Source organism: Oncorhynchus kisutch, linkage group LG3 (genome assembly GCF_002021735.2).
Source record: "Oncorhynchus kisutch isolate 150728-3 linkage group LG3, Okis_V2, whole genome shotgun sequence".
In the NCBI taxonomy this organism is placed as follows: domain Eukaryota; kingdom Metazoa; phylum Chordata; class Actinopteri; order Salmoniformes; family Salmonidae; genus Oncorhynchus; species Oncorhynchus kisutch.
This window is the reverse complement of record NC_034176.2, coordinates 50,047,210-50,119,298: the sequence shown is the minus strand read 5'-3', so window position 1 is coordinate 50,119,298 and position 72,089 is coordinate 50,047,210. Positions and strand designations below refer to the sequence as shown.

General features: G+C 40.0%; 1 protein-coding gene across 2 annotated transcripts; it reads left to right on the top strand.

Moving 5' to 3' along the window:
* Positions 1 to 14,147: 14,147 nt before the first annotated feature.
* prdm6 (PR domain containing 6) lies at positions 14,148 to 66,169 on the top strand. 2 transcript variants are annotated; one of them, XM_031807897.1, is made up of 8 exons: positions 14,148 to 14,315; positions 14,753 to 15,257; positions 17,680 to 17,987; positions 44,175 to 44,302; positions 48,540 to 48,664; positions 50,943 to 51,285; positions 61,291 to 61,477; positions 65,516 to 66,169. In XM_031807897.1, exons 2-7 carry the CDS (start codon positions 14,765 to 14,767, stop codon positions 61,469 to 61,471), a joined length of 1,578 nt encoding a protein of 525 aa, XP_031663757.1. In that variant the 5' UTR covers positions 14,148 to 14,315; positions 14,753 to 14,764; the 3' UTR covers positions 61,472 to 61,477; positions 65,516 to 66,169. The 2 variants fall into 2 exon arrangements, with proteins under 2 accessions (XP_031663757.1, XP_020321545.1); XM_020465956.2 differs by having other exon boundaries at positions 14,162 to 14,315; positions 61,291 to 61,467.
* Positions 66,170 to 72,089: the final 5,920 nt, after the last annotated feature.

Genomic DNA, 72,089 nt, shown 5'->3' with positions numbered 1-72,089 from the left:
TCCTTGAGTGGCCCAGCCAGAGCCTGGATTTGAACCCTGTTTTTTTTGTCATTATAGGGTATTGTGTGTAGATTTTTTTTTAATCCATTTTTGAATAAGGCTGTAACGTAACCAAATGTGGAAAAAGTCAAGGGGTCTGAATACTTTCCGATTGCACTGTAGGTAATGAACGTGTAGGTGACTTCTGAGAATGATACAGACTTTGTGGCGCAGCAGAAAGATCAGCGTACCCCAAATCCAGAGGTTGTGAGTTCATATCCCAGGTGTGGTCACATTGAAAGGTCAGTACTAAGTGATTATGTCAAATGTAATCATATTGTCTTTGATTAAAGATTTGTACAATATTTTAGCTGAACAGCATACCACTTATCTTAAAAGCCCCATAACATTTCATTACTTTACTTATAATGGTTTGGGACATCTGGGACCATCATGTGACGTCCTGACAACTGGTAAAACAAATGTTTTGACAAATGTTCTAACATGGTCCTCAATGACTTCCTGTTAATGTAACATGTGTGATATGAATCCTGGTCCACCTTGGGAGAAACCAAAATCTTAACCAATAGACCAAGAGGAAATTCCCCTTTTGGTCTGAGGGCCTACACTGATTTTGAAGTCACAGGTGGGGTTACCCATCACATGACCTTGAGCAACCATGAGTAACTCATGTCCACTACAATAACTTGCAGGGAACTACACAAAGGTCCACCAGAGAACATTCCCTTGGGACCATCACGCGGCGTACTTCCCTGCAAACAAAATGTGCCGTCAAGACATCCCCAGAATGTCATGAAATGGTTTCCTAAAGTGTTCAGGATGTTGTGTCATGGTGCCCTGGAGGTTCCCGGTTTGTTCCAGGGACATCTTTGAGGAAGATTTTTAGAATGTGATGTGGTTGTTGTGTCATAGTTCCCTGGCGGTTTTTGTCTAGTTACTGTTTTGTTCCAGGGACAAAGGATGTCCTCTTATGGTCCTAGGTTTTAATGTTCCTAGAAATTTCTCTGAACGTCAGTGGGATAACGTCTCACTGAACCCTCAAAGGTACCTAATAGGAACATTGCCTAATGCAATTGTGCACAATATTGTTCTTATATTCATAATTTTGCAGCCTGCTAACTACTACATCTTCCTGATTAATCCTGAAAATGTGATTTCTCATAGAGAATATAAAAATATTATGACCGTGACAACACAACATACTTTATTCACAAAGGGGACCTCATTAACATATTCAAATGCTTTTAACGACATACAGCTGCTGTGATGACATTTGATGCATAGCATATGTGAAAATGTGTTAAGTATTGCATACATTGTTTAATTGTATCAACAATGTGAGAGAAAATAAATTGTTTCAGCTTAGCATGACAAAGTGCTGAGTGGATGGTGCAAATGACATACTGATCATTTGACAATTAGTGTAGAACAAACAACAAATTACGCCTAACAGTTTTAACATATTCATTATAAATTACATCTTCTCATGAATTAAGTATTTATTTAGTTAATAGTTAGTATACCCATTAGAGAGCCACGGATATGCTCTAGTAATAAATTAACATAAACAACAACTGTATAATATTTCTCTAGCGAAAGTGTAGTGATAACCCTCCTATCCCTCCACCTCCACAATAAATGGATTTTGACTTCAGTCTTCCCTCTGTTGACAATGACACACTGTATAGGGCAGGTTTCGGTAATTTGTGTCTTGGAGCTCTATGGTGTGAACCACAGACTAAAAAGAGAAGATTAGAATATAATATATTAGTGTATTACAAAAATAGGCTATTTTGAGATCCATCTCCAGTGACCTAATGCTAGCTGACACAGGAGGCTAGTGGCCGAACAGGGAAGAGTGTTCCGGGCATAATCCACCCAGACCAGTTGTCGGCTACAGGTAGTGGGGTTGGTCGAGACGCAGCATCTTAAGGTTGTTTCCAGGTCATGGTTTGCTCGCTCCAACTGGCAGTTGGATTGGGGATGGAATCCGGAGGACAGGCGGGCCGACAACCCAATAACGGTGCAGAAAGCCATCCAGAACTGAGACGACAACTGATGACCCCGGTCGGAGACCATGTCCACCGGGAGTCCGTGGATCCGGAAGACGTGCTGCACCATGAGCTGGGCCGTCTCTTTGGCAGAGGGTAGTTTGGGGAGAGGGATGAAATGGTCGGCCTTGGAAAACCGATCCACTACCGTCAGGATGACGGTGTTGCCGTCAGATGGAGGGAGCCCCTCCATCAGGTCTGAAGTAGCTCCTCCTGTCTCTTAATGGTGGCTCCCTGCATGGAGACAGTGTGACTGAGCTGGTCCAAGTCTGCTGGGTCAGTCATGGCCAGTTCAAACTATAGCGACACAAGGCGAAACCCAGATGCAGACACAGGAGGCAGATGGTTTGAGTTCCGATATTTATTATAATCCAAGGGGTAGGCAAAAGGCAGGTCGCTGACAGGCAAGAGTTCATAGCCAGCGCAGAGTCCAAAAACGGTACATGGAGGCAGGCAGTCTCCAGGTCAGGGGCAGGCAGAGTGGTCAGGCAGGCGGGCTCAGAGTCAGGACAGGCAAGGGTCAGAACCAGGAGGATGAGAAAAAGAGAAACTGGGGAAAAACCAGGAGCTAAGAGACAACTGCTGGTTGACTTGGCAAACAAGACGAACTGGCACAGACAGACAGAAAAGACAGGTATAAATTCACAGGGGATAATGGGGAAGATGGGTGACACCTGGAGGAGGGTGGAGACAAGCACAAGGACAGGTGAAACAGATCAGGGAGTGACACAAGATATGTCGATAAATGTACCAAGACGTTCAATGTTAGAATGGGATGAATGCAATGTGCTGTTATTACCCTATTACATGTTATGAACTATGCCTAGTTAAATAAAGGTTAAAAAAATTTCAAATAATTCAAATGAAAATGTAGACTCTCGTTGACTCTCGTACCAGTATGTATTCAACACAGTAGCTGTTCGTTCATGAAGGCTTCCATCAAATTCCACCTTGAGGCAAGCCTGTGTTTGTGTGTGTAGATCTACGTGCATGCATCCTCTTGGTTAGAGTCCGATTTTTTTGGAGCGACATGCACCTTTTGGAACATGATACCCTCGCAGGTCCATGGCCCAGCCGTGTTCCAAATCCTCCAAATATTAACGTACACAAGGTGGCGATAGCAGAGATTTTCTTGTTGTTGTCTTCCCATTTGTGGTAAAAGCAAATAATCACATTTAAAACATCATCCCCACTCTTAGCTTATTTAAACGAAAACCAACTGCATATTTGAATAATGGCTACATGTATTGAAAGTTTAGGTTTGTTTTACATTATCTTGTGTGCCTGCCAGTTGGCTGTAGGCTATGCCGCTAGCAGTTTGCTAGCTATCTGGCTAAAAACAGCAAGCGAGCTGGCCTTTTAGCTTCCCACTTGTGAAATAACCCGATTTCTAATTGAATCAATTGGCATGGCCCGGCAAATACTCTTTACTTGCCAGTGTAACCTATAACATTATCCCAGTATACTATGCAGCTTGAATGTATTCACTCCCATATCAGCTAGAAATAGAATGCCATAATTTTTGCTCACAAAAAGCACATGACATGGGGCTGTTTTTAGGTAGTCAATCAGGTAGTTATTACTTCTAAACAAAATTAATTTGGGGGGCATTCTAATAAGGCTACAATGTTGTTTGGTTTATTGTTAGAGATTATATTTGGTTATCAATGGAAAATGTTACATTTACCTTTTAGTCATTTGCAGATTTACAGTAGTTGAGTGCATTCATTTTTTATAGGCTTCTTATTGAATATCAAGCTAAACCAAGACAGCAATCATGAAGTTGAGGTGATTTTGAAGTTGATTAGCTTCCCACATAGCCGTGTGAAATAATCAGATAAGAAATTGCCTTGCCCAGTGGGTATAGATCAGATCATGGAACCAAGCAAGCTTTAATTGCCTACACAACACTGCTACGCAAGGAATGATATGGCCCGTTACAAACGTGCGCGTTACAAACGTTACAAACGTTGCACAGGAGTACATCGAATGTCTGAAGACACTACAGGTAGCCGCCCCTTTTGTGACGTGAACGACATTGCGACACTACGCTACTCTCCGTAGGGTCTAACTCCGTAGGGTATAAACAGCCCTATAATGTAGACCAACATGCTTCAGGTCAGTGAGAAATTGCGGAAAGATAGATGCGCAGGAGCGAGCGCTCTACACCCCGACAATGCATCCTGTGCAATTTCGAGCATTACAAAACCATCATTTTACGCATTATAAGGTGGAAGGCTATAGTGGACTTCAGCCATGGTCATTATCTCTAGGTTATTTATTACACATTCGTTATTTAGGCTATTGTTCACATGTCTACCTGCTTATTAGGCCTAGAGATTTGTTTTAATGAAACGACTTGAAGAGAGCTATTTATAGTTTTCAGTTTGTCGTGTTCTTGGAGTTTTCAGTTTGTCAATGCACTTGATTTCAATCTCTTCCTGTGGATTGAATCATTTCAGCAGTGTCACATGCAGTGGAGATGGCTTTTTTTTCAATCTCCGGTGCTGGTTGTTGTTCTGGGTGCTACTGCCATGCCATGTCCTCCCTGAAGAAGATTCTGAGTGGCTTCATCTGGGATATACTGAGTTAGGAAACGTGGCATGCCCAGTAGCCTCTGTAGATATTTTCTGTCTTCTAGTGGGGGCATCTTTGTGATTGTTGTCACCTTGCTTAAACCCCATCTGTGCTGGTGATGTGCCCCATGTATTTCACTTCGCTCACCGTGTACTGTATCTTATCATCATTGAACTTCACATTCAGACGGATGGCTCTGTCCATTGCCTGCTGTAGAATGCGGTCATGCTCTTCTTTAAAAAACGATCTGAGTTAATCTGCTGAAATACCTCGCTGGCACTTTTTTTGCCATAGGATAAGCGATTAAACTGTTACCTCCCCTATGGGTTATTGAATGTGCAGAGAGCAGCTGATTCCGCATCCAACTTGATTTGCCAATACCAATCCTTCTCATCTAGAATAGTGAAGACCTTATTTCTTGTTCGTTTGCATTGCACATCCTCTGGCGTGGGTATGGAGAAGTGTTGATGCTGTATGGACTTATTCAGGTCCTTGGGGTCCAAGCATACTCTAACAGAGACATTTTTCTTTTCAGTTCTGACTAGACTGCTCACCCACGCTTTTGGTTTTGTTACTTTGCTGACCACACCCTTCTGCTCAATGTCCAATGTCTCTTTCAGCCTGTCAAGCACAGCATATGGGATTTTCCTCCTACATCCATGAACAACAGGAGAGACTTTTGAATCAATGTAGATGTGGTGCTGGCCTGGAAACTCACATAGCCCTTTGAACACAGATGCGTAGCGCTTGTGGATCGTGGTGTGCAACTGTTTCAACTTTTCTGATGAGGTCAAGCTGCACACAGACCTCTCTGCCAAGTAGTCAGATGCATCTGTAACATAGAACTTTAGCTTGTTTGTGCAGTGTGCACTTGCAATGTCATTACGCCATTTGGTTTTATGCAGGTGCTTCCATGGGATATGAATACAGTCTCAATCTCTTTTAATTTGAATTACTTGGTACATTTTTCTGCTAACACTGCCTGTGATGCTAAACACAATTTTCTCCTTTAGCATTAGATCCTCAGTGTCTCTGAACTCACAGTTGCGTGCTCTCAGCCTCAGTTCGGTTATAAACTTGTCAATACTTACTTTTCATTGAACTTGTGTTCCTAAAACTGTTCTCTCCCAACAGTATTCCTCCGTGTTGCACAATATTTTTCAAACGCTTGCTCACCTCTGCCATTTTCTTGTCCTGTGGATCAGCATATGGAATCTCCATCGTGTTGTAGATCTCCATCGCATCCTCGGCGATGCAGTGTAGAAAAACTGCTATTTTCCACCGGCTTGTCATTTAGCCCACTGGCTATGTAAAACAGGTTCAGTCTTGTTCCCATTTCCACCAATTTTCGGTGATGTAAATGACTGCATTGCTGCTCATATCAAAGTATTTTTGTTTCACTCACATCCAATAGCGTTTAGTAGTCTGTTGGCAAAGGCCACATTCTCACTCATGCAGCTAGCTACTGGAAATTTTTTCTCCCTCCATTTTTGATTGAAGATAATGTCCAATTACATCCACGCTTCTGACACTTCTGACCCCCCCCCCCCCTCGAGAATAAATCACTTTCTCCCGGGTAACCCGGTATTTCCCACCAAAACCAGAAGTGTCCTACAAAAGCATTATAAAGCATATAATCAAATCAAATCAAATTTTATTTGTCACATACACATGGTTAGCAGATGTTAATGCGAGCGTAGCGAAATGCTTGTGCTTCTAGTTCCGACAATGCAGTAATAACGAACAAGTAATCTAACTAACAATTCCAAAAAAACTACTGTCTTATACACAGTGTAAGGGGATAAGGAATATGTACATAAGGATATATGAATGAGTGATGGTACAGAGCAGCATAGGCAAGATACAGTAGATGATATCGAGTACAGTATAACATATGAGATGAGTATGTAAACAAAGTGGCATAGTTAAAGTGGCTAGTGATACATGTATTACATAAGGATGCAGTCGATGATATAGAGTACAGTATATACGTATGCATATGAGATGAATAATGTAGGGTAAGTAACATTATATAAGGTAGCATTGTTTAAAGTGGCTAGTGATATATTTACATCATTTCCCATCAATTCCCATTATTAAAGTGGCTGGAGTTGAGTCAGTGTCATTGACAGTGTGTTGGTAGCAGCCACTCAATGTTAGTGGTGGCTGTTTAACAGTCTGATGGCCTTGAGATAGAAGCTGTTTTTCAGTCTCTCGGTCCCAGCTTTGATGCACCTGTACTGACCTCACCTTCTGGATGACAGCGGGGTGAACAGGCAGTGGCTCGGGTGGTTGATGTCCTTGATGATCTTTATGGCCTTCCTGTAGCATCGGGTGGTGTAGGTGTCCTGGAGGGCAGGTAGTTTGCCCCCGGTGATGCGTTGTGCAGACCTCACTACCCTCTGGAGAGCCTTACGGTTGAGGGCGGTGCAGTTGCCATACCAGGCGGTGATACAGCCCGCCAGGATGCTCTCGATTGTGCATCTGTAGACGTTTGTGAGTGCTTTTGGTGACAAGCCGGACCAAGTGGACCAATTCAGTTTGTCTGTGATGTGTATGCCAAGGAACTTAAAACTTGCTACCCTCTCCACTACTGTTCCATCGATATAAATGGGCCTATGTCTGGATTTGATTAGAGCCTTGATCGAAAATTCAAGCCTGATTCTTCCTCAGCCTGATGAGCATTACATACATTAAATACATTTTATAAGCTCTACATTAGAGACATTTAATGAGCCCAAGACCAAACAAGACCAAATGATTGTGCTGTTATCGAATACATATAAGATACAGGCTACTGCACATGACCCACGACAGGAAAACATAAAAGCCAATAGATGTAGCTAGCTACACTTGAAGTCGGAAGTTTACATTCACTTAGGTTAGAGTCATTAAAACTAGTTTTTCAACCACTACACAAATGTCTTGTTAACAAACTATAGTTTTGGCAAGTCGGTTAGGACATCTACTTTGTGCATGACACAAGTCATTTTTCCAACAATTGTTTACAGACAGATAATTCACTGTATCACAATTCAAGTGGGTCAGAAGTTTACATATACTAAGTTGACTGTGCCTTGAAACAGCTTGGAAAATTCCAGATAATGATGTCATGGCTTTAGAAGCTTCTGATAGGCTAATTGACATAATTTGAGTCAATTGGAGGTGTACCTATGGATGTACTTCAAGGCCTACCTTCAAACTCAGTGCCTCTTTGCTTGACATCATGGGAAAATCTAAATAAATCAGCCAAGACCTCAGAAAAAAATGGTAGACCTCCACAAGTCTGGTTCATCCTTGGGAGCAATTTCCAAATGCCTGAAGGCACCATGTTCATCTGTACAAACAATAGTACACAAGTATAAACACCATGGGACCATGTTGCCGTCATACCACTCAGGAAGGAGACGCGTTCTGTCTCCTAGAGATGAACATACTTTGGTGCGAGAAGTGCAAATCAATTCCAGAACAACAGCAAAGGACCATGTGAAGATGCTGGAGGAAACAGGTAAAATAGTATCTATATCCACAGTAAAACGAGTCCTATATCAACCAAATTTCAATCAAATGTATTTATATAGCCCTTCTTACATCAGCTGATATCTCAAAGTGCTGTACAGAAACCCTGCCTAAAACCCCAAACAGCAAGCAATGCAGGTGTAGAAGCACTGTGGCTAGGGAAAACTCCCTAGAAAGGACAAAACCTAGGATGAAACCTAGAGAGGAACCAGGCTATGAGGGGTGGCCAGTCCTATATCGACATAACCTGAAAGGCTGCTCCGGAAGGAAGAAGCCACGGCTCCAAAACCACCATAAAAAAGCCAGACTACGGTTTGCAACTGCACATGGGGACAAAGATCGTACTTTTTGGAGAAATGTCCTCTGGTCTGATGAAACAAAAATAGAACTGTTTGGCTGACCATTGCTATATTTGGAGGAAACAGGGGAGGCTTACAAGCCGAAGAACACCATCCCAACCGTGAAGCAAAGGGGTGGCATCATCCTTCTCGCTACTCCTCCTCAGATATATTGATGCAACATCTCAAAACATCAGTCAGGAAGTGTAACGGATCTCGTCATCCTCTCCTTAGGAGGAGTAGCGAGAAGGATCGGAGGACCAATGTGCAGCGTGGTAAGTGTCCATAATGTTTAATCAAACACAACAGAACACTGGAACAAAACAATAAACGTGAATAAACAAAACAGTCCCGTGTGGTTACAAACACTGACACGGAAGACAAACATCCACAATTCAAAAGTGAAACCAGGCTACCTAAGTATGATTCTCAATCAGGGACAACGATTAACAGCTGCCTCTGATTGAGAACCATACTAGGCCAAACACAGAAATCCCAAATTATAGAAAAACGAACATAGACAACCCACCCAACTCACGCCCTGGCCATACTAAAACAAAGACATAACAAAGGAACTAAGGTCAGAATGTGACAGGAAGTTAAAGCTTGGTCGCAAATGGGTCTTCCAGATGGACAATGACAACAAGAATACTTCCAAAGTTGTGGCAAGATGGCTTAAGGACAATGAAGTCAAGGTATTGGAGTGGCCATTACAAAGCCCTGACCTCAATCTTTTAGAGAATTTGTGCGCAGATCTGAAAAAGTGTGTGCGAGCAAGGAGGTCTACAAACCTGACTCGGTTACACCAGCTCTCTCAGGAGGAATTGGCCAAAATATGTGTATGTAAACTTCTAATTCACTGGGAATGTGATGAAAGAAATAAAAGCTGAAATAAATCATTCTCTCTACTATTATTCTGACATTTAACATTTCACACACATTTTAAAATATAATCAGCCCTATTTGTATAATTAGTAGGCTGATGCATATGTCTTTTATAATATTTCCCCTAATGTTATTAGCCTACCTCCTCTTTCTCTTTCTATCGTTGCTTCATTCGTTCCTTGCTTTCAACAGTTAAATTAAATAAGTTGTGTTGTTCTTATCTTCATCATTTTAATGACATTCTTGAATAATATTGGACTGGAAATTGATGCAGAAGTCTTTACCATCTCTTGTACGAAGATTGAATGGTTATGGGTCTGATGAAATAGGCCTAACTGCAATAGTTTACCACCATCGCATGTTCGCTCTTCTTTCAAACTACTTGTAAGTTCTATTGGCTGCATTATTTAACATTTAACAAGCTAGGGCTTGTGTCCCTCTTCACATAGGCTATTGGTATAAGACATGGTATAAAAGTCATATCCAGAAGCTATTCTAAACTAATTTTTCCTGCATGGGACTCCAAGAGCGAATTAGCCATTTTTAAGGAGATAGGCCAGAGGAGCACTGGTGCCGTGCGTATTGTTCAAGAGACAGAGGCTACAAGTTAGAAGCTTACTATGCATAACCAACCTATCATGAATTAGCTAAATATAAGGCTAATACTGCATTTAATGTATTACCTGAAAGAGGTAGACTAAGACATCTAGGGCTATATCAATCTAGAACCGGATTATCTATACTGAACAAAAATATCAAAGCAACATGCAATAATAAACTGTTTTACTGCGTTGCAGTTCATATAAGGAAATCAGTCAATTAGAAATGAATTAATTAGGCCATAATCTATGGGTTTCACATGGATGGGCAGAGGCGCAGCCATGGGTAGGCCTGGAAGGGCATAGGCCCACCCACTGGGGAGCCAGGTCCAGCCATTAATAATAAGTTTTCCCCCAAAAAAGGCTTTATTACAGACCTAAATACTCCTCCGTTTCATCAGCTGTCCGGGTGACTGGTCTCAGACGATCCCGCAGATGAAGAAGCCTGATGTGGAGGTCCTGGCATGGCGTGGTTACACGTGGTCTGCGGTTGTAAGGCCAGTTAGACGTACTGCCAAATTCTCTGAAACAATGTTGGAGGCGGCTTATGGTAGAGTTATTAACATGTAGTTCTCTGGCAACAGCTCTGAGGGACATTCCTGCATTCAGCATGTTAATTGCACGCTCCCTCAAAACTTGAGACATCTGTGGCATTGTTTTGTGTGACAAAACTGCACATTTCAGAGTGGCATTTTATTGTCGCCAGAACAAGGCGCACCTGTGGACTGATCATGCTGTTAAATCAGTTTCTTATGCCACACCTGTCAGGTGGCTGGATTATTTTGGGAAACGAGATATCCTCACTAACAGGGGTGTAAACAAATTTGTGTTTACCATTTGTTGAGGGAAATAAGCTTTTTGTGTGTTCGTAACATTTCTGGGATCTTTTATTTCAGCACATGAAACATGGTACCAACACTTTACATGTTGTGTTTATATTTTTGTTTAATATATATTTTTGGAGTTGATGGAAAGAGAGAAAGACTTCGAGAGAGTGCTCATGCGTGTACTGATTTAAAGCAAGGATATTGGAGTGATAGGCTGTTTTAAAACTCTGCAGCTGCAATAAAACATTTAATAAATCATTACAATAAAAAAAGGTAACCCCTGGAAGCTAGATGGAGATGGATAAATTATATTATATTACCATAGCATAGACTATGCTGCAGCAAATGCAGGCTACCTGTCACAAGAACAAAAGTTACCATGATTAGATGCTAGATCTACATGCATTGTGAACCACGCTCCATACTGAGATGGGCTGTCTGTCCCCACCCTGAACATTGATGATTTCTCATGCAGAGGCCGTAGAGAAGCCAGATTTAGACATAGCATATCATTTAACAGGTCATATAAATAATTTATTATAATTGACCGGTTTCTCACAGTTATTATCCCAGAAAAAAAAGGAATGGTTTTGGGCGGTAAATTCCGGTAAATCTCGGTAACCTGGTTCGTGCCATTCAACCCTAGTCTGGACCAGGCAACTACTGCGCCCTCTTGCAACTTTTGGGACATCACAATTGTTCTGCGGTTGAGGTTACACATCCAATATCTGCAGCTCTTGAATTGAGACTATAGGTATACTGGAGACTATAGGTATACTATAGGTATATTGGCTATTGTTTTATTTTCCTGTGTACAAACAAATGGAGAGCTGCGATTTATGTCTGTGAAGAGACAGCGAATAGGCTACAGAATTCAGGACATGGGTAGGCTATTTAGGCTATTTGATATTGACAGAATACATGTGTTTATGTTTTTATGCCCATGAAGACCAATATTATCAAACTTATTTCAACTAATCTCCAGTTCCATCTGAGATGGATTCAATAGGCCTAATCAAAATAGCCTTCCTATATCTAAACGTGGAAATCCAAAAGCATGAATGAAGAAAATACTTTCTCCTATATTTCCCATGTTGAAAGTAATGCCTAGGGAAAATTATAGCCTAGGCAACACCACCAATAAGAGCAAGCACTCAAATCGTGTATTGTGTCATGACTGCAGAGCTTGTTCATTGAAACAAATTAGCACTTTCAAGTATACAGGTTTGCAAGAAATACTATAAATATGGGGAGGCTGTGGGAAATTGTAACAGAGGGCAATTATAACACCTTGCATTTCTCCAATCGGAAACGAGATGATGACACAGGACATGCCCATTTAGGTTATCTCCCTGTTTGAAACGTCACAGACAAGTATCTCACTATTTGCACGTTTAATTGACAGTTTTTTTTTTTGAGTGAAAGTCGTTTTTTCAACTGGCGGTATTTTTCTTATACTGCCTTTAGCATTAATGTCCAATAATTCAAAATAGCATAATTTTCATCACTATATGTTGGCTATATAATTTTGTCGTCCTAAATATTAAGCAGTTACACATTTCTCAAAACACTTATAGGCCTGCTTGGGTGTAGAATAAGTTGAAATAAAGAGACTAACTCCCATCTGAATATACGTCCATATTAATTAATTATATACTCAGCAACCCGTGACCTTAGAGCCAAGATCAGGAGACACTTGGGGCATGGGGAGAGGTTGTTGAATTCTTTATCGGACTTCTGTCAAAGACAGCCGTCCATTTGTCTTGCATTCATCAGGCGAATTAATTAACAAGAAATGTAAACGTTTTAATTGAATGTCAAACAGAATACACTATGCAAATGAGAGCACAACAATTTAAGTAGGCTATAGCCTGCTTTCAAATCAAGGTTACACAAATATATAAATAATATTTTCTATAGGCCTATGTCTAAATAATTAGCTTTTGTCATAGAACATGATTAATTTTGGCAGTTAATTTATTGATCCGAGCCCCTACTCCAATGTGCTTTACTTTAGGAAGCATTAATCAATGAATGAAAACACCAATGCTCTCCTTGTGTAGGCTACGCTTTGCTCTAGAAACGACGTTGTAGCTTAATTAAAAATCCAAGCATAGGACAATATCAATGATTTGGTCATGCTTATAGCAAACAACAACAACAGGCCTACATAATAACCATTGAATAGGCTTATAACATGTGTTCATTATTATTATTTATAATTATTATAGTAATTATGATTATTATTATGAATAATATTAATAATATCCCTTTAATCATGCAACACCTCATTAATAATATTTTGAGTGGCTGTTAAATGTATTGATAGGTTTGAGTGATTCAGTGAGCTTGAGAGGGCTTATTAGCTCCAAAACCTGATTGATGCATAAATAACTGACTTGTTCCCATGTTGTAAAGTTGAGTTTGATGATTGGAGTTGAGGTAAATAGGCCTACTGGTGTGCAAAAATAAGGGGTTGAGGTTCGAATCAGTTTTTGTGTGTATAGCCTACATGAGCTAGGCTATTCGTCCCTCAAGAAATCCCTCAATCAGTCCGTTTGGAGGGCTGTGTTATTTTTCACATTCTTTTACAGTGAAATTGCGCTTTTGTAGACAAGAGTTCATTTTCAGACGATTATGTTGGTGTTTTTCTTCGTTATCAATCTACAGAGGGCTCGAGATGACAAATGGCCTTGTCAAAATCACGCCAGTCAAAACATTTTACCACCCCTCTGGAAGGAATTGTGTAAAATGCCCTACATTTAGATAGGCTATACAGACACTGTACAAACAGTAATAACTTTCTCAAGCTCATGTGAAACGGTGGGAAACACGGGCTGGATAACAAGTTAAAGGAACAATACCATGAGGCAGTCTACATTATCTTGAGGTGCACCTATTTATTGAATCAGTCGGCAAATGTCATGAAAAAGGGAAAGGTGTATATGAATACATATGCTTAAGTAGCCCTTGCACACCTTGAACCCCAATTAAATTAAAACTATCAAAACATGATTAACAAACGTTCGTATTCATCATTAGCATAATATGTGTGTTCCTTATTCATGTGGTTGAAAATAAATCAAAAGGTGCATGACTGCATGCCTCAGATCATAAGTTAAATACGCACCCTAATAGGCTATATATGCTAATACTGTTGGTCATGGGCGTTATCTATTTGAATTTCTAATTTAACTAAAAACTGTCCCACTTTCAACTCTTTCAAGCCTAAAGTCCAAGAATAGTTTTGGCAAAGAGATGCGGCAAATACAATTTCGGGCCAGTGTGAACTTTTTCGTCCCCTGTGTTTTATGCTGTCGTAAAACCCACGTGCAGTTGCTCTGATCCTGCGAGTGCTCAGAGGAGAGGGGGCAAGAGCGGGAGGAGATAATATTGTACTTCAGACATAGAGCTTGAAACATACGCCGCGTATCCGAAGTCATACTATTATGGTGTAAGAGTCTGGGAAATACTATTGGAATCACCTTCGAGGACCAATCCCCTTTTTCACGCAACAGAGTAAGTCTTGTTAGGTCGATGCTCCCACTTGCCATTTCGTTGTAAAGAACATTGCTCGTAAACTCTGAAAAGTAGCAGACTGTCTACCATTGCCTTAGCGCAAGGATGAGTAGCCTATGTGATGGGAGGTTCACAGACCTGAAAGGCTAATGAGGTTGACTTCCATTTACATTTTAGTGTTTGTACTGTTAAAATGCTTTTGGTCAGGTCAACTCGCTGTGTTAATTTATTTTACTATCAAAATTGTTTACGTATGTTCATGCAATGTGTAAACTGTGCGTAAACTGTGCGTAAAGCGCGATTGTTAGATACTTTTCTTCATTTACATATGTTGTATTGTGTAATAATTCACTTATTTCAAAGCAACATAATTTGTATGCTCAACTTGTCTCTTTCAAGTAGACTAAGTTAGGCCTACTGCTTACTATCTCCTCTAGCTCCTGTTTGAGATGTTAAAACCCGGTGACCCTAGCGGATCTGCTTTCTTGAAAGTGGACCCGACGTACATGCAACACTGGCAGCAGCTCTTCCCTCAAAGCCAGTTGAAGAATGGAGGCATTACGCAGCTGCAGCCGCCGGACAGGGTAGCTGTTCCGGTGGAAAGTCTCCGTCAGCGGCCGAACCTGATCTCCTCCACATCATCATCGTCGGCTTTAACACCTTCCTCCACATCTTCATCGACTCCATCCGTTTCATCATTGGCAGGTTTATCTCAACTATCTGTGCCACAAATTGCACTTTTTGGACAAACTCTCTCTTCTGACATTGTCTCGTCAGACAACACCAACCTCCAAGCGAAAGAACTTTGTATATCCTCCAGCTTTAAGAATGACAAAGGGTCCAGATTTAAACTGACCTCCGATGAGTTAGACTACTACCTCTACGGACAGCAGAGAATGGAGATTATCCCATTGAACAATCACACCGGCGACCACAACAATCGTATGTATGAATTCCACGGCACATACTATTCCAGTGGAAATATTGTTTTCCCTTTATTTAAAGGGGGCATTATTTGACGAGCCTATCCATCTGTTAAAAGGTTACCGCATTTTAGGCATATAAGAAAATGTGATTTGACTTTATGCTCACAATTGAACAAAACACGTCAATAATTTTAATCTCGCTCCTCCCCATCACTCATAATCAGACTTGATGGGCTAATATAAACTATGCTAGGCCTAGACGAGGCTTTCTATTGCCTTGTCCTCGAGCACACCAAACTTCTGTTTTGCCCCATGAAAGTCATGCTTCTCAGCACTCACCATCAGCAGGTGCCCCGCGCGTGTATGGGTAGTATGGGTCAATTAGGCGTATGCATGGTTCACTAACTCTGATCATCTATATTCACACCAATTTATGTATATCCTATACCCCTGATGAACAAATATAGTATTTTTCATGTGTTCAACTGCAGCACAACTTGCAAGGGCGGCAAATGTAATAGCTATAGCCCATTTACAACCGTTGATATAGGCTTTAACAATAGACCACATGTCCTTATTTGCCTATAATTCCAATTTATAGACAGTTAAAGGGATTCCACAAATAATCATATTCTGATAAATATGATAAATAAGAAATAACACTGAGCTCGTCATTGATAGGCTAATAATAGGCCTTTAGGCAAAGTTTTTTTTAAATCAATGAAAGCTTTTATCAATTTGTTTTCTTATTAGTGCCCAATAAAACAATCATTTTCTCTTTTCATTTTGTTCAAATAAACAACATCACATTATGTATATGTATTATTCAATTGATTTTGACATCAGAAATTCAGTCTGTGTTCTTCATCAGTCTTTTATTTTCTTTTTTGCTTGAAGAATTTTTGCTTTTACATTAACGGATGGAAATAGACGTCGAGGACAACCCTCTCTATATTAAAGCGAAGTTTGAAATGGTGGTGTTTATTTAAGGTGATAAAACGGCCCATCAGCAGTAATCTCCATCGATATGTGCCACAAGGAGATGAGGGATGGGGGGACAAGCCACAATTAATTGCTGTATAGTTTTGTAGAAGAGAGTGGACTGAGTGTGGATCAGAGATCGATCTTTTCCATCGGCCGCTATTCATCATCCGAACATGGTATATGGAAGTCTCCCGGGGACAGCGAGACTGCTTTATCTACATTCGGTATTCTCTCCCCCATATTTCAAACCAATGCAATGTCGGTAATTTATAAAATAGCTGAAGTGTGTATTACACAAGGAAACATACAATTTCATTTACTTCATAATTTGTGTAATTACACCGACAGCCAGATAGGTTTTAATGCGTAGGCCCTACTTGAGTTTAGGCTATGTGTAACCTGTTATTAGGCTAAACTGTTTTTCTAGCTCAGAAGCCCTAACATAGGACTTTTTGGGGTACTTGACACTTGAAGACGATTATATTAATCAGTCAAAAAGGTGTTGGTTTGTCCTTAGGCCATTTCTCCAAATATTTCGTCAGTGTTGAAATTAAACTTTTTTACTGCATGACCTATGAAGCCTATGTTGCTTGTGCTGTTCAGGTATTTGAATGACTGTAACATATAGGCAAGTAGCCTACGTTTTTTAAACTTTATTATTTAAATGAAATTCATTACGCATTGCATGGGGAACAATCTGGGAGTAGCCTACGATTCCAGTTTACTCCATTAATGTTTGTAAAACAGCCCCAATTTATCGCCAAAATTAACATATCAACAACATGATAACATCGGTGGGATATGTATGGTCTCGACTTGAGTTGCACACCTCTTTCAGTTCCAAAATGAATCCCCCCAGTACCATGACTCATGCCGCTATGACAGCAATGAGCAAGGCCACACCATAGTCGCACACTATTCTTAAATTGATTTAGACATAGCTTTTTTCTTCATCTGGTGACAGAAGGTGCAATGTTTTTCAATCCCTCTGTAAACCCAATTAGGCATGTATTTAACATAATTATGTTTGGTTATGCATAAACATTATTGTGGCCTCTTAAATGAGCAATATAATCCAATTATAATTTTCAAACAATGCAGAAGATTTGCATGAAAATGTTTTCAAAACATGTCACAAAACACTTATGTTGAATGATTACTTAAAAATGTGTGTACATCCTCCCTTCCTGACCAATGACTATATATATATATATATATATATATATATATATATATATATATATATATATATATATATATATATATATATATATAATAAGTACAATAAAGTAAAAACATATATATATATACATATATATCAAAATGCAAATAAGTTATACTTATTACACATATATTTTTTCCCTGGTCAAAGTGTTAGTACAAGTGATAGTAACCCATGTGTACCATGTGAGATGAGTTGCTGGTAAACCCCCTCTACCTGCTGTGCCCTGCAGGGTGTGACATGTGTGCAGATAACCGTAACGGAGAGTGCCCCATGCACGGGCCCCTGCACTCGCTGCGGCGCTTGGTGGGGACAAGCAGTGCAGCGCCGGCCGTGCCGCCCCCAGATGTCCCTGACTGGCTGCGGGACCTACCCCGTGAGGTGTGCCTCTGCACCAGCACTGTGCCCGGCCTCGGCTACGGCATCTGTGCCGCCCAGCGTATCCCACAGGGCACCTGGATCGGCCCCTTTGCGGGAGTCCCCCTCCTCCTGGATAAGTTGCAGTCAGGAGGGGTGCGGAACACAAGGCACTTATGGGAGGTAAGTTCATGGTTCATGATGATGAAATTAAAATTGTGTAACATCACTCCAGGTACTGTAACAGTACAGATGACCATGATTGGGTTGTGAAGTTGTGGACACATCCACTGGGTTTTTGTCTTTAAAGTGTGGCCCCATGATATGGGTACTAGAAATGACCCTGAAGTGTTTCAGTATAGGAATAATGTCATGATGTAAGTGCTGCATACACTGATTGAAAGTGATTCAATATGTATACAGTTCAAGGGAAAATTCAATGTCCTGTATACTGTAAGTATGAATACCTGTATTAGCATTTGGCGGTATGCTAATGATTTGAATCGGTTTTGTGTGGCAAGTGAAATTGATAGATAACTCCCATGAGGTAGTGGTGATAAAGGTCACTGTTTCCTCAGCTGACCAATGATCATTCTCACCCGTTAACCACATCAACGGATATTTGAGGCTAAGAATTCAGAGCACGGGAGCAGGCCACGATACAGTGTACCTGCCAAAATAGGTGCCTTTTAAACTAACTGACACAAATTCGTTTTTTCCCCCTTAACATACGAAAATGACAAAGAAATTGAATGGTGTTCTATCAGTTTGTCGCTTAAATCAATAGTTGATTTATCACTGCCAATTTTTACCGCATTAAATTGTATATATATATATATACATATATATATATATACACTACCGTTCAAAAGTTTGGGGTCACTTAGAAATGTCCTTGTTTTTGAAAGAGGCCCTGGTGCACAACTGAGCAAGAGGACAAGTACATTAGAGTGTCTAGTTTGAGAAACAGACGCCTCATAAGTTCTCAACTGGCAGCTTCATTAAATACTAGCCGCAAAACACCAGTCTCAACGTAAACAGTGAAGAGGCTACTCTGGGATGCTGGCCTTCTAGGCAGAGTTGCAAAGAAAAAGCCATATCTCAGACATGCCAATAAAAATAAAATATTAAGGTGGGCAAAAGAACACAGACACTGGTCAGAGGAACTCTGCCTAGAAGGCCAGCATCCCGGAGTCGCCTCTTCACTGTTGACATTGAGACTGGTGTTTTGCAGGTACTATTTAATGAAGCTGCCAGTTGAGGACTTGTGAGGCGTCTGTTTCTCAAACTGGACACTCTAATGTACTTGTCCTGTTGCTCAGTTGTGCACTGTGGCCTCCCACTTCTCTTTCTATTCTGGTTAGTGCCAGTTTGCACTATTCTGTGAAGGGAGAAGTACACAGCATTGTACGAGCTCTTCAGTTTCTTGGCAATTTCTCGCATGGAATAGCCTTCATTTCTCAGAACAAGAATCAATTGACAAGTTTCAGAAGGAAGGTCTTTGTTTCTGGCCATTTTGAGCCTGTAATCAAACCCACAAATGCTGATGCTCCAGATACTCAACTAGTATAATGAAGACCAGGTTTATTGCTTCTTTAATCACAACAACAAGTTTTCAGCTGTGCTAACATATTTGCAATGTGGTTTTATAATGATCAATCAGCCTTTTAAAGTTATAAACTCGGATTAGCTAACACAACGTGCCATTGGAACACAGGAGTGATGGTTGCAGAAAATGGGCCTCTGTACGCCTATGTAGATATTCCATTAAAAATCAGCCGTTTCCAGCTACAGTAGTCATTTACAACATTAACAATGTCTTCACTGTATTTCTGATCAATTTGATGTTATTTTAATGGACAAAAAACATCATTTTCTTTAAAAAAACAAGGACATTTCTAAGTGACCCCAAACTTTTGAACGGTAGTGTATGTAGTGTATATCTGTGCAGAAATATGATCTCAAGAAACAGTCTTCGGAGTTCACATATGATGTGGGGGGTGTATAATTAAAGAACATTGTGGTATTTGGCCGTCATGGCTCTTCACCCACAAACTGGCTGTTGTAAAGGCTCCGTAGGCAGGATAGAACACTATTACTGCTTATATATGTATTGTGTGACAGAGCTTTAAACACTGGCTCTGCCAGAGAGGACTGTAAAAATTCCAATAGATTAAACAGATCTGAGGTGGGTGGAGGGAGGGAAAACTCAGAAAGAGAATCCAATATTCCAATCCACCCTCGGCTGCAGGGCCTCTGTCTTCACGAAACGCAGTAAGTGTTAAACTCTCCAATCATTATTGATAAAAAGAAAAACAGGCACCGATATACTCTCCTCAATACCTGCTCTGTGTTGTCTACTCTACACTTTTCAAGTGTCCAGTCAAGCCACTTGATGCCAATGTCCAATAAGCATATTCTTCTCTGCAATAAAATGGGATAGCATGGATTTTAGAACTATTCTCTGGAAGTCTGCCGCAATTACTTTGGGGAAGATGGGATTCATCTTTTTTTCTAAACCCAGACTTAGCCTATTCATAAACTTAAAAGCATTGTCGATGGAGAATCTCCAATGAACATGTTTTTCGGTCTGGGAATAGAAAAGCAGCCCTGTAAATTCTGGAGGGTGATGTCATCATGAGTTGGAATATGGCAGGATTAAGGTCACTTATGAACTAATTATTATGTTGTATCATCTATAGGTTCATCTATATGTTCAGGGTACCCTACACAGCCCAGATTGAAATGCAGCATTTGGCCTGTTCAATTATTAGGGCCATACAGTTTTAACATAGGCTTAACTTTGCAGTCGGTTTTTGTTTATATTTTAATGGATGTCATGGAAACAAATATCTATATATGATTGAGAGGTATGCATAATAACAACAACGGTGTTGCCGCTGTTTATTTGTTTGGTTCTGTGGAAAATGTAGGCCCACCTTGGCCATAGATTCTGTGGTTGACACATAGTGATTGTGGTTGTGCACCATTCCTATTAGACACTCAGGAATTGAGTGACCTAATTTGACGGAACAGTAAGTTCCGGACAGACTGCCGGCATTTGACTTTCCCACAGTGTTCCCACTGGACGTGTAGCATGGTCTTGTGTTAAGACTGTCCACTCTGACGCTGGAATGTCCAGGGTTCAAGAAGGTCCCATGTGCTTGCCATAGAACATAAAGAAATAACATCTCATAACGGGATAAGAATGAAGGGATATAACTTATGCAACAACAACTACAGTATAGCCATACACAAGCCATCTCCTCAAAAGGAGAAAAGAATGTGAAGAATGTTGTGTATTGAGATTAAAATGAATCACCGTAGACGTGATTTAATGTGGCAAACATATTATAACAAAACGGTCACATGTGTTGGCAATGTAGAGGACACGAGATCAAGTACCAGTAAGGACTTGTGAGTGAGGAAGCTATACTTCTAAGTAACTCAGTGGTGTTTGTTACAGTGGTGCCATGACCACAGTTGTGCTCACCTCAATGGCTGGGGTCACTGTGGTGTGAGTTTAGAGGGGGGGAGTGTAACAGAGGTAAGTTTGTGCCTTAAACTCACTCTACTACTTGAAAGGTTGCCAATGGTGCTGCCAGATGAGTGCCTTTTCAGTGGTGCAACTGGTTACTACATTGTCAAGCAGCGTGTTCTTGTGTGTTGGCCAGGCAGAGGACACAAGATCAAGTACCAGTAAGGACTTGTGAGCAAGGAAGCTGTACTGCTGAGTAGCACAGTGATGTGGCCCATGGCTGGGCCTTATAGTTGCCTATCTTCATGAGACTCAGATTTAGTAGATTTATATGACATCATTCCTTGAAACTGCACCAGCGGGTGTTCTTGGGGAATAGGCCACAGGCCAGGATAAGTATTTGTATTTTGCATGAGCCAGTGTGGAGGTGACATGTTTAACATTGGTTCACTGACTCAGAAAGCTACATAATTTGTAATTTAAGTTATTTTATGGTCCATTTCCCCTCTGATTCCTGGCCTCCTTTGTGTGAGAAAGCATATCTACACTCTTAGAAAAAAGGGTTCCAAAAGGGTTCTTTGGCATTCCCCACAGGTAGAAACCTTTTGGGTTTCATGTAGAACCCTCTGTCTATTATCTAAACATCGGCTGATTGAATGGATAATTATTATGCCCTGATTTATTTTATAGTTGTAAAATGTGAGTGCTGAAACAGTTTCAAGTGAGCATTTTTATGTTTTTAGTCTGTATGTCATACAGCAGACAATTTTTATTGGTTGGGTTTTTAAAGGTCCAGTGTAGCTGTTTTTCTCTCAATATCAAATAATTTCTAGGTAACAATTAAGTATCTTACTGTGTCAATTCAAATTGTCAAAAAGAAACAAGAATAGCTTCTAAGCAAAGAGCAATTTCTCAAGCAAGTATTGAGCTCGTACTGTATAGGAGGGGTCTGAGTAGGGAGTGGAAAACTGAAAACTAGCTGTTAATTTCAGAGAGGTTTGGAAATCTCTTTCTTATTGGTCTATTAACTAATTTAAATTTGGTGATGTCACCAGGCAGGCCAAAACTCAATCCCACCAAAACAGTCTGACATTTCATGCAGTCTTTTCAAACAATTCTGACACTAAATGGACATTATCATAATTTTCACAATTTCATAGTATTAGTCCCACCTCATAGTGTGGAAATATATATAAAACACAAGAAATGTCACATTTCTGACTGCACTGGGACTTTAATGATTTATTAAAATTAAGATTAAAATCACTTTATCACTTTATTTATTTCCTAATCCAACATTTAAAAACTGTTTCACCATAAAGTTGGTCAAATTCAAACATTTTCATACTTATCTGTTTCATCATACCATACTATAGCAGGTAGCTGACTTGATGTCAGTGTTTTCCTTCACTTTTACAGTGTATGTATCAGTGGAGACTGGTGGGAGGAGATATAGGAGGACGGGCTCATTGTAATTGCTGGAATGGAATTAATGAAACATAGTTCTACCTGTATTTGATACTGTTCCATTGATTCCATTCCAGCCTTTACAATGAGCGCATCCTCCAATAGCTCCTCCCACCAACCTCCTCTGGTATGTATATGAGCTATACAGTGCCTTCAGAAAGTATTCAGACCCCTTGACTTTTTCCACATTTTGTTACGTTTTTATTTTTTATTTTTTATTTTTTTACCTTTATTTTACTAGGCAAGTCAGTTAAGAACAAATTCTTATTTTCAATGACGGCCTACGAACAGTGGGTTAACTGCCTGTTCAGGGGCAGAACGACAGATTTGTACCTTGTCAGCTCGGGATTTGAACTTGCAACCTTTCGGTTACTAGTCCAACGCTCTAACCACTAGGCTACCCTGATTCAATTGTTTTTTTTTACTTCATCAATCTACACACAATACCCCATAATGACAAAGCAAAAATAGTTTTTTAGAAATGTTCGCCAATTTATTACAAATAAAAAGTGGAATTATTACATTTACATAAGTATTCAGACCCTTTACTCAGTACTTTGTTGAAGCACCATTGGCCAAGATTACAGCATTGGGTCTTTAAAAATAAATGTATTAATAAAAAAAAAAAGGAATATTTCGAAACATACAATATACTTGCAGTGAAGCCGCTCAACAACTACATCATACCAGTCATCCAACAGATTCCCATTCAGAGCGACACAGAGAAGCATCCAGGGTCAATGCCCTGCTCAAGGGCACAAATCGGCACACAATACCCCATAATGACAAAGTAAAAAAAGGTTTAACATTTTTTTTGCACATTTCTTAAAAATAAAAACAGAAATACCTTATTTACATAAGTATTCAGACCATTTGCTATGAGACTCGAAATTGAGCTCAAGTGCATCCTGTTTCCATTGATCATCCTTGAGATGTTTCTACAACTTGATTGGAGTCCACCTGTGGTAAATTCAATTGATTGGATTTGGAAAGGCACACACCTGTCTATATAAGGTCCCACAGTTGACAGTGCATGTCAGAGCAAAAACCAAGCCATGAGGTCGAAGAAATTGTCCGTAGAGCTCCGAGACAGGATTGGGTCGAGGCACAGATCTGGGGAAGGGTACCAAAACATTTCTGCAGCATTGAAGGTCCCCAAGAACACAGTGGCCTCCATAAATCTTAAATGGAAGAAGTTTGAAGCCACCAAGACTCTTCCTTCGACCTGGCCACCCGGCCAAACTGAGCAATCTGGGGAGAATGGCCTTGGTCAGGGAGGTGACCATGGTCACTCTGTCAGAGCTCGAGAGTTCCTCTGAGGAGATTAGAGAACCTTCCAGAAGGACAACCATCTTTGCTGCACTCCACCAGTCAGGCCTTTAAAGTAGAGTGGCCAGACAGAAGCCACTCCTCGGTATAAGGCACATGACAGCTCTCTTGGAGTTTGCCAAAAGATACCTGAAGACTCTCAGACCATAAAAACAAGATTTTCTGGTGTAATGAAACCATGATTGAAATCTTTGGCCTGAATATCAAGCGTCAAGTCTGGAGGAAACCTGGCACAATCCCTACGGTGAAGCATGGTGGTGGCACAATCATGCTGTGGGGGTGTTTTTCAGCGGCAGGGACTGGGAGACTAGTCAGGATCGAGGGCAAAGTTAAATGGAGCAAGCCTGCTCCTGAGCGCTCAGATTCACCTTCCAACAGGACAACAACCCTAAGCACACAGCCAAGACTTTTTACTTAACACTTATTTTTTCTTAACTTCTTATTAAAGCATTGTTGGTTAAGGGCTTGTGAGTAAGCATTTCACTGTAAGGTCTACCTACACCTGTTGTATTCTGCGCATGTGATGAATAACATCCGATTTGATTGATTTGACAACGCAGGAGTGGCTTCGGGACAAGTCTCTGAATGTTCTTGACTGGCACAGCCAGAGCCCAGACTTGAACCCGATCGAACATCTCTGGAGAGACCTGAAAATAGCGGTGCAGCAACGCTCTCCATCCAACCTGACAGAGCTTGAGAGGATCTGCAGAGAAGAATGGGAGAAACTCCCCAAATAGAGGTGTGCCTAGCTTGTAGCGTCATACCCAAGAAGACTCAATGCTAAACAAGGGTGTCCTCTGTGTATGAGTTGATGTATAAAACAACGCAAGATTTAAGACTTTGTGCTTTTTAGCTAAAATTATTATATAGAATTCTTGCCACCAACAAAATGTTGAATATTTTGGGCATAAAGTCATCAAAGCTCTGCAGATTTTGTTGTGAGGATACAGAATCAATAGACCATTTATTTGGTATTGCCCTCAGGTAGCCTGTTTCTAGTCTCAGGTTCAGGAATGGCTGAAAATGCATAACATTGATCTAAAATTGACCCTAGAAATAGTACTGTTAGAGATCTGGAGATCTGGAGAGACCGGGTCAGTCAATTACTAATATACTAATACTCTTAGTAAAGTATGTATCTTCAACTCGCAATCTGTAGATTCTATTCGATTAGATAGATTGAAATTGTACATTGAACATCACAGCATAGTCGAAAGGTATGTGTTGCGTAGAAACCCGAAGTGGGTGGCCAGCAGAGATAGATGGGATGGGATGAGGAAAGCTGAGGGTTGGGATGTGGAATTGGAGACAAGTGGGAGTGGAGTTGCTGTGTGGGAGATAGAATGATGGTCAAAGATAAAAGTTTTTTTAAAAATTAAGTATATTTGAATGACACTGAGGGGCAGTGTTTTTACAACTAATGCCGGCTTGCCTAAGGCTGATGCCGTGCAGGTGTTTGTACACATGCATATACACACACTCTCATTCAAATAAACACGTACAAGAACACACACATACATGTAATAGTGCCAGACATGCACATAAGCATATACAGTTGGCATTGCTGTTATGATTTTAGTTGTCCTTCATGTCCTTTGTTTTAAATGTATTCTTTTGTTTTATATTTTTTTTGCTGTTTTCTTCTGTCTTTTTCCTTTTTTCTCTTTAGTTCATTCTCTTGGTTGTTGGTTCAGTGGGGGGTTCTTGGGGGTGGGGAATGGAATTAATTGTATTTTTTATTTTTCTCCTGGGGGGGGCTGTAGGAGGGGTCACGAATGGTTGAGGGACAGCTATTGGGAAACTGTGGGGGGGGATCTTGGAGGGTTCGGGTTCACGTTTTTCAGCCTGGTGGTAGATCGGTCAACTTGCCCTTGAGCAGGGCATTGACCCTGGATGCTTCTGTGTGTCGCTCTGAATGGGAATCTGTTGGATGACTGGTATGATGTAGGTGTTGAGCGGCTTCACTGCAAGTATATTGTATGTTTCGAATATTCAATAAATATATATTATTATTTTTATTTAAAAAAGAAGATTCAATGCTGTAATCGCTGCCAAAGGTGCTTCAGCAAAGTACTGAATAAAGGGTCTGAATACTTATGTGAATGTAATAATTCAGTTTTTTATTTGTAATAAATTAGCAAACTTTTCTAAAAAACAGATTTTGCTTTGTAATTATGGGGTATTGTGTGTAGATTGAAGAGGTAAAAAAACTATTGAATATAGGCTGTAACGTAACCAAATGTGGAAAAAGTCAAGGGGTCTTAGTACTTTCCGAAGGCACTGTAAATATTATGGTTGTTAGTGTTTTTAGTTAATGACAAAAATCAGGTTTACCATAGTCAAGCATGTCTATTTGATAGTAAAGTACATACATTAATTTGCTAATACCTACAGTGCCTTTAGAAAGTATTCACACCCCTTGACTTTTTCTACATTTTGTTGTCTTACAGCCTGAATTTAAAATTAATTCAATTTAGATTTTTTTTGTCACTGGCCCCATTATATCAAAGTGGATTTATGTAAAGTACCAGTCAAAAGTTTGGACACACTTACTCATTCAAGGGTTTTTATTTATTTTTATTATTTTCTACAATGTTGAATAATTGTTAAGACATCAAAACTATGAAATAACACATATTTAACCACGTAGTAACCAAAAAAGTGTTAAGCAAATCAAAATATATTTTAGATTTTAGATTCTTCAAAGTAGCCACCCTTTGACAGCGTTGCACACTCTTGGCATTCTCTCAACCAGCTTCACCTGGAATGCCTTTCCAACAGTCTTGAAGGAGTTCCCACATATGCTGAGCACTTGTTGGCTGCTTTTCCTTCCCTCTGCGGTCCAACTCATCCCAAACTATCTCAATTGGATTGAGGTCAGGTGATTGTGGAGGCCAGGTCATCTGATGCAGCACTCCATCCCTCTCCTTCTTGGTCAAAAAACAAATGATAGTCCCACTAAAAGCAAACCAGATGGGACGGCGTTTCACTGCAGAATGCTGTGGTAGCCATGCTGGTTAAGTGTACCTTAAATTCTAAATAAATCTCCGACAGTGTCACCAGCAAAGCACCCCCACTCCATCACACCCATCCTCCATGCTTCAAGGTGGTTACCACACATGTGGAGATCATCCTTTCACCTACTCTGCGTCTCACAAAGACACGGCGGTTGGAACAAGAAATCTGGAATTTGGACCCGTCAGAACAAAGGACAGATTTCCACCGGTCTAATGTCCATTGGTCGTGTTTCTTGGGCCAAGCAAGTCTCTTCTTCTTCTTGGTGTCCTTTAATAGTGGTTTCTTTGCAGCAATTCGACCATGAAGGCCTCCTCTGAACAGTTGATGCTGAGATGTGTCTGTTACTTGAAGTCTGTGAAGCATTTATTTGGGCTGCAATTTCTGAGGCTGGTAACTCTGATGAACTTATCCTCTGCAGCAGAGGTAACTTTGTGTCTTCCTTTCCTGTGGCGGTCCTCATGAGAGCCAGTTTCATCATAGTGCTTGATGGTTTTTGCCACTGCCCTTGAAGAAACATTGTTTTACACTTTTTTACACAGTTTTTGTTACTACATGATTCCATATGTGTTATTTCACAGTTGTATGTCTTCACTATTATTCTACAATGTAGGAAATAGTAAAAACATAGAAAAACCCTGGAATGAGTAGGTGTGTCCAAACTTTTTTCTGGTACTGTGTGTATTTTTTATGAAAAATAATGAAAAAATGAAATGTCTTCTCAGTAAGTATTCAGTCCCTCTGTTATGGCAAGCCTAAATAAATTCAGGAGTAAAAATGTGCTTAACAAGTCACATAAGTTTCATGGAGTCTGTGTGAAATAATAGTGTTTAACATGATTTTTGAATGACTACCTCATCTCTGTACCCCACACAAGCAATTATCTGTAAGGTCCCTCAGTCGACTAGTGAATTTCAACCACAAAGAGCAGGGAGGTTTTCCAATGCCTCGTGAGGCGTACATTACTGATCAATTAGAATGAATACAATCAGTAGTTTGGTATACTATAGGTAGTCAATGTATGGCATTGTTGCAATCTGTGTCTGTGTCCTCTGATCACATTCAGGGCAATGAGCTGGAATAACAAGTAGTGGAGATTAAGAGAACTGATAAATTACTGAACTTACATTGATTTGCTGTAAAAGTGGACCAACAGTCATTGATTGCGTCTCAGCACCAGTTTTCCACTTCTTTTGGAAAAGGCCTGTGCTAGGTAGATTATGGAAGGTTTTGAGGAAAGGTAAACAGATCCACTGCACTCACCTTCAGTAAACCTAACATTTTAAATTATAATCATACAGTATCACTGAGAAGACTGCTTTTACTTAGCAGCCAGTGTGAAAACCAACAACTTAGGTTCAAATAATATTTGCCAAGAGAGAGCAAGATGCATGAAAAAATATCTAAAGCCTAATCACTGATAGCCCTATATGAAACATTCAAACTAATTATCATGTAATGTCCAAAGCCGTTTATATTCCACTGCACTTACAGTCTCAACCAGGGGTTTAGTAAGGCGTTGATATATTTTTTGTGTGACATTTTAAAGCTGCCACAATATGTGTATTGTACTGTAGCTACCTACCTCTTCGGAATCTATTTGTGGCATATGTTAATTGTGATAGTCACCCCGAAAAGTCCTTAACCCTAATTCAACAGGCGTTTTCTCTGGGAGAGGGCAGGATGACAGATTTCAGTTGTGTCTGCCTTTATACCTCTGCCATTAATTACATTGAGTGAGCTTAAAGAGATCTCCCGGGAACTATTGTATACTTTTTTTGCCAGTAGTTCTAAAATTAGCCCTCATGAGCCAAAAGTGGTCCCCGAAAATTGCGTACTATATGCACCACGTGCTTACTCGCTCTCTCTCGCTGCTCTGTGTACATGTGCATGGAGTTTCCACTGAGCCGTTAGGCCTGCCCTGCAACCTCATTGGATAATGCTGGGCAGGCCTGGGCCAGCCTTCTTTTTTCACTGTGCAACCTCATTGGACCTGATCACATGATAGTGCCTTCATTGGAAAAAACAAATGTCATGCATGTAGCTCTCTCACGCACTCACTCACTCCCTCAAGCCAGCCATAGAGGAAGGTTACTTCAGTCATAATTGTGCGAAAAAACATGGATGCTTTTGATACTTATGATGTCAGGCCCAAGAAGAGAAAACTAGATCTAGATGTCGAATGGCAGGGCCGCTCATGAAAGACAAAGCCAGAAGGCAAAATAATAGATATTGGATGCTTTTCCGAGATGGCCTCAAGGAAGAGAAACACTGTTGCCTCATCCAGTGTTGGACATCCATAAAAGTAATCTTCGGGTGAAAGGTAAGAGACTAAGCTTTAGCATTAGAAACCATGTTGATATTTTATTCAGTTAGAAGCCTATTTTGAGTGTTTATGTAAAGAGGAACTATTCTGTGTCTCAGTTAACTAGGCTAGCCAACAGTCTCTCTGTGTCATAGTATACTTTAAACGGTATCGTAGCAAGCTAGCTAGCTAACATGGTAAATGCATATTAGGGAACATCATACTGTCTGTCTAGCCAACTAAAACACATTTCAAAACATGAAATCACTCTACTAATGTATGTTGTGTATTTTTGTAGATGCATAGAATCTCTTGTTGACTGGCTAGAAGGGTGGACATTGTTGTTGTTTGTAGCTACCAGTGTCTAGCTAGCAGGCTAAGTGGCTCGGCTATGTTTATAACTGGTTATCTGTAACTAAATGAAACAGTATATTTCGGTGCTAGCTATATTGTTATTATTAGGCTATACGATAAAGAATGATAGAGGTCTCTAGTGGCCAAAAGGCTGTTTTAGCATGGGCAGCGCCATTGATGGCTTCAACCATTTTAATGTAATCAACTGGGTGGGGTTTCCAACTTCATTGGCTGAACCCTCCTGATGACTCATGTCCATCCGGGTCATCAGGAGGGATCTGCCAATAGTGAAGAAGAAAATATACTTCTTAAAAATGGAGATTCCCTCAACGGCACAGCCCTGTCAGAGACTCTATAATGATACATATACAAAGATGAGTCCTCTATCATTCTCTATGGGGAATACCTAGTACCTTTTTTACTCTCTGCAGCTCGATTTCATATTTTGATCCGCTGCCCAGTTGAAGCCAAGCCCCTGATGCAGTGTCAGTGTGTTAGTTTGACTTTTTAGTATCCTTTGTAAGTAATGTGGTCATTTTCCAGACAAGAATTACTGATAGAAGAACAAGGAATAGCAGAGCTGGTTTCAGACATGCCAGATGATCAAACATGCAAGAGGCTCTTGGCGACAGGTAAGGTTTGATTTGGACTAGCTGTCATTTGTTGATGGAATGTTTCCCATGTTATTTGTGTCATATATGATAAGATTTACAAGCCTAGCTTCATCATGTTCTGGCCATTTAACCTGTTGTGTTTTCGATTTGAAGAATGAGCAAGATGAGTATTGCTGATGAGGATGATGGCAGTTTGAATGAGGATGAGATCAATGACATTCACAACAGAATGTAAATATAACTGTGCTCTGTTCCCTGTAATGTAGCTACAGTTTTGTGTAAAACTAGAATACTGTGAGAATCATCACTTAAGCATGCATGTAGGTCATGTGATGAATTGGCATCAACACTCTTATGGTCTGTAAGGAATATGTCTCTCTGGTTTCTGCCCTGTGGAATAAGAAGTAGGATGGCGGCTAGGACGATGGTTCCGGCAGTTTACAAACAATAGGTCTGACCCATCAGGGAGTGTACCAGTTAGGCCAAACATGATGTTTGTAAATGGCTGGAACCATCTCCCTAGACGGCCTGTTATTCCATACCGAGAATTTGCAGTTGTACATATTACAATACAGTGTAGCCTATTGTCAGCTGATGCAAAGCCGCTTTTAAATAATAGCTGTCTCTAATTGAGTTTATGTGATGACTCATCATCGATTCTGTAGAAGTGACAGCAGTGTAGCGTTTACTTGACTCATCTATGTTTTCAGCATTGTGTGGTTTTAAAGTGACTGATCATATCACACAAACGTCAAATCCACTAGCACACTCATAGCCAAATCTACTTAAGGTTTCACATGAGCAAAGGACCAGGTTTGAGAACAAAACCAGAATATCTACATGTTTACATGTTGGTAAACCAGGTGCACAGCTTTATGTTCATGGCTGTCACTGTGTGCAAATTCCCACTCTTAGTGTCATAACGTTTTGAAAGGCTCTGCACAAATGAATTTATTTTGTTTGACATGTAACCCATTTCTGTATGCTAAAGACTTTTTGTATGTGCAGGAGATGGACATCAGCAGGCCCACATCCACCACACCTTGACCTTCCTGTGGCCTTGGCAATCCCCTTACCACACTGGAGTTGCAATAACCAAGCAGGAAAACATATTACTATTCACACATACAATGTTATTTTTCTGGAACTTTATTTTCAAAAAACAACCAGTGGACTTCTGAACTTCACAAATAACTAATAAATTCACAAATGTCAACATGGATTTTCATAAGACACCTAGACCTACCTATAAGGCTATGGCTGTAAGCTCTAATAACCTTGTCAATTATTTATACACATTTTTAAAGGCCAATCATATGATTATGGCTTGCTTCTGATAAGAAAACACACAACACATATTCTTATACAATTCCTGTGTTTCTTACATATGTGACAATATATACTGCGGCTCTGTATTTTGTGGTTCTGGTTCTGTATTTTGTGTATGAATGTGGCCTACTTCATATAAGACATATAGTCCACTTATATTAGTTACATGTTTCCGCAGTACCCATATAAGAATACTTTTGATTCATAGAGACCCTTTCGAAAGTACCATACGTGGCACAGTTATACAGGTGTAATAGGATGGGCTATTGTGCTAGGAAATGTTTAATAGGTTACTGGAATTATATTGAATATTGTTTATTCATGCTATCAAATATCCCTGCATTAGAGTGGGAAAGAGAGTTATGTTCAGAAGTGATGCATTTTTATAATGAATTAGTCCTATGAAATATCCATTGACATTTTGCATGCTGAGCGTTATTGCAAATGCACCTCGTACCTCGTATAATTTGCTCCCTCATTCTCTCGGTCCTCGGCCCTAGAGCACCTATTCCAGCCCTCGCTGCTCGACTTGGACCCTGGGCAGCTCGAGCCTGGCCCTGGGGTACACGCACCTTGTACAACCTGTCCTTGTCCTCCTCTCATCTGTGGACCATGTCCTCTTCCTCGGCTAGTCTGATGACGAGCAACACATTGTATACGTTGATTGTCAATATGGGAAGCTTCTAATAGTCTTGTGGATTTTAGATTTCATATGTTAATGGTAAGTAATAAAAAGTAATTAATTAAGTTATGAATGGGTACTGCTAATCCTGTAGCTTTATTAGTATAAAATGTTCATTAGCTACATATCCACTATGTGGAGTACTGTGAAGTATAGCTAGCTATAGCCAGAGCCTTTTATTTCCTGTTTCAAAATACATGGCTCAATATATGGCTCTGTAAGCTGTAACTAACAAACTAGCCTAGCTCGACTGACAACCGGCGATGTTGTCATAAAATACATCAGTTTGTAAATCTGTGTTCATAAAAACACTGTCTAATGCTTGTATACCTTGCCTCTTCAGCTGACATGTTGAAAATATTTACACAATCCATGCGACAACTCTATTAGCTAACTACTGTCTGCCTCTCGTCAATGTGCATCTTGTTAACTGTCACTCAAATGACAAGGGGCTGAAGCTCATTGGCTAGGGGGCTGGCCCCCGTGTGCCAAGCTTACATTATGTCACCAAAATCTGTGTAGATTCCCTGAATAGGGACAATGGTGCCACACAGCTTCCAGAAAACAGTCGCTTTCAAATACATTGACACATCCAGCCCAAAGTGGGAGTTTAAAAAAATACTGACAAATTCGCCAAAGTTCCGGAACGTCTCTTTAATCATCGCTGTTACTAACACTGGCTCCAGAAAAGTTTATTTAGCTGTATCATCAACCTTTGGTAATAATGCTAAATGGTAATTATTGCTAACTGATAATTATTGAATGAGTGGTTTGGCCTTGAACTGCACACAATACAATGAACTGAAACTGAGCATGTTCACTTTAGGTGTGTTCACACCATTGAACCGATACAGTGCGGCTCGAGTATCTCATTTGAAGAATCCATCATATGGAGCATAACTGATCCACGTAACCCATTTACATGCCAGCATCGCTTGGGACATGGCCGTTAAGTGTTTCGGCAGATAAGATGGTGGTGGGTAATCCTGCCTACTTGGGGTCTGTGCTATCCCTGAGTGGGCCGGGTGGGACTCTCCCCAGCTCCCAGCCTCCGTCTAATGGCTTCAGAGGCTGATTTACTTGATGTAATAAGGCCAGGAGGTCAAACGACTATCAGGCAGCCTTTGGGGTTGCTCCTCCAGCCAGGCATCAACACACAGCTGTTCCAGGACGATTTACAGCCCGGACAGTGACAGGGCCCAATCAGCGCGCCGTAAATGTCGGCCCAGGGAGATTGAGCAGTAACTAAAGCAGTGACAGGACACTGGGAGACAGATCAATGGCTGAGGGGCTACTGAGAACTAACTGTAAGCCACAGCACCTTCTTACCAGACCCAGGAAAAGGAAACATGAGGACCATAAATGGGTGTTATATGTTCTTGGATAAGTTTTTGATATCTGACACGTTATTGGATTTCTGACTTCCTCTTCTTAACATTTACTGTATGTAATTTCCCCTCCTCAATGCTCAAGTACTACTAGAGTATAGTACTTCTAGTTACGAAGAAATCATTATTATGTTTTCTTTTCTGCAGTTAAAATCACTTCTGTGTGGCGCCAGGAGAATTCGACATTTACTGACACGGGTCATTCCACTAAATGAGTGCCTTTTGATATTTTAAGTAGAAAAGGAGAATTTAATCAATTAGATTTTGAATATGAAAAAGGGCTTTCTAAAGTGCCAGAATTCTTCGTTTTGACATGTCCCTCCGCTAACCCTGTGTCACTTCGAGGAAGATTTTAACCCACTTCATCCCCAAACTCCCAAACTCTCTAACTCTAGGTTTCACCATCATTGTCAACCCCTGGTTATTTTGTTGATTTGACAAAGTCATTTCTGAAGATTATTTTTTATATAATTTCATTAGTGATTCATTTTACGTCTGTCCCTAATTTTAAGGTCAACCCTGTTACGTGAACTGAACTCACTTTTTAATATTGAGAAACTATTCCTTTTTAAATATTATTTTTAAAAGAAACATTTGATCTAATAGTCAATTCATACAGTAAAAGCACGTCAATGTTTTAACAATTAAATGTTTTTGTGAAGCTTGTATTCAATTGCCACTCCCTGTTGCACAAAACAACCTTCTATCCCCCTGTCACAAGGGGATTTATGTCTGATTTAAGAAGAAATCGCCAACCCTGTTACTTTATTTGGAACTAAATAGGCAATTTCTATAGTCCTTTTTAGATACCATGAAGATTTTTTAGTTATATTTGAGTTTTATTGTAATTCTGACATCGTTATACCAACACAGGACATATTATGGTATTGACATGGCAAGTTTGAAAATAAAAGAGAGCCGCACACTCTCGGAGCTCAGATGCAAAAATGTAATTACCAACGTTTCGACAAACAATGGCAAAGTCACAATGATCACAAGAATGGCTTCAGATGTCAGGGGGTGACCTTGATAATTTATTGTTAAAACGAGAGGCTGCCTGGATCTTTAACTTAAAGACCCTTGCGCCCTTCGGTCTCTACGTAGACTTTCATCTGAAGCCATTCTTGTGATTATTGTGACTTTGCCATTGCAATTGTTTGTAAGCTTGTGTAGTCAAATGAATTTATGATCGTATGCTATCCATTTGTTGTTTGTTTGCTGTTCTTTGTATGACATTTTAATGGCTGTCGAAACGTTGGTAATTACATTTTTGCATCTGAGCTCCTAGAGTGTGTGGCTCTCTTTTATTTTCAAGTTTTCTACTCTGCTAGCCAGCACCTCGCCTAAATAGGTGTGCGTTTCTTTTTCTACTAGATTGACATGGCAAGACCTGGCAGTTATTGCCTCTTCATCATGGTGTAGGTAAACTTCGTCCACTTGTCTTTGAAATTATTTGTTTGTTATCTAAACACAGTTGACAGATGGGTGTGAATAGGGTTGCACATTTTGGGGAATATTCAGAGGTGGAAACATTCCATGGGAATTAACAGGAATATATGGGAATTAACGGGAATATATGGGAATTAATGGATATTTTTGCGAATTAATATTATTCACATTTAAATGTAGATGTTTTTTGCATTGGATATTTTTACCATATCATATGGAGACAGAAACATAAACCTTTTACTTTATCATAAGTAGACATAATCGCAAATGATTAAATCCTTCCAATATAATTTTTTTCCAAAAAACAATTTAGTTACAAATTGAACTTTTAATTAAATGAGTTGACTCCTCATATGGGATGATTTCACTGAACAACAAAAGAAAGGGAATATTGAATGATCCCCAATGATCCATCGCATCTCCCAAAAACGTTTTCAACATCTGTAAAATGATAGTCTAGAAACTAAAGCTTTGGTTGTCTTCCTCTCAGGCTTCCATGTCTTCTCCCTGGACTTCCTCAATGTCCACCTCTTGAACATCAGACTCTGAGAACATCAGACTGGGTCCTCATCTTCACTGTCGCTTTCCAACCTTGTTGAGGATGACTCGTTGTCAGGCTCAAAAAGCCAAAAATTTGCACGGATGGCCACCAATTTTTCAACCCTTGTATTGGTCAGCCTGTTGTGTGCTTTGGTGTGTGTGTTCTCAAACAAGGACCAGTTGCGCTCTGAGGCGGCTGATGTTGTTGGGATTTGGAGGAGGATGGAGGCAACAGGGGAAAGAGCCTCAGAACCACAAAGTCCCTTCCACCAGGTGGCTCATGAGATATGTTGGCACGACTGCCATATTGCTATCCATCCCAAAGCCCTTGCTTGGAAGTGTACTTTGCCAGACTGCCAAGAACCTTGCTCTCATCCAGGCCAAGGTGGCGAGACACAGTAGTGATGACACCATAGGCCTTGTTGATCTCTGCACCAGACAGGATGCTCTTGCCAGCATACTTGGGGTCCAACATGTACGCTGCGGCGTGTATGGGCTTCAGGCAGAAGTCTTCACGCTTTTTGATCTATTTCAGAACTGCAGTTTCCTCTGCTTGGAGAAACAGTGAAGTGGGCAGGGCAGTACGAATTTCTACTCTTACATCTGCAAGCAGTCTGAACATCAGACAGGATGCCATTTTCTCCCTCAATCTGTGCAATGGCTACTGCTATAGGTTTCAGGAGTTTCAGGCTGCTTACCACTCTCTCCCAGAATACATTGTCCAGGAGGATCCTCTTGATGGGGCTGTCCATATCGGCAGACTGAGATATGTTCATTTCTTGGAGAGACTCCTTCCACTCCAGGAGAGTGCTCTTAATCTCCTCCCAATACTTGGTGAGGTAGATTGCTGCTATAACTTGATGACCCTTCACATACCTAACCATTTCCTTTGCTCTCTTGTAGAGTGTATCCATTGTTTTCAGTGCTATGATGTCCTTGAGGAGCATATTCAATGCATGAGCAGCACAGCTATTGGGTGTGATGTGAGGGTAGGACTCCTCCACTTTAGACCAAGCAGCCTTCATGTTCGCAGCATTGTCTGTCACCAGTGCAAATACCTTCTCTGTGGTCCAAGGTCAATGATGAATGCCTGCAGTTCATCTGCAATGTAGTGTGTCGGTGTGTCTGTTGTCCCTTGTGTCTGTGCTCTTGTAGAATACTGGTTGAGGGTTGTAGATTATGTAGTTAATTATTCCTTGCCCACGAACATTCAACCACCCATCAGAAATGATAGCAATACAGTGCTTTCTCTGATTTGTTTGACCTTCACTTGAACTCTGTTGAACTCTGCATCCAGCAAATGAATAGATAAAGCATGTCTGGTTGGAGGGGTGTATGCTGGGCAATGAACATTCAGAATTATCTTCCAATACACATTGCCTGTGAGCATCAGAGGTGAACCAGTTGCATACACAGCTCAAGCAAGACATTCATCAGCATTTCTCTGACTACATTCCTCCATTGAGTCAAAAAAAACATTTGATTCCATGAGGACCATGAGCTGTTGCTATCGATAAGGTGTCTGATTCATAATTTTCACCTCAAATAGAAGTAGAGGGACTTCTGTCAGAGGTTACTTGTTGTGAGCACTGAGGGAACTTTATGCACTTGGCCAGATGATTCTGGATCTTTGTTGCATTCTTCACATATGATTTGGCACAGTATTTGCAAATGTACACAGCTTTTTCTTCTACATTAGCTGCAATGAAATGTCTCCACATATCCGATAGTGCCCGTGGCATTTTCCTGTAAAGATGAGAAAAAAAAGTTTAAATAAATAAATACAATTCCATGTACAGATAAATAGTTAAACAGTTAGATTAAACAACTCCTTGAAGAAAAAGCTCTTCTGCTCATTTTATGATTTATCTTTATTTCTACTTTATTTGCTCAACACATCAGTAAAATCCCAATCCCACAACAACACATACAAACAACTCCCTTTGCTTTCAGAGCATCAGCAGTAACTGTAAAGTGGCCTTTAAAATGCTGTATACAGAGATTTATAAATTTGGCAATTTCCTTGATTATCGCAATCATTTACAAAATTGATTGCTCCAGTGAGCTATAGACAGATTTCAGCAATGCTATTGACAGGGTTCACCGCCGTAATAAACAGGTCGCTCCTCAATAAAGTGAGATGTCACTACGACCAGGGCTTGTTTAGCATGCAGAGAGAACTGAAGGTCACGTATGCAGGGAAATGTATAATAATGGAGGGGCTGAACTGTTGACATTGATAGCATACAGAGGGTAAGTCATATGCTGTGGTGTTTATTGGACATGATGGGAAGAAATACAACAGGGTGTGCATATGTGTGTGTGTTGTGCTGTCAGATCCTGTCGGGAGATAAAATACACAACACGGGAGAGACACAGCACTGCTCGAGATGCTAAATGCTGTTTTCACTGACGTTGAGTTTGCAGACGCACACTTTGCCTTTGCTTTGCATTTGTAACCCTCTGTGTAGACTAGAGTACAATGAGGGCTATTAATCAGTGTGTGTTTTCTTGGCTGCCCTGTCGTATGTGGGTCGTTCAATTCGGTGCCTTTTGAGAAGTGTGACTTGGTCAAAAACAAACATTTGATTTCACCTAATTTTACTGCGTTACAGTTCATATCAGGAAATCAGTCAATTTAAATCAGTTTTAAGATACCTTAAATAAAAAAGTAGGGGCGTGGATCAGAAAACCAGTCAGTATCTGGTGTGACCACCATTTGCCTCATCTCCTTCGCATAGAGTTGATCAGGCTATTGATTGTGGCCTGTGGAATGCTGTCCCACTCCTCTTCAATGGCTGTGCAAAGTTGCTGGATATTGGCAGGAACTGGAACACGCTGTCGTACACATCGACCCAGAGCATCCTAAACTGTGCAATGAGTGTCATGTCTGGTGAGCAAGCCATGGAAGAACTGGGACATTTTCAGCTTCCAGGAATTGCGTACAGATCCTTGCATCATGGGGCTGTGCATTATCATGCTGAAACATGAGTTGATGGCGGCAGATGAATGGCACGACAATAGGCCTCAGGATCTCATCACGGTATCTCTGTGCATTCAAATTGCCATCAATAAAATGCAATTGTGTTCATTGTTCGTAGATATGCCTGCCCATATCATAACCAAATGCCACCATGGGGCACTCTGTTCACAGTGTTGACATCAGCAAACCGCTTGCCCACACAACACCATACACATGGTCTGCAGTTGTGAGGCCGGTTGGACGTACTGACAAATTCTCTCAAACAACGTTGAAGGCAGTTTATGGTAGAGAAATTAATGTATCTGGCAACAGCTCTGGTGGACATTCTTGCAGTCAGCATGCCAATTGCACGCTCCCTCAAAACTTGAGACATCTGTGGCATTGTGTTGATGTTCCCAGCACAAGGTGCACCAGTGTAATGATCATGCTGTTTAATCAGCTTCTTGATATGCCAGACCTGTCAGGTGAATGGATAGTCTTAGCAAAGGAGAAATGGTCACTAATAGAGATGTAAACAAATTTGTACTAAATTTGAGCGATATAAGCTTTTTGTGCATATGGAACATTTCTGGGATCTTTTATTTCAGCTCATGAAACCTGGGACCAACACTTTACATGTTGAATTTGTATTTTTGTTCAATGTAGATAATGTTCAATGTTTCTTTAGGAAAAACAAGGAAGGGTTTTGTAGGCGGTGCGTAACTGGCAGTGGGGAAGTCAGGCGCAGGAGAGCAGAAATGGGTAACAGCCCTTTAATGATGCAAAAACAAACGGCACCCAGAACAGCAACATACAGGTTGAAACAACCCGTCGCCAACCAGTCAGAAATGCACAAAACACTTACAACAAACAATTCCACACACAGACATGGGGGGAACAGAGGGTTATATACACGTCAAATAATGAGGGAATCAGGTGTGTGGGAAAACAAGACAAAACAAATAGAAAATGAAAGGTGGATCGGCGTTGGCTAGAAAACCGGTGACGTCGACCGCCGAACGCCGCTCGAACAAGGAGAGGAACCGACTTCGGCGGAAGTCGTGACAGGTTTCACCATATTAAAATGAGAGTGCAATTCACGTACATAACAGGGTTGATCTTAAAATGAGGGACAGATGTAAATTTTTATTTCATGTGATTAGTGATAAATTATCTTCAGAAATTACTTTTGTCAAAGCAACAAAATAACTATGGCTTTACAATGATGGTGAAATTTGGGGATTAAGTGGGTTAAAATATTTCTTGAAGTTACACATGGTTGACGGAGGGATATGATTAATGATTCATTTGGGCCCTTTTAGCAAACCTTTTTTCATATTAAAAATCAGATGTATTGAATTTTCCATGTGGTCTATATTAAAGGGCACTAATTTAATATAAAAGGCTTTTAAAATGCAACATTGGTGCACAATTTATTTAGAAAATATCAAAGGGATGCTTAAGGAACTCACTTCGTGGAATGACCCATATTACACTATGTGGAGGAGATTGGGGCCTAATACGTATTGTAGGGATCAGTGGCTTCGCAAATGTGTCCCAATGTACATTAGAAGTTCATAAAGCATTCAAAAAGCGCCATAAACCCTGCTTAATGCAGGCTGTTATGCATTTCCAAAGTATCGTGCATAAATACTGTGTTATGTCAAATCCAATGTCACACGAAGGCCATAAAAAAATATCATGCAGCATTTTGGGATAACGTTATGCATATGTTGTCAATCATTACACCTTCATGCGACATGCGATGTTTTTTTTGTCCAGGCACACAGAAAAATATGGATAATTATTTATGCTGACAGTACTCCATGTGTTTGTTATCGGCCTAATATAACAAGTTGGAACAACATGACCCGAGACTCGGCAAAGTTGATAGATTAATTTGTATTCCTTCCTATCTTCTCAAAAGGAGTGAAAAACAATTCCACTCCAAAAGATATTTGGATACTGCAAAGGAAACACAAAAAAATACCAACATAAATATCACATCTGTAAACATCACTTGCTGTTGTCCAGCTGGACAGACGAAAAGGAGAAGAAAAAAAAGACAATTTAACAGTGAGAATATTTCTCACTTAGTAAGACGGACAATGACTTATTTTTTCCCTGGATTTGGGAAGAGGAGCTTGTACTCAGCGGGACACCCTGGAAGAGCTCCAGCATCAAAGTGTCTGGATCAGACGAGTCAAACAGTGTGCTGCTCCACAGGCCAGGGAAATGAATGGACTGTCAGGACTTTTTCAAGTGGACCAAAAAAATATGTTGGGGTGCAGTGAAGGGTTCAGTGGCTGCTGCTTGTGATCACAGCACAGGCTCTGTTGATGAGAGGCTGCTCTCCTCACTGCTTCATCGGCCTGTGGGATCTATAAGCACTATAGTAAAGATGACAGGCTGCCTTCTCCATCCAAATACGATTTTTAAAATGTCACTTTTTCACCCTGCTTCTTTCCAAATAACAATAATCTGATGTTGAATGTCACTACATTCTGTTCCCATTGCAATATACGATGAAAAAAAATCCCAATTCCATGATTGCTGTATGGCAGTGATATGACATTGATCTGGTAATTGTTTTTGCCATTTATATTTGTATTACTGAAAATTACCAAATGTAAGATTCCACTTTGTATTTCCCATAACGCGTGTCTATTATTAAGTGCTCACCACTTAGTTTAAATTGTGACTCAGTCCAGATTTTAGGAAAACTAGTTTAAAAATGTCAGCTGTTGAATAGAAAAAAAGGAAATAAGTAAATAAAAGTATAATTTTCTTCATTTCTTATTAATGTCTATCTACAGTGCACAATCATCTCTTGTCTCAAGATGGATATGATAATTTAGATAAAGCAGCTGGAGGACCTGTCTTGTGCTTGTGTAACAAACATCTCCAGTATAAGTAATACCTTAAAGGGAAAGTTCACCCAAATTAGAAAATCACAATTGGTTTCCTTGCCCTGTAAAAGTTGATTTTCTGGGCACTGTTTCCACATGCTAACGTTTTAGCATCTGTGGCACAAATCTCATTCAAGTCACTGGACTGATATTAGCATTTTTTTGCGCATCATGTTCAAATGATCGATAAGTGACTTTGTTGAGGTTCACAATCAATTTGACATACTTTCGGATGATTTTGACATGTTGTGCAAAGAAAGCTCATATAAAATGCTAAAATGTTAGCATGTGGAATGTGGAAACTAGATTGCTTACAGGGTAAGGAAGCCAATATGTAATTTTGTAATTTGGGTGAACTATCCCTTCAAGTATTCTATCATGCTGTCAAAGCCAGAGATGGTTCACCAGAAAAGCCACAAGGATAAGAATGGAATGGCATAAGGAAGGGGAATCACAGCCGACAAACTAGATGTCAGAGATTCAATGGGGTCAGTGGGGTCTTGAAATCTCATCCATTTTGCTGGTGGCCAGTGACAAGGCTCGAATCCACCTACTGCCTAGATGCAAACTGAATGAACTGCGACAGGGATAAAGCTGTTTTATACATTTCGAAGAGTAGGACATTGTACATCACTATTATCCATGATTATCCCCGACAAAAATATCTTCCAAAATAAACAATTAAAATGTTTTATTCAGAAATTATTATATTTCTTAGATACGGTCCTTACATCTTATATTTATGTCTCTATGTTTTCACTTCAATGTACTTATTAGTCAACCAGCTTTTCCAATATGAGTAGCTTTTTTTGCCATGAACATGATGAAATGGCCAAATAAATATATATTGTTTTCTCATTGTGTGGCTATTTCAGATTGGTTGGTTGATATATAGTGACTGATATTGGGGGCACATATGTTAACAGAGCTTTAAGTGAGAGTGAGAGAGCGAGAGCGAGAAGCCTCGTTTATACCTGGTGCTAAAATGCATACTTGGTCCTGATCTTGTCCACATTCTAATTGTGCCTATATTTTCAGATATGCATCTACACATGGTATTAAAATGTGTCTCTTATCTATCCACTGTGTCCACATTGTGACCAAATTTCCTGGTCCCTCACTGTATGCAAATTATTTGACAGATATTCTTTAAAAATATGATGAATTTACACATATCGATGTCATAAGTCAATGGTACCACCTGTCAATGATTTTAAAAGTGATCATGATGATGATTTAAATGGTTTCACTGTCCAGATGTTTTATTATTGTCACACACAGGATACTGTAAGTGTAGTGAAATGTTTTATTTATTTTTTATTTTTACAGGGTCAGCCATAGCACCCCTGGAGCAAATTAGGGTTAAGTGCCTTGCTCAAGGGCACATCGACAGATGTTTCACTTTGTCGGCTCAGGTATTCGAATGCTCTAAACCATGTGTCAAACTCATTCCACGGAGGGCCAAGTGTCTGTGGGTTTTGCTCCTCCCTTGGACTTAATTGATGAATTAAGCTCACTGATTAGTAAGGAACTACCCTCATCTGGTTGTCTTGGTCTTAATTGAAAGGAAAAACCAAAAACCTTCAGACACTAGGCCCTCTATGGAATGAGTTTGACTCCCTGCTACCCTATGTCTACACTTGTGAATATCCAGACACAATGCGTGCCCGACTACCTCCGGAGGTGGGCAGGAAGATCGGATCACAATCAGATCATCGTCTACACCCGTCTAAAAATGTGGGCACAATCAGAATGTGGACACAATCAGGACAAAGGACGCATGTTAGAACCTGGTATAAATGGGGCTAGAGAGAGGAAGGAAAGGAAGCCACTGAAATATTTGAAACCAAAATTGTATGCCATCCTTTTGAAGATGGAATCCGCAATAAGCGGAAAAAGCATCACTGTCGGCCTCACGGCCGGTGTTATTATAATTTTTTTACAAAGCAGAGGTGGAGGTTAAACAAATTTCATTACTTATGCTGTTGTTCTATCACGTGCAATGTTGTTTGCAGCAACTTTGTTGTTGTAATATTGCAAACTGACATGGCAGTTTCACCATTAAGGATTCCAGCTTTAACTCACATCATCAACTTTAGATGCTGTTAAGCTAGAGCAAATCATTTTCATACTTGAACGATACTCTGGGGCAGGGCTCTCCAACCCTGTTCCTGGAGAGTTACCCTCCTGTAGGTTTTTGCTTCAACCCCCGTTGTAACTAACCTGATTCAGCTTATCGACGAGTTAACTATTTGAATCAGTGTGCTAGGTTAGGGTTGGAGTGAATCTACAAGACAGTAGCACTCTAGGAACAAGGTTGGAGAGCCCTGCTCTCGGGTAAATCATGTTTATACTTTTACAATGCTCTCACATGTACACTGTATACATTTTACAACAACATGTGGAGCTTGGCAGTCCATCACATTCTTAATTCCTGTGTGCGTCATTTTTGAAAGTTGTGTAGATAACAATTAAAGGGTGCTTTAATGAATCATGCTTGTTGTGTATCTGTAGGAAGACTAACTACATAAACCCCCATTGCCTTCCAGATCTATGACCAGGAAGGGACGTTACAGCACTTTATTGACGGCAATGAGCCGAGCAAGTCGAGCTGGATGAGATACATTCGCTGTGCACGGCACTGTGGCGAGCAAAACATGATGGTGGTCCAGTACAGGTAAAGACTGCATGGAATGTGGGTGGGAAAGTATCATGTTACTTCCACCAGGAATTTAATCATTTAGAAATTGTATTAACATTAATATCACTCCATACCATGTAGGCCCAACTGCGAGTACAGCATGTGATCAACACTATGTATTCAGGCATCAATTATTATTCACACAGCAAATTTGACACTGTCAGCTGCAGTCTATGCAGGCTTACCATACAGATGCCATATCTTAATTTGATCATCATGTTGTTGTAGGAATATTCCTGCACAGCAGGGAATTCAAGCTTGAAGTCTATTTGAGGTTTGAAAAGGCTCCTAAAGTTTGTAATTTCCGCTTAAAAATGTCAGACTTGATTTGCCCTAACAAAAAAATTTATCAACCCCTACAACAGCACCACTGTTGGCCAGTCTCAATGTCAACAGTGAAGAGGTGACTCTGGGATGCAGAGTTGCAAAGAAAAAAGCCATATCTCAGACTGGCCGATAAAAATAAAAGATTAAGATGGGCAAAAGAACACAGACACTCGACAGCCTAGAAGGCCAGCATCCCGGAGTTACCTCTTCACTGTTGACGTTGAGACTGGGGTTTTGCGGGTACTATTTAATGAAGCTGCCAGTTGAGGACTGTGAGGCGTCTGTTTCTCAAACTAGACACTCTAATGTACTTGTCCTCTTGCTCAGTTGTGAACCTCCCACTCCTCTTTCTATTCTGGTTAGAGACAGTTTGCGCTGTTCTGTGAAGGGAGTAGTACACAGCGTTGTACCAGATCTTCAGTTTCTTGGCAATTTCTCGCATGGAATAGCCTTAATTTCTCAGAACAAGAATAGACTGACGAGTTTCAGAAGAAAGTCCTTTGTTTCTGGCCTCTTAAGGATCCACCCCCTTTTTTCCAGTTTTAGCCTAAAATGACACCCAAATCTAACTGCCTGTAGCTCATGCCCTGAAGCAAGGATATGCATATTCTTGGTACCATTTGAAAGGAAACACCTTGATGTTTGTGGAAATGTGAAAGGAATGTAGCAGAATATAACACAATATATCTGGTAAAAGATAATACAAAGATAAAAACAAACCATTCTTCTGTATTTTTTTTGTACCATCATCTTTGAAATGCAAGAGAAAGGCCATAATGTGTTATTCCAGGCTAGATGCAATTTAGATTTTGGCCACAAGATGGAAGCAGTGAATGTGCAAAGTTTTAGACTGATCCAATGAACAATTTACATTTCTGCTAAAAATGTTGTAACAAGACTGCCCAAATGTGCCTAATTTGTTTATTAATAACTTTTCATGTTCAAAATTGTGCACTTTCCTCAAACAATAGCATGGTATTCTTTCACTGTAAAAGCTACTGTAATTGGACAGTGCAGTTAGCTTAAATTCTTGTTAATCTTTCTGCCAATATCAGATATGTCTATGTCCTGGTAAATGTTCTTGTTACTTACAACCTCATGCTGATCACATTAGCCTACGTTAGCTCAACCGTCCCATGGGAGGGACACCGATCCCAGCACAACAGTTTTCAGCTGTGCTAACATAATTGCAAAAGGGTTTTCTAATGATCAATTAGCCTTTTAAAATGATAAACTTGGATTGCTAACACAAAGTGCCATTGGAACACAGGAGTGATGGTTGCTGATAAATCCGCCTCTGTACGCCTATGTAGATATTCCGTAAACAAATCTGCCGTTTCCAGCTACAATAGTCATTTACAACATTAACAATGTCTACACTGTATTTCTGATCAATTTTATGTTATTTTAATGGACAAAAAAATGGCTTTTCTTTCAAAAACAAGGACATTTCTAAGTGACCCCAAACTTTTGAACGGTAGTGTATATATACAAAGTAGTCCAAGACTATGAAGTGAAATAACTTAATACTGATGATCTGTGGACTAGATCCAATAGTTTTGCTGTCTTGACCCATGATTGTACCAAACTAGGCCCATATCCATAAGGCTTTTCAGAGTAGGATTGCTGATCTAGGATAAGTTTGCCTATTAGATCATAATAAATAGGATTCCATGGACAGAGGGAACCTGCTTTGTGAAAACAGGCCCTGGTCCATAACTATGAGAGAGCTATGATTAGTGAAAACCTTTGAGACTTAGTTCCACATCATCATATACATGTACTCCTAATGCAGACACTCCTGTTTCCCTCCTCTGAGCCGTGTGGGGATGTCCTCCACAGGCAGTCAGCTGGTTTGAATTCCTTATGTTATGATTTGCAATATCTAAATGGAATTCTCTTCAAAGCAGCTCGTGATTGATTGACCCTGGGATGGCTGTTTTGTTTTTGCTCTGACAATAATGTCCATTGGCATGTGCTTCACTTTGCCTGCACTGGGACGTCCCGCCGTTGTCTTTATGAGTCATCCAACCACAATACTAAATACATGTCAGCAAGGGAAATATTATCCAAAACTGAAAAAATGCCTTTGATGTGCTCCACTGAGCTGAGATTTGCACAAGTTTTGAAAGTGACAGCAGGCTTGTAAGAAATGGTTTACATTTACACTCTTTCACCCGCCTCAAAGTGTGCAAGACCACCTATCGCTTAGAAAACAGCCCTCTGTCAGCAGCCAACTGAGTCATTTAGTCCCAGTACATTTATTTGTGTGCTCCAGTGTTTATGTTAAGTGAGGCCAAACTGAGAGACGGAACATTACAAGGGTATAAAATACATGGAATACTTGTGCTTTTCTCAGGTTATAAGATGTATTTGATTTATGGGCTTTGCTTCATATTTATGTTGTGGTGGAAGGAATTAATACAAACTCACAGGCTTCACCAGCTAGGCCGAGACCAAAGAAGCATTTCTGTCAAATGTTTATATATTTTTTTTTTTACATAATTATTTGAAATATATGGATATGTTATTTGCTAGTGAAGCAAAATCCTGGAATGTCAGCATGGGGGCATATTTAAGATAGTGACAAAGTAATGCATATCCCACTGCCATGGAAATGTACAGTATAATGCCTATTCATTTCGAAACTGATTCATTAAATAAGCATTGCATCACAGCTGCCATGTTTCTTCTTGTAAAACCTCAGCCTGTCACATGCAGAGTTTTTCAACTCGCCAAAGAGGAAATTGGATGTGATGCTTGGACGTGATTATATATTCTGTCAGAATGCAAAAGGCATACTGAGGGCCTCTATAATGCTTTTGTTTGCATTTACTGTCGTACATCGTTTGTACATGAAATTGTGTTGTGAGCAGTTCACACATACACACTGGGCACACCACATTTCAACATAAAAATGTGGGTAATATTTGGTTGAGACGTTGATCAATGAGATTTCAACCTTTATTCACCCACTCAAAAATACAGAAGTTTGTTGAATTCTCAAAGTGTTATCTCTATGCTTTCAAACATCTAAAAGCACAAATTCTAATGGAGAAACAATGTCAGATTTTTGGTTTAGGGCTCAATTCAATCCGTATAGCCAAAGTTCAGCGCTATAGCTCGCTTGAAATGTAAAGGTAATTTTTCGATTGAACAGACATATGCAGTGTTTACCGTGAATTAAGTCCCTGTGAATGCAGGAACACATTTTTGATGAAGTCCTATTCTTTAACTTACATTTCTGGTTAAGATGGAGACGTAAATCCAACATATTAATTATTAACTTGAAGATTACATTTGAAATCATTTTTTTTGTTGAACCCTGGGTTGAATTGAAACAATAGCTGTTGATTTCGCAAATGCTATATTGGCCTATTAGATAATGACTTTTAAAGTATGGTTACATTTCATTTGCTCTATTGAACCTCCTTTGGAATGACTTTGATAGCAACAGTGAATCTATTTAGTTAGTCATTCTCATGATAGCACATTGGTAGTCGTCAGTGACAAATATCAAAACGAAGCAGTCCTGGGCTTGGTTAATACCATGGATGGATTAGTTGTAGATAGATCATGTCTCCAGTAGGAGGTGCTGCCCAGCCTATTGTTTTTTACTGATATTGCCTATAATGTAGAAAATCTGATACTGTTTCAAAGGTACATATTCAACATATTTTATACAAGCTTGATCTATGTTGAAAATTGGTTACCATGATGACATAATTCTGTGGTTGAAACGTCACCCTCAAAACAACTTTTTTTCAAATCCAATGTATTTTCCATGTCGATTCCACATCACAATATGTTGACAAATTACATTGAAACAACCAGTTTGTGCCAAGTGGCTTGATGAATTGACAGCATTTTTTTCTCTACTGCACAGATCATGTATATTCTACCGGGCATGTATGGATATTCCAAGAGGAACAGAACTCCTTGTCTGGTACAATGACAGCTACACCTCCTTCTTTGGCATCCCTCTACAGTGCATTGCACAGGATGAAAACTGTAAGCATCTCTTTCTCCTTTCTCATCTCTTCTAGTCATCTCTCTCTCCTGTTTTTCTATATTCAACTCATTTGTTTCATTCTTCTGTCCCAATTAACATATACAGGAAATAAGACAAAAACATACATACAGTATACAGTACATTACTCTGTGCTGGGCCATTGGGTTGGTGTGCAATTGTTGTTGTTGTCCCTATTTCATCTGAACATTCAAAAGGGATATGATCCACATACAGCCATCAGCATGTACTGATTTTAAACAATTAAAAACAAATATCCAAATATAGTATGACTCCTATAAAGATATCTAGTATTTCCATGTAAGAATACTAGAATGATATAGTACGCAACATTGTCATGAATAGGAATAATGACAGGTGTAAAAAAATCTGGTGCCTAACATAACCCAACAAAGCATATTTGCAAAAGGACTACTGTCCAAAAAGTAGTAGGTTAATGAAAATGCTATTATTTACTTTGGATTTCAGTGTGTAATTTTATTAAAGACAAAAAGCATTTGACTGGGCATAGCTGTCCCAAGCCACAAAAACTGATGCAAATAGTGGACCCTTAAATTTACTTAAGCCTGATTTATATGGCTGAACCAAACAAACCTTGCCAGTGCAAACAGGATGAAAAATTATTTTGTCATATTGTGGCGAATTAAACCAATGACTCAATGTTGATTTTCAACGGACAGTACAGTTACATATCACAATTTTCTATTTTCTAAGCTGTTCTCTCATAGAAGAGACAATCGGTTAGGTTTATTGAAACAATAGTATTTATCTCCCCCAGACATTTTTGAGGGATTGTCTGTTAACAGTCTTTGTAGGAGCATTTGGGAAAATGAATGACTATTTTCTGTCTTAACCAGCATTTTGCCCCATACTGCTCTGTCTGGTTTCTTTGGAACTCACTGGCCACTGGAGGTCTTGGACAACCGACAGGGCCTGACAGTTCACTGTTTACATGTTCGACATTTTATTACTTCAGTCTAGTTGGAGTCCTGTTTAGACAAGTGCCTTTTCATATAAACTGTTTTAAAAGTGTATAGTATAATTTGATAGATGCAGTATTGCAGCCTTAAAACGTGGCAAACAATGGAGAGGTCGAGAAGGGAGAGTGCTGTGAACTCCTTGCAAATCAGCATACCCTGCATGAATCAATATATCTTAGTATAGCTCTCTTAAAGGAGAATCTACCCATTACAGACACTGAAGCCTGGTTACACAGAAATAGACCTCTTCCCCTAATTACAACCCACATGAAGGAATAGTGTGTGCATGTGATAGCAAATGAAAGCTGCTGGATTGGTGAGGTTCAGTACTATGAATATGCCCTTTAACTAGTCAATGCTCTCGTCTACAACATGCACAACTTCAGAACCACCTCACAATTGTTTTTATGTACATTTTCACAAGTTAGCTTCAATCACACTTCCTTAGCCCGATACTGAACAGCGTTACGAGATCTAACATTAAAACAATGCCCAGAAAAATTGAAGTTTTATTAAATAAGAAAGGCCTAGCCCTATTCCCACATGTATCACGTTACAGTTGTGTAAATCTGTGTTTATGTACACAGCGTGTTGCAATACAAAGAATGTGGGATGTGGTTTGTCCACCCATGAGCTATTATGGCTCTGACTTCTTGAATGCAGTCAGAGATCAGTGTGTAGTGATGAAGAATCATCATATGTTTCTTATAAGAACAATGAAACTTTCTTGCATCAAGTTGTTTATGCTTAGGATGCACAAAGACTGCAGCTTTTCTTTTCTGTGATCCAGTAGCTGAGAGAGAATAGATCTCATCTGTGTTGTTATGTTTTGGTCATGACTAGAACTCACCCACATGGTAAGAAAAACAACAACAAGATAGTCAATGACAGTCAAACTCAGAACCAAGATAAAATAAGTATAAATTTAGCCTGTTGCATTTAGCCGAAGTGAAATGAAGAAAGATTAAATTAGTTAATGAATTGTGATGACAGTATTCTATTAACTGTAGCTAGGGAAACATGTATGTATGGAAATCTATTCAGGATAAAAGTTTTGTGATAATACAAATAGGATGCATAAGCTTCAAAGCATAATATTTTTCCAATGTCTTTATTTTGAATATTAAAACTCTGACCTTGTGAATTAGAATGAATGTTACCCCATTCCAGTTGTATAAGGGTGCTAAGGCACAACATACTAACTGTATCCTCACATCACATGCTGATAGTGGTTTACATGACTGTATGTTCCATGTTTTCTACTGTTTTCCTCCTTTAGTGAATGTACCAACCACAGTTATGGAGGCCATGAGCAGACAAGAGACGCTGCAGCCGCTCAGTAAAACGGGCAAAGGTTTCTCGGTGGCCCTGCTGCGCTCCATGGTCTTCCCCCACTCGCCCTGCTCCAGAAGCTTCTCCCTGATGGACAAAGGTGGCCACACGGACTCCGGCTTCAACCAGATGAGCTCTAAGAACCAGCGAGTCCTAGCCAGCCCCACCTCCACCAGCCAGCTGAGCACCGAGTTCAGTGACTGGCACCTCTGGAAGTGCGGCCAGTGCTTTAAGACGTTCACGCAACGCATCCTGCTCCAGATGCATGTGTGCACACAGAACCCAGACAGGTAAGGTAACAGCCTTTGAGCCATCTCATAAAATGAATCATCATAATGCTTGATATATCCTAGTAGTCTCAGACTCTTACAGACATTTAGGCGTTCTTCTTGCTTTGTGTCTATTTTTAATTTCAGAAAGTTCTGTTTCCATGGGGTTCATTGGGGGGGGGGGGGGAAACACTTGCCATGCTATTCTATATAGTGTAGTGATGAATGGGGTTGGTTGTCACACTTTTTACTCGAGTGTATTTCTCAGCAACAGTATATCTTACAAAACTCTCTTCAATATTAGTAGAAAGACCAAGGTCTGGGGTTGAAATGGGGAACCTTTTTATCCTCACATCTTATTCCAACATGCCATTAAAAGCCATCAAACACACGGTCCACTTGTGACAACCAGCCCCATCGTGGGGTTGGTTGTCACACAGTATGGGGTTGGTTTACATACTGTTTGCTAGTAGCTTATTCCTTTTGTAACAGGAAGTGAAGCAATATAGCATACAGTCTTATAAATAACCTTTCTTTGATAAAATGTTATTTCGAACACAATTCAGCATTTTATGCCTCGTAAATAACGTGCCATTTTGAGTACATTTCTGTGTGCATGCATGTGTTTGCACATGTATGTGTGGGTGTGTGACAGACAATATGTGTGGAAGAGGGAGGCAACGAAGGGAGCTCTTTATAGCACAAACACAAAAGAGCTTGTGATTTTTACTGTATACTGGCCATGGCAATGTAGCTGAACAATATGATTGCATTGGCTTCTAAACAGCTTCTACCCCCAAGCCATGAGACTCCTGAATGGCTACCCAGACTATTTGCACCCCCCCACCCCCCACGCTGCTGCTACTCTTTGTTATCATCTATGCATAGCCACTTTAATAACCCTACCTGCATGTACATAATTACCTCAACACCTGTGCCCCCCGCACATTGACTCTGTACCGGTACCCCCTGTATATAGCCCCACTATTGTTATTTACTGCTGTTCTTTAATTATTTGTTTTTCTTATCTCTTACTTTTTTTCTTAAAAGTACTTTGGTTAAGGGCATGTAAGTAATAATTTCACTGTAAGGTCTACACCTGTTGTATTCGGCGCATGTGACAAATAACATTTGGTTTGATTTGACATGAAAGGCCCAATGAGCACTAACATAGGAGCAAATCAAATTTCATGTCAAATGAAATGCTAATAAATAGTCTGGGCTATATTTTAGAGAAAGGAAGGAATACATACAGTTGGAAATTTACATACACCATAGCCAAATACATTTAAACTCAGTTCATCACAATTAATTAACTAGGCAGTTAAGAACAAATTCTTATTTTCAATGATGGCAGGTTAACTGCCTGTTCAGGGGCAGAACGACAGATTTGTACTTGTCAGCTCGGGGGTTTGAACTTGCAACCTTCTGGTTACTAGTCCAACGCTCTAACCACTAGGCTACCCTGCCGCCCCTAATAGTAGAGAGATTTATTTATTTCAGCTTTTAATTCTTTCATCACATTCCCAGTGGGTCAGAAGTTTACATACGCTCAATTAGTATTTGGTAGCATTGCCTTTAAATTGTTTAACTTGGGTCAAACGTTTCAGGTAGCCTTCCACAAGCTGAAGTTGGGTGAATTTTGGCCCATTCCTCCTGATAGAGCTGGTGTAACTGAGTCAGGTTTATAGGCCTCATTGCTCACACATGCTTTTTCAGTTCTGCCCACAGTTTTTCCATAGGATTGAGGTCAGGGCTTTGTGATGGCCACTCCAATACCTTGACTTTGTTATCCTTAAGCCATTTTGCCACAACTTTGGAAGTATGCTTGGGGTAATTGTCCATTTGGAAGACCCATTTGTGACCAAGCTTTAACTTCCTGACTGATGTCTTGAGATGTTGCTTCAATATATCCACATAATTTTCCTGCCTCATGATGCCATCTATTTTGTGAAGTGTACCAGTCCCTCCTGCTGCAAAGCACCCCCACAACATGATGGTACCACCCCGTGCTTCACAGTTGGGATGGTGTTCTTGGGCTTGCAAGCCTCCCCCTTTTTCCCCCAAACATATCGATGGTGATTATGGCCAAACAGTTCTATTTTTGTTTCATCAGACCATTTCTACAAAAAGTACGATCTTTGTCTCAATGTGCAGTTGCAAACCATAGTCTGGCGTTTTTATGCCGGTTTTGGAGCAGTGGCTTCTTCCTTGCTGAGCAGCCTTTCATGTTATGTCAATATTGGATTTGTTTTACTGTGGATATAGATACTTTTGTACCTGTTTCCTCCAGCATCTTCACAAGGTCCTTTGCTGTTGTTCTGGGATTGATATGCACTTTTTGCACCAAAGTACATTCATCTCTATGAGACAGAACGCGTCTCCTTTCTGAGCGGTATGATGGCTGCGTGGTCCCATGGTGTTTATACTTGCATACTATTGTTTGTACAGATGGACGTGGTACCTTCAGTCATTTGGAAATTGCTCCCAAGGATGAACCAGACTTATGGAGGTCTCCAATGTAATTTATTTTGATTTTTTCAAGCAAAGAGGCACTGAGTTTGAAGGTAGGCCTTAAAATACATCCACAGGTACACCTCCAATTGACTCAAATGATGTCAATTAGCCTATTAGAAGCTTCTAAAGCATGACATGATTTTCTGGAATTTTCCGAGCTGTTTAAAGGCACAGTCAACTTAGTGTATGTAAACTTCTGACCCACTGGAATTGTGATGCAGTGAATTATAAGTGAAATAATCTGTCTGTAAACAATTGTTGGAAAAATTACTTGTGTCTTGCACAAAGTAGATGTCCTAACCGAGTTGCCAAAACTATAGTTTGTTAACAAGAAATTTGTGGAGTGGTTGAATACGAGTTTTAATGACTCCAACCTAAGTGTATGTAAACTTCCGACTTCAACTTTATTTTTTTCAACAATTTTCCATCCCCCAAAAATGTGGAATAAGCAGGCTTTGATTTCTGGTCAAACAGATGGAAAGGGGGTCTTGTAAAACAGTATAGATCAGTGTAGTAGAGTTTAGTACAGTGGAGAAAACTAGAGTACAGTATAATTCACTGTATTGTGCTGAATTCTACTGTGATGACCAAACCTGTGAAACATAGACATATATGATTGGTACAGATCTTGTCCAGTCCAGACCCCTAAAAATGCTAATATATATATATATATATATATTTAAATGTACCCCTTTTTTCTACCCATTTTCATTATATCTAATTGGTAGTTACAGTCTTGTCCCATTACTACATCTCCCGCACGGATTCGGGAGAGGCGAAGGTCGAGAGCTATGCATCCTCCGAAACACAGCCCTGCTAAGCTGCACTGCTTCTTGACACACTGCTCGCTTAACCCGGAAGCCAGCCACACCAATGTCAGAGGAAAACTGTCCAACTGGCGACCATGTCAGTGTGCATGTGCCCGGCCTGCCACAGGAGTCGCTAGAGCGCGATGGGACAAGGACATCCTGGCCTGCAAAGCCCTCCCCTAACCCGGACGGCGCTGGGCCAATTGTGCGCCGCCCATGGGTCTCCCGGTCGCAGCCGGCTGCGACACAGCCTGGGATCAAACCCAGGTCTGTAGTGACGCCTTAGACCGCTGCGCCACTTGGGAGGCCCCCCAATGCTAATTCAAATGGTAGTTACCACATGGCTTGACCTCGGTATCATAGATGTTACCAAAATTAAAACATTTACAAAGAAAATACCAATATATATTGTTTACTTTCACCTATGAAAAACTCTAATTCCCCTCACCTCAGTGTTTTGTCATGCTGACATGAATTGACCAGGTGGATGAGTTATTTCAAATAATTCACACATTTGAACCTTAAAATTGGGAGTAATTAGCACTGTGACAACCAACCTCTGAGTCTCCCCTATGCTGTATGAGATACAATTCATTGTTCCTATCAGTAATTTGCATGCCAATACATGTGGTCTTTCTCTCTCACAGTGGTTTCAGGGTTCAAATCCAGTGTGTAACATCTCCCAACTTAATTAAATACCGTGGGGGAGGGGGGGTGTATTGGACATTTTTGCTTAGCACAATTTTTCTTCAGAGCATACAAACCTATAAATCAGTTGCAGCTGTCACAAAGAAATACCTACCCTAACTGTGATGCGGAGGAAAACAGATGCCACTTATTCAATAAACTAATATTCATACAGAAGAAAAATGTTGCCTGGATACCCAGGAGTTGAAGTCAATATGAGCGTTTGTCAATACTCAACTTTATGACCCTGGGGTGCAGATAAAATTTAGCTGAACAAGGGAATCTGGATCTGTTGATATTTGGATGCACAGCCTTTGCACCCAGTAAATTACCCAATGCATCTGTTTAAAATGTTCTCGGCTGTGGTTTATGGGTTTTGGCTTATACATATTTATTGATGTTTAGTTTATATGTACATTTGGGAGAAAGATGAATTGCTGTAGTATATCAGCACTAGAAAAATCATTTTGCTTACCTGTTTAGCTGAGATCCTACAAAGGAGTGCCCGAGAAGTTTTTCCTATTTTTTTTAGTCACTTGGAATGTATCCCTCAATAAAGAAATACCGTATCTTTATGGTAATATAGTAGATCAAGGAACAAAGCCTGTTGTGTTTCTGTTTACTTTGCTACTTATCCTTTAATTTAGTATTCAGCCTTCAGTATGTATCAATAGTATTTATTAATATTGAATATCTAACAGAACAATACAATACTGTACAGTATTCCTTTAAGAAATTAAGCATTTGAAGATAGTCTATCACTTACCCAAATAAGGTGTGCAGTAACTATGAGCATTCATTTTGAAGGATATTATGTTTGTTCTTCTGCATTTCCAATGAACGATAGGGTGGTTACTGCTCAGGCTTTGTTTTTTCTGTTCTTAGGGCGAAAAGGCCAGGGATCGCCCTACTGAGAGTTTCAAATGGGAAAGAAGTGGTGGTGTGTAGCACAGAAGGGCCTCTACCTCAGTAAATAACGTTTCAATACTCTAATCAGCAATGAGCACTTGATATTCTAGTGTGGTTCTGTGTTACTCAGTTGGTAGGGCATTGAGCTAGCAATGCCTGGATCATGGGTTCGAATTCCTGCTGGGCCACCCATATAAAAATGTATTAATTCACTGTTGTAAGTCGCTTTGGATAAAAGTGTCCACTAAATGGCTTATATTATATTAGTACTACGTATGTGTACACTCCTGACTTTGTTGACACATAAGATTATTCAGTTATTTTGTTGATAACTCTTGAGTCTAAAACCACAGATGCTCTACTGGTTTGAGGGCTAAGGATTGCTATGGAAAATCAAGAGCATTGATATATAGTATGTAGGCTATGTAGATAGTGGATGCGGCCCAAATGGGACCCTTTTGGGCTCTGATCAAAAGTAGTGCACTGTACAGTATAGGGAATATGGTGCCATTTGTGAAGCACCCTTGGTTGTAGATTTAGATCATGCTGAGACGTCTACCACTAACTGGGAGTAACAAGATTGTAAGAAAAAATATTATATTTATTTATGCATAAATGTAACATCTCCTGAATTGTAAAACTCAATTAATTGAATTGTAATAATCATACAATTACTTGAAAGCAAAATAACTTTAAATAGCATGTTTATTCAACCCTAACCAGTAAGGTACCATTATTTATAATAAGGGTTACATGATGAAAATCGGACCTCTCTGAAATGAAAATGGATGGCCCTCCATTCAGCAAAATATATTTGACCTAAATTATCCCTGAACGGCTGAAAAAAACAAGTCCCTATACCCCAAATAATAATTAAAACAAAGTGGATGGCAGAGAACATGTTTACTGTTTACCCTAACTTTTTGGACAGACCAGAGCTTTAGATATGCAGTTTTAAAGCTGTTCTTTGTCCTGTAAGCATTACAGGGCAACGCAGGAATTTTGATAGTGCACAGGGCTATGGGCCAGAAGGTTGTGGGTTCACAGACAAGCGTGGACAAGAGTAGAGGTGAAAATATCTCCTTTAAGCATTGCATGAATCAATCATTGTATTTACAGGTTAGAGAATTTTTAATTTTTTATAAACAGGTCATGCAATTATTTGACATATTAGTAGAACCTTTTTTAATACCACCAAAATTACAGGTTAAGAATGGACAGAGATGATAGGCCTGTGTTCATCTTATCCTATTTCTCCGATGCAAAATCAGTGTGACTTGTTTGCAATGAAACTGTCCCTGTTTACAAATGATTTAATCTGAGATATCATTAGGAATCTGAGCATGGTACTTCCAAGGGTTAGGCCTACCTTTCCACCCCAGACAGAGTAGGCCTACCTTTCCACCCCAGACAGAGTAGGCCTACCTTTCCACCCCAGACAGAGTAGGCCTACCTTTCCACCCCAGACAGAGTAGACCTACCAAAGCAGAAGAATGTAAGCTTTAACTGCAGGCTACTCTTCTTCTGTGGCTTAACTCAACAAGAGAAGGTCACAAGTGTTTTCCTAAAAGATGTCTGGGTTTAAACATCTTGTCTGAATCTGACATAATTAGAAGAAAAAAATGGTCTCCTAGGCTATAGGTTGTAGCTCAGCCTCTGAATGTCAAAGAAATGAAACAATGATATCCCCATATGCATCGGAGTCACGTCTTTCACGGGCATAAAGCATTGCAGACCAAAGTGCTGTTATAGATAACTTTATATAATCAGATCCATTTTATTTTCCTCAATCTTAAGCTTTTGCCATTTTCTTTAATAAAAAGTAGGCCTATGGCATACCCTCTCATACCCCCTCAATTTGAGTCTTGGTTTTAACTTAATAGCCCTTCACTGACATGGATGTAGGATATTTAAAGAGTGCATGGTGGGTGGAGGAATTGACCGACAAAACCTATGGATATAGGTCTACATCATGGGCAAAAAAAACCATGTTGTTTTTAATAAAAAATGTATTATAGTAGTAGCAAGCTATCCAAGTTGACCTCCAGTAATCCTCATCTTCGTGCTCTCCTTCTCACACTGAACAGAACATAGGCTATAGGCTAGTCTGCACTTAGTAGCCTATATTCTATGGATCATTTGATTGAGGCCACAGTAAATAACCTATAGGTGTACTTGATATTTCCCGCCCAGAAGAGAATCAGAAATGAGGGGTGGCATCGGGCACACATCGATATGTAGCCTAATAAGAAACTAATTCTAAAACACTGAGAAATGTAGACATTTTATCAATTACATGACCATCCCTGGACTAGACTTAAAAAAATTAAAAAAAACCCGGACCCTTGACTGAAATTGAAAAAGCATGACCCTTCCCTATTTTCCTCCAGGTAGCCTAGTGGTTAGAGCGTTGTACTAGTAACCGGAAGGTTGCAAGTTCAAATCCCCAAATTGACAAGGTACAAATCTGTCGTTCTGCCCCTGAACAGGCAGTTAACCCACTGTTCCTAGGCCGTCATTGAAAATAAGAATTTGTTCTTAACTGACTTGCCTAGTAAAATAAAGGTAAAGAGGGGTGGCATCGGGCATTTTTTTAAGGATAGCGTGTGAATTCTTTGAAAGAAACTCATCCACCTGGTTTATTCATGTTAGTATGACAAGACGTTCAGGTGAGGGGAATTTGTGTTTTTCATACAGTAACATTCAAAAGTTTGGACACACCATTCAAGGGGGTTTCTTTATTTTACTACATTGTAGAATAGTGAAGACATCAACACTATGAAATAACACACATGGAATCATATAGTAACCAAAAGTGTGACAACCAACCCGTTCTCCCCTACTGACCTGGAGTGTGGGATAGCTCAAAAATTGATATATTTATATAGTGCAGAAACGTAGTTTCATCCCACCAGATAATGACCAGGGCCGTATTCACAAAGCGTCTCAGAGTAGAACTGCTGATCTGTTAACAGGTCCGCCCTGTCCATGTAATGATATTAACTATGATCTAAACAGAAAAACTGATCCTTGATCAGCACATCTACTCTGAGACACTTTGTGAATAAGGGCCGTGATCCTTGCTGTCATTGAGAGATATTATTTGTCAAACAGTCCCCACCACCACTACTGAGGGCTCCGGGGTGAAGTATCCCCTAGGTTCCGATCTAGGATCAGTTTCCTCTTCCCTAATCCTAACCATTAGTGGGGGAAATGCTAAACTGACCCAAGATCAGCATCTAGGGGCAACTTCACCCCACACCTTTTAAGCTCAGAAGAGCCCTACAGATGTTGTTTCGCTCCGGTTTGTCTGTTTGTTGATAACAAGGGATATACGAGTCACTTGAATCATTGCAATTATGCTGAACTCACTAATCTTTTCAATGCAAACAGTATGATGCTACTTTTTTCAATTGGGTCATGTTTTGGAACAGTTGGCACAACATAATGGTTAGACTTTGAAAAAGAGCTGTCCTCATCCACTAATTTAGTTTATCATCTAAATCCTATCCTTCACTCATAAACCCAATAAGCTTTCAACTGGTGGAATACCATACAATAGAATACAATACAACCTTTGAGGTCTTTGTTTTGTTCCCTGCTCATTTGATTACCATGATTGGTTGACGAGGGCCATTATCTCAACACTAGAATGTAATAGATTGATCAATAACATGGAAACGAAGACCATGTGTGTGTGTGTGTGTGTAGTGTAGATATTTTCTGTGGAGTGATTTTCTAAACCATTGATATATGTATTGTTCAAACCAAGACATATAGCTGCAATGCCAAAGGGGTTTCCTCTTATAAATGTAAGTTGTCTCAGTGGAGAATAACTGTTAGTTGCTGAGCCGACAAAGAGCTTTACATAGTCCTGTATTATTTTGAAATAATAAATATGTCTCTATCAAGAAATTTGATAGCACAAAAACAGATCCCAAGAAGTCAATCATTTGATCCAAATTATTCCAAATAACCTTGCGTTGTTATTATAAAGACTTTAGATTATAGACACATTATCAACAGATTTGTCATTATTTACATAAGCAATTAATTGAATATCAAGCTGTCGGTGACCTGTTAATCTATTAGAAACCTGAACAATTACTTTCATACAAGTATTTGTGTACATGTATTTTTTCCTTCGTTATTGTGCATATGTGCCTGCGGCGTGGCCCTGCAGAGGCTCCCTGTGTTGTGTTGGTGATGGAGGTGTTTATCTGTGGGGCTCTCCCAGGCTCACTGCTGTAATAAACAATAACCTGACATTAATCACACGGCGCGGCCCTAATAAATTATATCCACACATTAATCACATTAAAGTATTCACAATCAATGCACCTTCTCATAGAAAAACCTCAAAATAAATTGTGGTCTAAGTCACTGAGGCATACTTTATAGAATGGGGCTGATAAATGAATAGAACCCCCATGGAATTGCAGCTTTATGTGGAAAACTGCAAGTGAGAAATTTTCCATTATATTACACTATTTTGCTCTAATTACTTTCAATTTTCCTCCACATAATACCGCTAGCTATGGCTTCAGATTCACAGAATATGCAAGGTTTATATTGCCTATTTAACAACAAAATAAAGAACATTGTTCCTAACATCTGCACACTGTTATTTTCTGCTGTTATCATGTGCTGTTAAACTCTAGGCTGTCTAAAATCACACCATCTAATTGATGCAATCATTGTCATTTGGTAAAGGGAGTAATAACTTTGCCCTGGAAGGTTTGTCTTCTCTCTGAAGGAATCATGTGATTGATGGCACAGTTGAATAGTCAATTAGTCTAATTACTCCTGTAAGAGCATTTCTTTGTGGCCTCTGTCAATAAATGTGTGATTTGTTATCATGCCCCACTTATTCATTGGGATCACTGTGAGAATTAGCAAAGATCATTAGAGCTCTACATGCAGATAGGAACAACAGACAGAAGGAAACAGAAAAACCCAACTATACCCAATGTTTCCAGTATGTTGTGCACATATTGATAGATGGCCGAGTCATGGACTGGGGCCACATGGTTGATTAGGGTCATGCTGCCATGGTAACGGGAGCTTGGTGTCCTCCTCTACCCCTCTGTGTGTGTGTCTGCAGACCTTACCAGTGTGGACACTGCTCCCAGTCCTTCTCCCAGCCGTCGGAGCTGCGCAACCATGTCGTCACTCACTCCAGCGACCGGCCCTTCAAGTGTGGCTACTGTGGCCGGGCATTTGCAGGAGCCACCACTCTCAACAACCACATCCGGACACACACTGGGGAGAAGCCATTCAAGTAAGTAACAGTGAGTACCATTGCTTCCTCCAATGACACCATTACAGAACGTACAATGAATGTTTATGGCACACTGTCTACTCCTATTGTTGCCCTCACCATTGCCCACTGTGTCTGAAAATGCCTGTGATAGTTGAATACTGATATACACTTAAGGTTAGCACACACACAGGGCCAGAAGACACTTATTAGATGAGGCCAGAGGTTTCACAATGCCTACATGGTACAAAAAAATCACTTCAACTACACTGCAAATTGAAATATTCTGAGTGTATCTCAGTGGCAAGGCTGTCTTTGAAAGTGGAAGCCTCGTCTCTGCTACAGCACATATACTACCGGTCAAAAGTTTTAGAACACCTACTCATTCAAGGGTTTTTCTTTATTTTTACCATATACTACATTGTAGAGTAATAGTGTAGACATCAAAACTATGAAATAACACATATGGAATCTTGCAGTAACCAAAGAATTGTTAAACAAATCAAATATATTTGAGATTCTTCAAATAGCCACCCTTTGCCTTGATGACAGCTTTGCACACTCTTGGAATTCTCTCAACCAGCGTCATGAGGTAGTCACCTGGAATGCATTTCAATTAATAGGTGTGCCTTCTTAATAGTTAATTTGTGGAATTTCTTTCCTTCTTAATGTGTTTGAGCCAATCAGTTGTGTTGTGACAAGGTAGGAGCCTTGAACTTTGAACGTTTCTTCAAGTGCAGTCGCAAAAACCATAAAGCACTATGATGAAACTGGCTCACATGAGGATCGCCACAGGAATGGAAGACCCAGAGTTACCCCTGCTGCAGAGGATACGTTTATTAGAGTTAACATCCTCAGAAATTGCAGCCCAAATAAAAGCTTCACAGAGTTCAAGTAACATACACATCTCAACATGAACTGTTCAGAGGAGACTGTGTGAATCAGGCCTCCATGGTCGAATTGCTGCAAAGAAATCACTACTAAAGGACACCAATAATAAGAAGAGACTTGCTTGGCACAAGAAACATGAACAATGGACATTAAACCAGTGGAAATTTGTCCTTTGGCCAAATTGGAGATTTTTGGTTCCAACCTCTGTGTCTTTGTGAGATGCGGTTTGGGTGAACGGATGATCCCTACATATGTATTTCCCACCGTAAAACATGGAGGTGTTATGGTGTCGGGGTGCTTTGCTGGTGACACAGTCTGTGATTTATTTAGAATTCAAGGCACACTTAGCCAGCATGGCTGCCACATCATCCTGCAGCGATACGCAAACCATCTGGTATGGGCTTAGTGGGTTTATCATTTGTTTTTCAACAGGACAACACAGTTGGGTCATTGACCCAACACCTTACACAGCCTGACCCATCTCCAGGCTGTGTAAGGGCTATTTCACCAAGAAGGAGAGAGATGCATCACTTGACTTGGCCTCCACAATCACCCAACCAAATTGAGATGGTTTGGGATGAGTCGGATCACAGAGTGGAGGAAAGTAGCTCAGCATATGTGGGAGCTCTTTCAAGACTGATAGAAAAGCATTCCTCATCAATCTGGTTGAGAGAATGCCAAGAGTGTGTAAAGCAGTCATTAAGGGAAAGGGTGGCTATTTTGAAGAATATAAAATGTATTTTGATTTGTTTAAAACTTTTTCGGTTACTACATGATTCCATGTGTGTAATTTCATAGTTTGATATCTTCACTATTATTCTACAATGTAGAAAATAGTAAAAAATAAAAACCCTTGAATGAGTAGGTGTTCTAAAACTTTTGACCAGTAGTATATATCACAAAGCATAGCTATTGTTCTGCCATAGTCCACATAGCGAAATCCTTCCCAGCTAACCCATTTTGGTTTTGGGCGGGTGGGGGGGGGGGGGGACGTTTCCTGGATGTTGTAAGAAGGTTATTTTTTCAAATAACCAAAGGAGAACCTCCAGGGACATTCATGAAAAATGTTCTGTGTTAATTGGGCTTTGCCATGCCAGATGCTTCCCCATATCTCTGCCAGTCTGATTGATGCTGTTGGAGATGTATGTAATTAATTGAGCAAGTTAAAGGCTCACACAGGCTAATAGATTTCTGTTAATCTAATGGACGTTATATGCATGTGACCTTGTTGACTCAACATCATAAACAAACGCTGTTGGAACGTTCACTGTAAAGCACACCCTATTGTGCCAACATTAGCTTTAATACAGTCACATATTATATTACCCGGTCCTATAATAAGACATTGTAAATGCATTATTACTGTGCAATTAACTCTATTAAATGAAGTGAGATAAGTATGTCATGATTTCATACTGTATTCCGCTCTTACACAATAACAAAGTAAGAACCATTTCTACCAGTGAGTACAGTAGGACTGCTTGATATAAGTATCAACATTTCTATGATTGCCAGGACAGCAATATTTACATTATATGAGCGTATCCATCTATACGGAATTTTCATCTTATAGATACAGGATAACTGACAAAATAACGGGAACACCAACATAGTGTCTTAATAGGGTGTTGCGCCACCACGAGTCACCAGAACAGCTTTAATGCACCTTTGCATAGATTCTACAAGTGTCTGGAACTCTATTGGAGGGATGCAACACTATTCTTCCACAAAATATTTTTGTTGTTTTGTTGATGTTGGTGGAAAACACTGTCTCAGGCAGCACTCCAGAATCTCCCATAAGTGTTCAATTGAGTTGAGATCTGGTGACTGACACGCACACTCACACACTTTAAACCCCCTATGTTCAAAGTCACTGAGATCTCTTCTAGCAATGGTAGCCAAAAAAATTGCCATTTTTAAACATGACCCGAAGCATGATGGGATGTTAATTGCTTAATTAACTCAGGAACCACACCTGTGTGGAAGCACCTGCATTCAATATACTTTTTATCCCTCATTTACTCAAGTGTTTACTTTATTTTTGGCAGTTATCTGTATATGATCCATAGTTTTTCGCAAGCTTGAAAATGGGATGAAACTGGGATGAAATGTAATTTACAGCAGCTACTGTCCTCTCATCAATGTAGATAATAAATCCCACCAGATTGTCACCATGTAGCCAGGGACAGTGGTGTGAAAAGGTGACTGATTTGAGGCCGACCAATCAAGTAACGAATCAGCTTTCTAATAAGCAATCAGTGATACACAAATGTGTCATCAGCACTTCAAATGCTCCAGAGAGGAAGAGGCACACAAAGACATTAATGAATACACCACAGTAATCTTTAGCTAATCAATAGGGGCTGAGTTATTTTCATTGAGCTGATATGCTTGATAGATTAAAGCTGGCATTTTCTGTTAGTCAGGAATGCTCACGTGTTTTCTACTGCAAAACGTCACTAAACGAATTCCGTGTAGTCTGCAACTTTGGCCCTTTCACTGGCTCTACTTTTACCTTAGGCACAAACAGCAAATTCAGTAAAACTAAGAGGACATTACCGCATATCTACCGCTTTTTACTGTTAGCAGATTGACAGAAACGGGTGCATCCTTGTCACATAATCTGGAAAACTTGATAGTAGAAGGATCTAGTTTACTGAAAGGGGTGATTCTCACAAATTGCTATGATGTAACTAATGATTCGATACAGTTAGTAGAACAGAATGCTATAAGAAGCTGTCCTTACATAATTACTACTCTAGACACCAAGCCCCCTAGCCAAGTGCATTAGCAGCACCCAGCCCCCTACATTGCACACGGTCCCTTCTTTCTGGGCTGCTAAGCACAATACTTCAGGAGAGGCTCTCTTTGATAGCCGGCCTACCGAAAATCTCTTTTTGTTCTCTATCTACTGGATGTGACAATGATGCGTGCCTTATCTAGACAGGCCCCTTGAGGGGGGCCCCTCCTCTGAGATTATTGACAGGGCCCAATGTTGGGAGGCATTGGGGCCTTCGCCCATCATCGGCATCAAGGCCAGAGGACTAGGCTCCAATTACAGCCCTCTGGCCCAGTCAGATTCCCAGCCACTTTGGAGTGTCAGTTGCCATTAGGTTGCCGAGTGATGAGGTGGCATGTACGGCTGGCCTCTCTGAGTCGTTTTGTGTTGTGTGTTCAGGTGCGAGAGGTGCGACAGGAGCTTCACGCAGGCCACCCAGCTCAGCAGACACCAGCGGATGCCCAACGAGTGCAAGCCCATCAGCGGCGAGAGCAGCGAATCAATCGAGGTGGATTAGCTGATTGACTGGCCGGAATTAAACTGCAAGGAAAATCATGATTAAATGTCACGGACACTTAAACAAAACCAAAGATTTCCTCTGAGAAACTCTCAATCAGCCCCAGAAAACCAAAAGCAGTAATAAAATAAGTAAGATGTTAAGAGTTATTGATCTTGGCACAGAAAAGGGACCAGGAGGGGGAGGGGAATGTTGGGGGAGTGGGGATGTTGAAGGGAGGAGAAACAATTATTTATTTATGACTGGGGAGTTATGGTTCCCAAAGAAGACCTGAAACTGGGACAGCAAAAAAATACCAAAAATGTCCACTGTATGTAGCTTTATATCTCAGTTGTCTTATTCTTTGTATCCTAATACCAAAGGGAAAGGAATGTTGGGGGGAACTGTGAGGGTAGAACATGCCTCTACTGAGAATGCACAATTTCTCTTAAATTGCACCACGAAGCATGATTTAGGAGGGGACTGTGTTTCCACCACAAAAATAAGAAACTATTATCCACAGTATGAATTGTGAAAACTAAATTATATTTATCTTCTATTGCTCTCATGTCATGCTTCGGGCACTTTTAATAATGATTATTTAATTGTTTCAGTTCAATCTGATGCTCCTAAATATAAGAATGGAGACTATTTGAATATTCATTTTGTGTAAAAAAAAAATACTATACATCTTCAGATTCTTGTTATTAAATGTAAAACTGATAGTTCACAGATTAAAATAGACATTTTGTCCAGAAAAGGAAGATGAGTTTTCATGGCATCTATTAAGAAACTACTGTATTTCAGGGCAAGCATTTGTTTAAGATCCAGGTTGGAAATCAGTCAAATAACATCTGGTTTGTCCTTAATCTCAATGTATCAGTGATATCTATTTGTCACAGGCACAATTGTAAGCTTCCCTATACCTGTTTAATGGTGACGTTCATTTTAAGATTCAAGGGCAAACTACATTATGATTTGAAATGTGCTGCATTCTTTTTTTTTTTTACATTGTTATTGTGATTGTTTTGTTAATTTTACTACGCGATGTAAGTTCGATTTCGTCTTGGATGTACATAGTCTCATAACGATACACTTCTAACAGGTGAGGAAAAGCACGACAAAGCCCAACGAGGTTTGAGCCTGAAATTAGAGCATTAGGTATGGATTCACTTTGAGACCCAGTCATCAGACATGTTGATGCAAATGTTATCAAATCAAACTGGTTTATTGCTGTATTAATATGGACATAATGAATTGAGTTGAATAAGCAAAGCAATTTAAATCAGATTAAAAGAAGAAACGTGTATGATAATCATCTGTATATGACAGGGATCATCAACTAGATTCAGCCACAGGCCGATTTAGTTTTTTCTTGAGCGGCGGGTCAGGGGGCGGAACATAATTACAAATGATTTGTAGACTGCAAATTGACCGCAAGAAGCCCAAACAGATATAATATTGAGCTAAAACAATAATTTCAAACCTTGCTTACATTTGTATACGATCACATATCTATCTATTACGTGTGGGGAATACTTTGGAACAGATTCCTAAAATTAAAATCACAGAGCTGATTTGCTGGTGCTTTCTGTCTTTTAAGTCAGAACTTGGGGGTCAAATAAAATCGCCCACAGCCAGCCAGTTGGGGATCCCTGGTATATGAGAAAGACTTCTACAAAGTGTGTTTAACTCTGACTTTTCAACATTTGGACTCTTGTTTGCATGATTTCATCCCTTCTTTTTTTTAATTCTTTTTTTATAAGAAAGGGCTCAAACCATTCCTCTGTAGAAATTAAAACAGTGACCCAGTTTTGAATATTATCAATACTTCTATTGATGGTTTAATTCATTGCTTCTTAATCTGTTTTACTTTTGTGAATGTTTGTCATTTGTATATCAAATCACAATCATTATATTTTCTAATGTGTTAACATTACACTTATCGCCTATCACAGGTATAATCCGTTTATAGATGTAAAGGTATGGAACTTTGAACAATGCAATATCCCTACCGTTGCCCTAAGAATTAGTATTATTATTTTAGTACATTAAAAAAATGCCTGTGATATTTTATGGAGGACAATGTGCTATACTATCTAAAACCAATAACATTGAATTAGATTTTTTAACATGGTTTTTGAAAAATGGCAATCGTCTCACTTCCAGCCATCACAAACCAGAAAGTCTGAAATGTTCAGTTTTTTTCAACCATTATTTTCCTGTCACTTGATGTTTGTTCTTTACAAAGAGAGTCTGTGTGTGTTTGTGTGTGTGTGTTGGACATAGCGGTAAAGCGTTTTCTCAGATTCATCTTAGCAGGCGGTGATGTATCAGTGTGTCCGCGGGGTGTGCTCCCTGCCCGTGGCCCCTGCGTTGTGTGTCTGTAAGGTCACGTCCCACAGCGCCGCTGGTTCTAGTGCGCGGGCAGCTGTCGAGAGGTTATGGATCTGACCCGGAGAACATGAACTCCGCTTGCTCACACCGCCCCTGATTTATTAGGCCGTCCATACACCTTTCAAGCATGGCCCTTTTCTTTTCTCAACCCCTGGCTGAAATCGTCAAGTAAAAACAGAATTCAAAGCAGCTTTTTCAATAAACCTATCCACAAGTCTTTTCCCCCTTCAGCAATGTGTGGGTGTTGCTGCTCTGAGACCTGTGCTGCTGTTAAAGAGAGCCTTTCATATGACTGAGTCAGGGTAAAACTGCTTTCATTTCCCACGTTGCCCATGCCACTCAAACAGAACATGTAAATGATTTGCAATGCTTATTTTGGCTCAACTTGCCCAATCTTATTTGGTGGGGATAGACAAGGTTAGGAATTGACATATATATATATACAGGTCTTTTGAGGCATTATAAACTCCTCACTTGGTTTAGTGCTGGTAAACACTGTCTGGTGGCTATATTTGGGACAGGATGGGATCTGAGTTCCTGAGCAGTCTGGACCCATATTCCAATAACATGTTAGATTTGAGGATTAATGTTCTAAGTTGGGCATTATTTTGTGTTCAACCTAGTGGAATAAAAATGCCATTATCTTTGTTAGTGCAGTCAAAAACTGGATTTTCTTGTGTTTTATATATATACACACTACCGTTCAAAAGTTTGGGATCACTTAGAAATGTCCTTGTTTTTGAAAGAAAATGTTTAAAAAATGTGTCCATTAAAATAACATCAAATTGATCAGAAATACAATGTAGACATTTTTAATGTTGTAATTGACTATTGTATGGTTTTCTGGTTTACTAATGATCAATTAGCCTTTTAAAATGATAAACATGGATTAGCTAACACAACATGCCATTGGAACACAGGAGTGATGGTTGCTGATAATATGCGTCTGTACGCCTATGTAGATATTCCATAAAAAATCTGCCATTTCCAGCTACAATAGTCATTTACAACATTAGAAATACAGTGTAGACATTGTTAATCAATTTGATGTTATTTTAATAGACATAAAATGAGCTTTTCTTTCAAAAACAAGGACATTTCTAAGTGATCACAAACTTTTGAATGGTAGTGTATATAATAAGAGCTGTTTAAAAAGACTGCCTGAAATTTCAGCCTCACCAGGTGGTAAATTAGTAAATAGACCAATAAGAGTTCCAAACCGCTCTGCCAATAACAGCTAGTTTTCCCCTCCCTACCCAGACAACTCCCAGACAGTCCTAGAAAAAGTATTGCTTGAGTTATTTATCTTTGCTAAGAAGCTATTTTTGTTTCTTTTTCAACATTTTCATTCAAACTATTACATTCAGGTACTTAATTGTTACCCAGAAATTATTTAATATTGAGATAAAAACATCTGCATTGGACCTTTAAGTGTGCTAGCAGTCAACTTTAACAAAACATCTTATCTTCACCCACTGGTGGGACACTTTAGCACTTCACATCACCTGTATTGTCATAGTGTGTTTGGATTAGTCATATAATGGCCATATTTTGCCAGCTGTTTCCATTTTCCAGTAATAATCTTACTTGCTCTCCCATGCACACACCATATACATTTGAAGGTTATAACAATTATAACACTACCTTGAACTCAAATAGAAAAAAACATATTTAACCACCTTTCTGCACATGCTTAGCAACTATCGCAGTTTGATGTTACAGTACTAGAAACAAAGTTGCCAGCTTTTAGAGTGATTTAAACAAATGATTCTCATGGGAATTTGACAAATTTGTAAAACAAATACAGTTAAGATTTCATACATCAATCACCATACTTTGCCATGGGAACTAGGACCTGTGAAATGCAGCTTCACTCAGGCTAAACAAATGATCACACAAAAATTATTATTTTGAAAGGCTACATGTGAAAGTGGCCCTGGGGGTTTGGACTGTAATGGTTTGTGTTTCATGGAATTTCCTGCTCGGGAAAATATTAAACAGACAAGGGTCACACTTTCAAAAGCAATTAGTGATCAAGCTGGAGTTTTTCTAACTTCTAAAAAAAAAAAAAAAAAAGTCTGAGAAATGAAAGTTCTCTCTTGACCTTGTTCAATTACAACCACCGTTTATTAACTTAACGTGTCAGAGCGCTGGATTCCCCCCCAGTTTTATTGAGTTTACTGTACAGTTGTGTATGTCAGAGAGCATACACCATGCACATTCTGTGATCCAATGGGATCAATTTAAGTGTGGAACATAACAGCCAGAAGTGAAAGAGGGTGGGAAACCCCACTAACGCATCATCCTCACCTTACTGGTCATAGCACAGTACTGTACGATCATGGTCACATGGTCTAACTATAATCTTAAGGACCTGATTAATTTCTACTTATCTGATTAACACCACTTAATGGAAACTCTCCCAGTGTAAAACATGGTCTAAGGGAGATTTCATTATGGCATGGGACTTGATGATGATATGGTGATCCATATTCACGTGTCTGACAAATTACTATTAATTCCACCCAGGTTCTCCCATTAGCTGCAACATGACAAATAGTCTGTTCACATTATGCAGAGTGAACACCAGTCACACAAGTCATGCCAGAGATACTTATCATTGTCAGGTTAGGCCCCATGCATAATGCCAAAGGTAGCAATCAAAGCCCAGAAAAGTGTTTCCAGGTCCGGAGTTAGCCACCACGGCTCAAACGAGAATAAATCACATGGGCCCGGGCCTGGAGTGAGTGACTCGGTAAACATGCTGATAGTGTGTCTTTATGTCATCTGTGTAAGCTGTTGCTGACGGTCTGTCCTCATAAGTACGGGGGAGTTCAAGCAGCGAGGAGGGCAAGTGTCTAAACAAGCCATACGTCACTATCAGCTGGGCCAGGTTTTACAGACAGCAGTCTCCAGCAGGCCCTGGGCCCTGCTCCTCGCCAGCCAGATAAAGAGCCAGGAGGAATTCAGCCCTTCACTTCAGCCACCAGACGGATGAGCTGTGAGCGTCTGCACACTGTCAGCCCAGATGACAACACAAGCCATCCACCACCCACCACCACCAGACAGAACGCATGGGAACACACTCAGGCGGTGTTAAGACATGTTCAACATGTGATTACATGTGTAAGCTATCACACTCCTGCACCCGCAGGTCAGCAGATTGAGCTCATCAACCAATCTCGCAATACTCAATTACATTGTTCTATCATTTGTTAATGTGGAATTTGGGTTGGTGCCCTAGAATCCATCTGTAAATCCTTGAGTATCAAACCTAAAAAATAAAAAAAATAAAAAGAAGAGTGATTAATAGAGGCGCTTAACATCAAACATGTGTGCGGTGTCAGAGTGGTAGAGTAGCGGCCATTGACATGACAGATACAATGGATATAAATCAATCAAATAAAATTTTATTGGTCACATTCACATGGTTAGCAGATGTTATTGCGAGTGTAGCGAAATGCTTGTGCTTCTAGTTCTGACAGTGCAGCAATATCTAACAAGTAATCTAACAATTCCACAACAATGACCTAATACACACATCTATTAAAGGAATGGAATAAGACTATATAAATATATGGATGAGCAATGACCGAGCGGGATATGGAACATACAATAGCTATAAAATACAGTATATACAGATGAGATGAGTAATGCAAGATTTGTAAACATTAAAGTGCCATTATTAAAGTGACAAGTGATCCATTTATTAAAGTGGCCAATGATTTCAAGTCTGTATGTAGGCAGTAGTCTCTGTGTTAGTGATGGCTGTTTAACAGTCTGATGTCCTTGAGATTGAAAAACAGATTCTGTCTCTCGGTCCCAGCTTTGATGCACCTGTACGGACCTCGCCTTCTGGATAGTAGCGGGATGAACAGGCAGTGGCCCGGGTGGTTGTTGTCCTTGATGATATTTTGGGCCTTCCTGTGACATCAGGTGCTGGTGTCCTGGAGGGCAGGTAGTTTGCCCCCGGTGATGCGTTGTGCAGACCGCACCACCCTCTGGAGAGCCCTTCCGGTTGAGGGCGGTGCAGTTGCCGTACTAGGCGGTGATACAGCCCAACAGGATGCTCTCAATTGT

Bases quoted from the DNA above. Each gene is read 5' to 3' on its own strand.
- prdm6 (XM_020465956.2), top strand. From the start codon at position 14,765: ATGTTAAAACCCGGTGACCCTAGCGGATCTGCTTTCTTGAAAGTGGAC. The intron at 15,258-17,679 runs GTATGTATGAAT...TGTGCCCTGCAG, and splicing joins CACCGGCGACCACAACAATC to GGTGTGACATGTGTGCAGAT. The intron at 17,988-44,174 runs GTAAGTTCATGG...ATTGCCTTCCAG, and splicing joins ACACAAGGCACTTATGGGAG to ATCTATGACCAGGAAGGGAC.